The 71,873-nt window shown below is 44.7% G+C and overlaps 3 protein-coding genes, 1 long non-coding RNA gene and 2 pseudogenes across 5 annotated transcripts; 2 read left to right on the top strand and 4 right to left on the bottom strand.

Annotated features, from left to right (window-relative positions):
* Nucleotides 1–16,223: 16,223 nt before the first annotated feature.
* On the bottom strand, nucleotides 16,224–16,665 carry LOC147993023 (uncharacterized). The gene is made up of 2 exons (XR_015615439.1): nucleotides 16,571–16,665; nucleotides 16,224–16,466 (listed from the first exon to the last, which is right to left on the bottom strand). It is a non-coding gene; the product is annotated as an uncharacterized LOC147993023 (long non-coding RNA).
* A 4,595-nt stretch (nucleotides 16,666–21,260) lies between these two features.
* On the top strand, nucleotides 21,261–22,715 carry LOC147993022 (uncharacterized). Its single transcript, XM_087539198.1, has one exon. The coding sequence runs from the start codon at nucleotides 21,786–21,788 to the stop codon at nucleotides 22,713–22,715; it is 930 nt and encodes a 309-aa protein (XP_087395324.1). The 5' UTR covers nucleotides 21,261–21,785.
* A 25,193-nt stretch (nucleotides 22,716–47,908) lies between these two features.
* LOC147993021 (uncharacterized) lies at nucleotides 47,909–50,362 on the bottom strand (annotated as a pseudogene).
* Nucleotides 50,363–52,819: 2,457 nt separating this feature from the next.
* Nucleotides 52,820–62,478, bottom strand: LOC125531970 (L-type lectin-domain containing receptor kinase IX.1-like). Its single transcript, XM_087533144.1, has 2 exons — nucleotides 60,921–62,478; nucleotides 52,820–53,867 (listed from the first exon to the last, which is right to left on the bottom strand). The coding sequence occupies exons 1-2, from the start codon at nucleotides 61,970–61,972 to the stop codon at nucleotides 53,120–53,122; spliced, it is 1,800 nt and encodes a 599-aa protein (XP_087389270.1). The 5' UTR covers nucleotides 61,973–62,478; the 3' UTR covers nucleotides 52,820–53,119.
* LOC147993020 (uncharacterized) lies at nucleotides 56,042–57,303 on the bottom strand (annotated as a pseudogene). Its single transcript, XR_015610027.1, has 2 exons — nucleotides 56,960–57,303; nucleotides 56,042–56,878 (listed from the first exon to the last, which is right to left on the bottom strand). The product of XR_015610027.1 is annotated as an uncharacterized LOC147993020 (transcript).
* A 3,631-nt stretch (nucleotides 62,479–66,109) lies between the features above and the next one.
* On the top strand, nucleotides 66,110–68,260 carry LOC125533214 (F-box/LRR-repeat protein At1g06630). Its single transcript, XM_087533149.1, has 3 exons — nucleotides 66,110–67,125; nucleotides 67,219–67,350; nucleotides 67,476–68,260. Exons 1-3 carry the CDS (start codon nucleotides 66,208–66,210, stop codon nucleotides 67,830–67,832), a joined length of 1,407 nt encoding a protein of 468 aa, XP_087389275.1. The 5' UTR covers nucleotides 66,110–66,207; the 3' UTR covers nucleotides 67,833–68,260.
* The last annotated feature ends 3,613 nt before the right edge of the window (nucleotides 68,261–71,873 follow it).

Below are 71,873 nucleotides of genomic sequence, written 5' to 3'. Positions count from 1 at the left end.
ACAGAAGTTCGGCGTTTGGAAAAAAACATCAAATGAACATGTAGAAAAGACAAATTACACAGAAGCAAAAATCTTGTAAGTTCACGTTAAACACAAACTGAAGTTCTACCACTGTTTGAAGTATGCAAACGTGTTACAAAAAAATAAGTAAGGTGTGCATGCGTATTTGGGAATAATCCCATAGTTGCCACGGAACAAACTAAAACCCATATTAGAAAATTGAAAATTACAAAAAACAACAAAAAAACAAAAAATAGAGCGCGATGTTGCACCACCTTGCAAAGTGGAAATCAGTAAGTTCAATCACTGATAGCATAGAAGTCCAATTACTACCACAGAATGTGGATGATCCAAAAAACTAGCCCCGAAGACAGACTAAATATAAAAAGGATGATTTGTGTATCTATGGACCACCTCCACTTTTACGTATATGAGTACTCTAAAAAACAAAAAAACATACACAAATTTTTTATAACAACACCAATGGAACAGACCGTATTGCAGCATCAGCCAAAAAACATGCATTAAAACGAGGGAAGTTCAAGCACAAAAGGTGCAGAAGTCCAACTCTGTAACACAGATAGTAGAATCACTGAAAAAACGCATTATTGAATTTTCTTTTCAGATTTAATCACTTGGGTGACTACACCTTCTCAGGCCGTGACCTCGAACGATATCATATTGCGCCTTGACATTAGAACGATAAATCAACCAAGTTGTCTCATTGAAGAACCGAAAACCAACACGGGCGGACACGAGATCCAATCGCCCGATTTCAGCGGTGTATTCGCCTTCCTGATGGAATTAACAACGCATGAACGGTCCAATCTCACTACTGCAATCAAATCTGCCCTCTATACTCAAATAAAAATAACAAATCTATAGAAGTAGCAGAACCACTCCCGCGGACGAAGAACACAGAGCCTCAAATCAAATCCGTTGAAATTAACGACAAATTGCCCATGAAACTCGTACTTAAACCAAATTACCATCATGTTAGAGGTTCCAGAACATCCACTGAATGCATTAAACTTATAAACAGACACGAGTTCATCCGCCCCGAGAGTGAATCCGCCAAAATGCAAAATTACGAATCAAAATGAGCATTTAGATGCAGGTATGAGTATTTGGATTACTGTTACAGAGCTGGAGTAGGAACGAGCTGGAGGCTAATCAGGTATGAATGTCTCATGTTTACTGTTTTTTTGAGCATTTGTCGCTGTTGTTGTAGTTTTATTGTTTTTAGCACTGCCTTGGCGTACATAGTTGACCTTCTGCTCCATCTCAATATAGACGAATAAATTAGCCGACGTACTTTACTTTTATGGTATTACTGCCTTTGTGTACATAGTTGAACTTCTGGGTATATACATGAAGAAATTAGCTCAACTTGTTTGTATACATGTTTGATTACTGCCTTAGTGTATATGGTTGAACTTCTGCTTTTTCAATTTCCAACATTTTTGAAAGCATGTTGACTAGTGTTCATACATGGTTGTACTGCCTATGTAGACATAGTTGGACTTCTGAGATACATGTTTGATTACTGCCTTGGTATACATGGTTGAACTTCTGCTTTTGTAAATTTCCAACATTTTTGAAAGCATGTTAACTTCTGGTCATACATGGTTGTACTTCCTATGTAGACATAGTTGGACTTCTGAGGTACATGTTTGATTACTGCCTTGGTATACATGGTTGAACTTCTGCTTTTGTAAATTTCCAACATTTTTGAAAGCATGTTAACTTCTGGTCATACATGGTTGTACTGCCTATGTAGACATAGTTGGACTTCTGAGATGTGGTGCGTATGTAGGCATTAGTGGAATTTTTGGTGAAGCTTGTGTGTCTCATTGTTCTGCCTTTTTTCCTTGTCAATGTATTTTTTTCAGTATCAGCTTGTGCAGCTGCCTGAGAGGAGGAAGAGAGGAGGCGGAGCACCCGAAGAAGGTGGCTAAGGAGGAGGTGAGGCGAAACGTTTTAACAAGACGATTCGCTGCTCACTAGGAGAGGTCAAGACGTGTGCAAAAATGCTACAAGCTAGGCACAAGGCGAGGGTTACCAGGGCTGGTTTTGGTTGTGTGTTTGACTTGAAGGTTGATTCCAACATTTCTCATCCTTTGATGGGCAACATCTACACGAGGATTGACCCTTCAACCATGATTTTGGACATGGGTGAGGCGAACAAGGTTATACGTATTACAAGTGATACTATTCACCATCTCTTTGGGTTCCCTCAAGGTAATTGTACCCCCCTAGGCCCTCGAATGATGGTTTCGATGATGATGTTATGAGGTTGAAGGGTAAGCTTGGGTATGCTAGGAGTGAGGACATCAAGACAAAGGATTTGTGGAATATCCTCGATGAACTTGTGAAGGATGATACGAAGGATGATCTTGCTCTGCAGGTGTTTTACGTTATTGTTTTCATGAATGTGGTTATCCCTAGAACGTCTACACGAGTGTCCAGGGATGCAGCAATGGCCGAGAACCTTGTGTTTGAGGATATGACAGACATGGACTACTACCAGTTGGTTGTTGACGATACTTGGAGTGCTGTTGTTAGGTATCAGCAAGGTACTAGCAGAGGAAAAGTTGTCACAGGCTGTGCCATCGTGCCGCTGCTTATGTATCTGGACTGCCTTATCATTGGCAAGATGCCTAATATTGACTTGAGGACCCCTCGCATCAATTTCATGGATCAGGCCAAGCTTCTTGAGCTTGCTGCGGCTGATTTGGTCACGAAGGGTGATGATGACCCAGCCAACTGGGTGTTTGGGAGACTGCCTGTGAGTGTTTCTATGCATTATTCTTTCCTGTGTAGTTTAACTTGAACTTATGGTATTGTCTTGTATATTTTTTGTTCCCATGTTCCTTCGTTTGTTTTCTGACGCGTTGACTTTTGTTTTTGTATGCAGTGGAAGACACAGGCTGAGGTTGTGTTCTTTAGGGTTATTGAACGTCCTGTTCTAACTATGCCTCGTTCTGCCGGCCTAGGGAGTGGAACTTCCCCAAGATTTGAATTCTCTCGGGATGTTAATACCGGTGCCCCCTGTAGATCCAGGAGGTTCTTCTGCTCGTGTGAGTGCTGCAGGTGGCGTTTCTTCCGAGAATTTGTTTGAAGCTGCCAATGTTTCTTTGGTTAGGATTGACAGTCTTCTTGAAACTGTTTGTGGGGAGTTGGCTCATGTTCCTTCAACTTCTGAGCGTCTTAGTCGCATTGATGGGATTCTTCCTCCTTGACACAGATTTGATGCTAAGTCTTCGAAGGGGGTCTTATCTATTGAAGCTAAATTTCTTGAAGAGCATCGTCAGAGCACTTCCCACCTCCGGACTAGCATTGGGTTGTTCAAGGAAATGCAAGATGCTCGTTGCATGCCTTTTGAAGATGAGGTAAGTGTTGTTGTGAGACAGATTCAGAGGCAGGATTCTGTTCGTTCGGGTCGTGAAGGAGGCCATGTGGAGCGTACCAAAGAGGTTTGTTTATGTTGGCTTTTGATATTTCGTTACAATAATGTTCAATGTTAGCTTTCAGTTATTACTGATTGTAGTCATAGGCGACCGTTATTGATTTCATGTGTCGTAAACCTTTCTTTAGCACAAGTGTTCCTATGCGACCTTCTCTGTTTATAGAAATTGAACTTCAACTGCTACAGCACCTGAACTTCGATGACTCGCCCTTTTTTGTTCCCTTTTGTATCTTAGAGTAGTTTGATATCTGACCTGCTATGTTTACTGTATTTGGACTTCCATTATATGTCAGTTGTGATAGCTAACCTTCACTGATTATGCAATCTGAACTTCTGCTGATTAGGTATTTTATTTTCTACATGATTTCTTTTTGTAGGTTGTTGATGATGATGCTAGGGTTGAGGAGGATGTTTTACCTGCGCATGAAGCTCCTCCTGTGCATGAGGCTGCCCCTGTGCATGAACCTGCTCCCGCTAGTGGCGTAATACTTGATGAGGTTCATGGCAGTGAAAATAAGGTACCATTTTTTCTTGTCCATTTGTCTTGTTTGCCCCTGAGACGGACTTGCTGCCCCTGTGCATGAGGTTCAGTCAGCCCTTTGTAATGACTTTTTGTTTCTTTTTTGCAGCAGCAGAATGATGATGTTAGTGTTGCTCCAGAGAAGGTTGCAGACATGTCCGTCTCAGGCACCGGCTGCTCTGACGGGGTGGTCCTGACTGAACCTTTTTCGTCCATTGGCGCTAAGGTTTCTGATGCTGAGTGGGGCAAGACAAATGGAGACACCATTTTGGAGAAAGATCATGTTGAGTCTGCTATACAAACTGGTGGTAGTGCTGCTGCAAGCCCGGAGAAGTCTCCTGCAGCAGAGCCATCAGTTGATGTTGATGCTGTACAGGCACAACCAAATGTTTTTCTTGTTTCAGATTCTCCAGCTGCTCCAGCTGCTGCTGGTGTCCTTCCCGACGACGCTGCAACGTCTAGTGGAGACGATGATGAAGATACCGAAAGCGATAGCTATGGAGAGGAGGTTGATTATTCCAGTGCTGCCACTGGTCTAGGCAAGGATCCATGAAGAGAGGAGCATGCTTCTCTCTTCTTTCCCCATCCCCTTCCCTCTTTGTTGTTTGGTTTAGTCCATGATATCCCCTGTGAACTGCCTGTGTGGTCTAAGTTGAACTTCTGGTTTTGTTGTTTGTCATGTGGGTTGTAAAGAATGTTAAGTGAACCTGTTTTCTATGTGGGTGGAGGTTTGTAATGCATGGGTTGTGATGTCTATGATGCTGTGGTTTTATCTTTTCTGATGTAGCAGTTGAGATGTGCTTATGTTTTGAATGTTTGTGCTTGAATGTTGGTCTTAATTGAAACTGTCATGAATCTATGTGCTTTGAGTGTTGCTGTTAATTGCTATTTTCTTTTTGGTGAGCAGATAGCGACCTTGCTGTCGTCCGAAAGAAGGTTGATGACTTTTATTACAGTGTAACTAGGCTTAGGAATGATCGTTCCAAGAGGTGAGTGCAGCTGCTCAATATTTACATCATCCATGTACCCCCTGTGAACTGCCTGTGGTTTCTTACCTGAACTTCCCAACTCTATGTACATGAACTTCTTGTTTTTATTTGCTTCTCTGGTGCTGAACTTCTGGCCTCTTTTTTACTGCACTGCCTGTTGTGATATAGCTGAACTTCTGTGTCTGAACTGCCATTATTGTAGTATCTGAACTTCTGTTTTATGTCTCCTCTTGCCTTTTGAGTTATAGTGTATGAACTTCTGTTTGTTGTTGTATCTGAACTTCTAATATATTTTTTACCATCCTTTTGTATTCTACAGGACAAGCTACTGCATGTTTACCATCCCTGTGAATGTGATTGACCTCACAGGACGTGTCCTTTATACGCTTTTCGGTGAAGGGCAGCAGATGGAAGGAGACATAATGGATTATCTCATAAATTTGTGGAAGGATAAGCCAGAGACCTCTAAGATATTCACTAGTGCTGATAGGGTTGTACTTAGTCCCTACATCATGTTTTAGTTCTTTGCACCCCTATCTCCTTCTTTTTGCCTTAGTTTTGTTGTAGTAGCATTTGGGAGGTGTTTAGTTGTGTTTTTGTGAATGCACAGTACTGCCTGGAGTATGATTTCTTCGGTGCAATAGTTCCAAAGTTTGATGCAAAAAAAATCTGTTGGTCTCCTCCCAATGTTTGTTCGCAAGGAAGAAGACCTTCTTAACGCAAAGCTGGTTAGGTTTTCATAACTGTTGCTTTTTTTAATTTCATGTGCATCCTTTTGCTGAGTTTGTCAAGAAGTTTTTGTTCATGCCGGTTCTTCAGTACATATGCTTTTATAGTTTGTGTTCACTGGTCCTTTCATTCTTGGCAGGTTTTCTTGATTCTATTCAAGCCAATTGGCACAATGGCGCACTACAGTGTGTACGTGGTGAATAGATATCGTGGGAGCATTGACATCCTTGATTCACTTTCTTACGCTAATATGGAAACGTCACGAACGAGTTTCCATGGGGACTGCCAAAATATCGTGAGTGTTTCTTAGCCTGAACCTCCTTTCACATTCTCTTGTTTGACACGAAGTTTATTATGCCTTGTGTTGACAAAATATGTTGATGTCTCTGTTTTGGTAATACTGCTTGAACTGACTGTCATTTAGAAGTTGAACTTCTGCTATTTTGTTTAGATGGATCTTATGCAAGTGTCGCTTTTTTATGTACCTGAACTTAACTATTTTGGTTAACATGTTTTTGACTTCATCTAATTTTGTTATTTTCGGCAGATGAAGAGATTTGTTGGGTTGCTCGAGGAGGTGTACGGCAAGGCTGCATACAAGGTGACTATTGCAAAGAGGCCGACTTTCATCGATGTTCCGAAGCAGAAGAGTAATGATTGTGGTTTCTTTGCTGTGAAGTTCAGCTCTTCGTATGATGGCGATGAGATTGTTGAAGATTTTGGTGATGTGGAAGTATGTTCTGTCTTTGTTCTTGTCTCATCATCCTTTGATTATTCTTGTGTGTTTTTGCTGAGACGCTCCTGTTGTGGTTTTAGATATCCGTTACTAAACCATAGTTTTCACCTTTCTTTGTTTGCAGGCTGCTGCAGATGACTGGAAGGCTGAGTTCATGCACACTCTGATTTTTAGCGAGAAGAATGAAGTCGTGCGTTCAGAGCTCCCTAAAGATATCCAGTCCTTTGGCCCGTGAATTCGAAGCATTAGTTTCATTGTAGATTTGATTTCGTACATATTTTTTGGTTTGATAATGATTAGAACAATTCCATAAAGATTTGGTTGTAAGAATGTTTTTAGTTATTTCTGTGTCTATAGGTGCAGCACTATTACTAATGATATTGTGGACAAATGCATTTGGTGTGAAGAATGATTTGGCTTTGTGAATTTCAATGTACTGCGTCGTTTTTCAGTATCCATGTGTTGAATGTTTTTGCCCCAACAGATGTACCTGAACTTCTGCCTCGGTTTTGGTTGAACTGCTTGATTTTTTTGTGTTGTTTATTTTTGGGCTCCCAACATATGATCGTAGACTTGAACTTCTCCTTTGAGATGTGGCTGGGCTGCTGGTTTCAGATGCAGAGGATATTTTGTGTTGTGTAATGTATTGATAATGTTCAACCCAACCAATATGTATGCTTTTGCGTAGAATCTATATTTGTTTTTTTGTGTTTTTTCAAGTCCTGATATGTAATAATCATACGTTTCTTTATCTTCGTTGCATTCTACATGAACTTCTGCACGTATCCAAGCAGAACTTCACATTTGAACGCGTTGTCTTAGGCTTGCTAACCTTAGTTTATGTAGCAAAACTTTATTTTTTAAGCATATTCTTTTCCTACATCGATTTTACATACCAGAACTTCTTTTGTAAGCTAACATGAACTTCAAAACTGTATGATTATTTGCTGCTTGCTCTTAGATGCAATACAACATCAGCACATCACTTCCTGCCTTAACATACCAGGACTTCTGCAATAATATTACTTGAACTTCACAGTGTATGTTTTTCAATTTATTACTGCTTGCTCTTTCATGCAATACAACACCAGCACATCACTTCCTGCCATAACATACCAGGACTTCTGCAGTAATATTACTTGAACTTCACAGTGTATGTTTTTCAATTTATTACTGCTTGCTCTTTCATGCAATACGACACCAGCACATCACTTCCTGCCATAACATACCAGGACTTCTGCAGTAATATTACTTGAACTTCACAGTGTATGTTACCAGGGGATGACATAATGTTCTGCACATTGACATGACACAAGTTTGCATTGTGTTAATTGACCTATTCTAATTGTTCATGAGCCTTGCGCTCCTCCTAGGCTTTGGTGGTAGAGGTTTTTGCTTGACATGTACCTCTTCCTCTTCATCGTCCTCTTCCTCTTCATCGTCCTCTTCGTCTTCCTCTTCTTCGACGGTGTCTTCATCTTCGTCTTCCTCTTCATCTTCCACCACTTTCTTGTTGTTGGCTCTAGGTCTTGCTTTCTGTTTCTTCTCTGGCATTTTGCTTGTCTTTTCAGCATCTTTGCGCCTCGGGCATGTTCTTGCATTATGTGGTTCATACTCCTTGCATATGCTACAAAGTCTGCTACTTGCTTTCTTTGGGTGTGGTCCCTTCTTTTGTTGCATAACTTTGGGCTACTGTTTTTGAGATTTGGTTTGCTTGATCTCCTCAGCATTGTTTCTTTCCAATAGTGTTGGACAGGTTAGCTTGTTGTGTCCCGCAACCTGGTTGCACACACTGCATTTCCTGTGTCCAAGTGGCACTCCGTTCTTATCGTGCACGACGACTCTTCCTGCAGGTGGTGCCTTCATTTGAGCTCTCTTGTCACTTTTCTTTGCTGCAGTAATTTTCTTCCTACCCTTTGTTTCAGAATACAACGACAATTTCATTGTCTCTTGCTGTCGCTACTCCATTGATTGGCCATCACCCTGCTTGCATTGGTTGGCTTCAGCGGTGGCGTTGAGCATTTCAGCTGCATAATAATGAAGGTCATCTTCAATTTCAGCGTCCTCTTTAGCCATCCTTTCGTCAGCATCCGCTTGATTTGCTGAATGTATTGCATCAAGCTCTTCCACAAGCCTCTTGAGAACATAGTAGGCTCTGTCATATTGCTAGTCACATCTCATCGCTTTCTTGTTAACCATCAAATTCAGCTGCAGCAAGATGTCTTGCTTCGATAGCCTTTAGCTGCCATCCGATGCGGTTGTGTTGTAGTCCCTTGTATCAAAGGTTGGTTGTGATCTTGCAGTCTTTGTGTACTGTTTGAGGATTACTTGTTTGGAAATTTGTCATGCTTGATGTAGTCCAGTATGTTCATGATGTGAAGGCAGAACAGGCCTGCATTTTTGTGATGAATGAAGAATACATAGTTTGTGAGCCAGCAATGAGTTTCATAAATTTTGATATGATACTACTAGTCTAGCTATTTAATGATCATGTTTTTTCGCTCACCTGTGTGTGTCCAGAGCTTGCATTCACACTCATATATTTCCTTCTCTGGGTCAGCTACAACCTGGAATTCATGCTTTGACCAGGAAAATCTTTCTTCATCATCATGGCCAGGCTTGTTGTGGTAGTACACAAGGTACTTAGTGGGCTCTGCTGTACGCTTTGCATGAAATAACATGGCCTTTCTCATCCTATTCCTCATCTCAGTGTACACGGCTCTCGTGTACTTGATAGACATGTCTTCCTCGTAGCTGTAAGTTGTTTTTGTCACAGGATTGCTCTGCACATGTCAAAAAGTGAGATATTAGTCGAAGTAGAGTCATGGGTTTCATTTTTTTAAATTCAAAGTGCACATGTTGAAGGTAAAACAGAACATGATGGGGGTGTTTTGTACTTGTCATCATACCATGCTGGTCATTGTTTGCTCGTTCTCCTTCTGCATCCGAGTTTGTATGCAAGCATTGACCCGCCTAGCAAACTTGTGTAGGTTCTGGGTCCCCTTGACAAACCCTTTCTTTAGCACGTGGTTCATGCTCTCGCTTCATTGTGTGGAAGTCATTCTAGCACAGAAAGTGTTTTTGTAATATGCTGAAATCCACATCTTCCTATCAGTCTAGAGCTGCATCATCATCTGGTCGTTCTCCAGGTTGTAGTTGTGCACGAGTTTAGCCCAGGCATCTTCAAACTCCGTTGGCATTAGCAGCCAGTTTAATATAGCTGTGAACTCCTCTTTGAATGTTTTATATTTTTTGTACAGCAACGCGAGGTATTCCCTGTACTTCTTCATGATGTGCCAACGGCATAGCTTGTGGACGGTGTTTGGAAATTATTGTGGTATAGCTTTCGCCATCGATGGGCATTGGTCTGCATGAATTAAAAAAAATGAAACTTGATTCTTTTTTTGTACTGATGGTGAACTTATGTTGTACAAGTACTTGAACTACACATCTTGGCAGTATGGTATCTAAGAATGTCACAAGTATTTTTTCTTTACAGTAGCGTTGCTGAACTTATTTGGTATCAGTGCTTGAACTTCGCAGTTAGTAGTAGGACAAACTAGTAGTGTCGCAATCAAAATTTTTCTTAAAGAATTGTTGTTGAACTTCTGTGGTAGCAGGGCTTGAACTTCACGTAAATAACTATATTTTTCTGAACATGCTACATATATTTATCTTACAGATTTGTCCTTGAACTTCTATGATTCATGTATTTGAACTTCACATTCATAACTAATTTTTTCTAAACATGTGACAGATAATTTTGCTTTCTTGTACTGCTAGTTGGACTTCTGTGCTTACAGTGGTTGAATTGCATTCTTTACATTATTTTCAGACAAAACCAATGTACCCAACCAACACAGACCCATACACTGAAAAGATGATGAAACTTGAGGAGTTTTTTTTGAACTCACCTGTTAGAATGCAAGTTGGGTGCTTGTTGTTCATGCACCGTAGAAATGTATCGAACAGCCACTTGAATGACTTTGCATCTTTGTCTCTTATCAGGGCAATAGCAAATATCGTTGACTGCAAGTGATGGTTTGTTCCAACAAACACTCCCAGGGGCATGTGAAATCTGTTGGTCTTGTAAGTCGTGTCGAATGTTACGCAATCACCGAAGTCTTGATAGGCTCCTCGGCAGCTTGCATTGGACCAGGAAATGTTTTTAATTGACTTGTCCTTGTCCACTTGGATGTCATAGAAAAACTCATCATTTATTGACTTCATGTCTTTGAAGAATGAAACAAGTTTCAATACATCATCCAAATCATCTTTCCTTGCATTCATGGCTTTCCTGCAAATCACATGCAAACATGCATTTGTTTATTTTTTGCTAGCAAAGGGTTGTGAGCTAGGATGCTATTTTACATTGCAGTATGTGGGTGTTTGAATACTTACTGGTTTAGCAGGTCTCATCCGGTCATGCTTAGGAAGTAGCTTCCATCTTCATTTTCAGATAGCATGGATATGATTGTTGTGTGCTTGACATCATGGTACTGCAGGAGCTTTACGTACTCCAAAATAGTGGGGGTCATAATTCTTGTGTGAGTGCAAAAATACCAGCATGTCATCAGTTTGCATGAGCTCGTGATTATGATTGTACTCAATGTCCACTGCCACGCATGTGCCATCCTCCTGCACCTTCACCCTCATTCTTGCATTGCAGCCTGTCCTCTGCGATGTTTTGTTTCGCTTCCTGTTGGCCTCTGAAATAGAAGATGTGTGTATCCCTTGGAAGGCGCAAACAAAATACTTGTGGTTGTCATTTCCACCCGTCTTCCTGATTCCAAAACCAGCGTGTCTGGCGTATCTGTTATAAAATTCCCTTGCTTTCTCTACATCTTTGAATCGCATTTTTAGTCTTGGTATTAGATAATCCGGTAGATTTGGAGTCTGCAGAAAAAGAAAAAAAATAATCCAAACAGCACCTTAAAATGTAGTTTATGAACTTGTTATTCTGGAGGGAGCAGAAAATGTGCAGATAATACAAGATGCGTATATAAATATTTTTCGTTTCACTTACGTCCGTGTATGATCGCAACTCCGGTGGTGTCGGCTGCTGTCCCTCTGGGATGGGGCATGGCAGAGTAATCATAGCAGGATACAGGAGTGGATCACGAGGAGGAAGGAGGGCTGAAGATGGCCTCTCTCTTGTTTGCGTCCTTTTTGCTTGAGGTGGTTGTGAAGGTATTGTGATCCTGGTCTTGGTTTGCTCTTTTGTTTTGTGAAGCAATCCATCTACCTTATGCCCCGTAGAATTCTGACTTGTAGCAGCAGCAGCAGGATCAAACGGTGGTAGTGTGCAGATCACTCTCCTCCGTGTGTGTGTTGCTGTTGGATTTGTCCTGGGATCCGGTTTAGTTGCTTCGCTTTGGCATTGATGAGGCACACCAGGATAACCTCCAGAGTTACACACAGGACTTGAGCTAACCCCCTCCTCCATCGGCGTGCTTGGGAGTCTGCTGGTGGATACAAAGAATCTGCGGGGGATTTTTGGCGTCACCCAATTAGGTGGAGGCGCAAACCTGTGCGGATAGGGCTGTGACCCAGCATCTTGGAAGTATCTGTGTGTTTCGGGTGTCATCTATTTTTGGTCTGGAGTAGGTTGGTAATGTTGTTGGTGCGTTTGAGGTGTGACCCATTGAGGGGGTGGTGCAACGCGTACAGGCTTTGGATTGTGTACTTGCTGCTGGGAACTTCTAAGCTTCTTCATGCGTCTCTCGTCTTGCTGACATAAAAGAAAAAAATGTCTATTAGCACACAAGTTATATCTGCATATACCTTTGTAACTGAACTTAGCATTATTCACAGCCTGAACTTCTCATATAAAAGTGGTGAGAGCCATCACACTATGCACTGATCTGAGCATCTGCCGATGCCTTTGTACCAGAACTGAGCACCCTTCACAGAATGAACTTCACACCATGTTTTTTAATTCTACAATATTTGATTACTTATATGTACCTGAACTTAGCACTCTCCACAACCTGAACCTCTTGTTTTGCAAAGGGGAAATACTGTCTACAGTTAAAAAACCTGAACCTTCATGAGTTTTTGAATGGTTGGACTGCTAGTGCATACCAACCTGACCTTCATGTCATATCACATGCATGTTCTATTTTCCTTTTATTTATTTATTTTGCACAGAACCAGACACATACCAACCTGAACTCTAGCACACTTACTAGTTGAAATTCACATGGCTTTTCCACATGTGAATGTGAATGCAGGAAAATTTTATAGTGGTTGTAGCCTGGACTGAGGCTCACATACTACCTGAACTTCACATGCCTGTAAGCAGGCAGGCAAATTTTACAATGCTGTTTTGTAGCCTGGACTGAGGCTCATACACTACCAGAACTTCACATGGTTGTAAGGAGGCAGATTTTAAAATAGCTTTTGTAGCCTGGACTGATGCTCACACACCACCTGAACTTCACATAGATATAAGCAAATAACAAACCGAAGGAAGGAAGAAGTTCAACCATACCCTGGCTATAAGTTCGGCCAACCTTTTTCCAGCAGCTGATAGGCCACCTTGAGAACAATTCGTTGTGGAGGTATGAGAGGAATTCCATGGCAATCCATGTCTTGCAGAGGGGGCGAAGTTCATCTGTACGAAGCAAGAAGGTCAGAGAAGGCAAGATTGAAGAAGAAGGCAAAATTGGGAGGAAGTTCATGTACTGTTGCCGCTGAATTTGAGGGCGCGACAGATGCCGCCTCCGCGGAGGAGTTTCTCCGTTGGTCGCGCCGCTCGCCGTAGCTTGCGTCGGGCCCGTCATCTGGTCTGCCAAGGCTTCGGGCGGTGGCGATGGGACGAGGATGCGGCTTCCTGAAGTCCATGGCGGCTTCGCCGCGTCCAGGCGACACGGGCTCCCTCGCGCTGGCATCCGCCGTCGCCCGCTCGCCCGCGCCTGTTGCCGACCAGGAGCTGGAGACGGAGGGTAGGCGGCGGACCCAGCCGGCCAGGAGCTGGGGAAGGAGGGGAGGCGGCGGATCCGGCCGGCCAGGAGCTGTAGACGGGGAGGAGGCGGCGGATCCGGCGAAGATCGGCGACCAGGAGGGGAGGAGCGGCGAGGAGGGGGCTGGGGCGGCTCGGGATCGAGGGGATCAGGTGGATCCTATCGAGGCGTCTCGGATCGGGTGGGATCCTGTCGGGGCGACTCGGGTCGGGCCGGGTAGTTCAGGGAAGTTCGGGAGGGCCCTGTCGGGCCCTATATAGGGGGCTGCTGTGATCCAAGTAACTATTCTAATCCTGGGATTAGAAATGTGTGTGTGTGTGTGTGTGTGGGTGTATCAAATTATATGGCAAAGAGATTTCCAGTTATTGATTGAATGATACGATTAGGGAGTTAAACAATAAACAAAACATATTGCTTGAATGATAAGAATCACAGTGAATTATTCCCAACGGTGATAGCTTTAAATTTTGTGACCATAGCCATATAATTAGAAAAACAGAAATTGGAAAATTTTGAGAGATCGGCAATTACCAAGTGTTGAGTTGAGAGTTGAGAAGTACCTCAAATTTCCAACAATCTTTGAGCAGACGAGGGTAGAGGCGGCCGACTAGCGATGCATAAACAATGGCGGCTGGCCGCGCGAAGGAGAAGGGGAAGGGGCGAGCACGGGCGACGCTGCCAGGATTGAGGCGCAGAAGCCGAGCGGATGAGCAACTCGACAGGCACACGTACAAGTATGGTACAGCCGTATTGGGGATTGATTAACCAAGATCGATAGCTTTTTTTAAACATGCGCACGTACATGGACCAGGGATCGATTAATCGATCGATCAGGAGTGGACATTTACGTAGATGGGTTGCACCGCCTCGCTTTGTGTGTCGATGGGCTAGCCGGTGTCCAGGTCCAAAAGTTACCGGTGTCCAGCCCAAAAATCTGGACAATGTACAAGGTGAACACGTATTTTACCCGGTGCCAGTGACACCAGTTGACATAATGTGGCTCCGCCCCTGCCCCCGCGGCGGTGCTCGCTCGGGGCGGAGAAGGGAACAGATCGGTCGTAAAAACAGAGGTGCTACTCCTTACGACTGGAAAACAGAGTTGTTTCCACACATCTCGAATTTTTAAAGAAGTACTCCCTCCGTTCCACGATACATACCTTCCATTTGTCAAAATATAGATATATCTAAACATGTTTTAGTATATATCCATTTTTGGACAAATGAAAGTCAAGTATTTCGGAACGAAGGGAGTACTAGCAATGTGCCCGCCAGCGTTGCAACGGATCCAAAATAGAATAATAGATGTTCACAAACTACTATACATTTCAGATTTCTGCCCCGACATAAAAACCGATTACTTAATCCTCAAATTTGTAATACCAGACAAAACATCCCCAAACAGTCTGCTAAGAGCATTTACACCGCGGTTACCTATTCCAACGACCTATATGCCCGCGGGCGCGTCCGGTGTGTATGCTGTCACTGAGTAGAGAGACTTATTTCAGTCGCTCCATAACCACGATTGCCTAATTTCCGCATCCAAATTCATACTAGCCACGCAAAGTACGTAGATCCATAGCATAGAGCATAAAACATAACCAATCTGACATCCGGCATAGATTCAGCTCATCTTCATCAAAAGGGTTGACATAGTACAAACTTAACCCAAATAAAACATAAAACATGTAATTTAATATAGGGGGAGGGCCGAAGTTCACCATTTCCTCGCCGGCCGCTTCCCCTTCGCGGTCTAGCCTGTGGTCCTCCATGCATGTGTCGACGGCGTGCGGGCATCGTCGTCGTTATCTGTTCTCATGCCGCTGTCGTTGTTGGAGCGGGAACTCACGTAGCCTGTCATGTGTCGGGTGGCGCGATTTTGCTCCCCCGTGAGACATGCAGCTCTATCCGCCACCTCCACCTTCTTCCTAGGGAGATTCTCCAACACCTCCAATGCCCGGCAAAACGCTGCTGCATTTCACGACCTTGACGGTGGGCCGCCTTCATCATCGATGCCCGCCTCCGACCCGCCTGTCCTCGTCTACAGGTGGCGATGGCCCGCATAAATACAGGCTGCGGTGTGTCGGCGAAGCTGCCGCTAGCGACGTACTCCGCGCGAGCACAGGCAGAGACAAGACGCAGTGCGATGGTATCGTGCCCAACCGGACTAGGCGGATGTGTCCACCCCGGGCGACCAGACTAGGTTCTTCGGAAGGATGCGTTTGTGAGCGGGTTGAGAAATGACCCAAAACATTTTCCATGACCTAGTGACCAATTCATGGCACCATGTCGTTTTGTTTTCGACAAGTTTTGCATTTTTTGAAATTATTTCAGTGAAAAAGGCCAATTAATGGTCACATGTGTCTTTTTTTACATAGTACAGACGCACGCGTTCATATATGTGTGCATACACTCACCCTATGAACGCACACATCCGTACTCTACCCCTATGAGCAACTCTGAAAGACCGGGCCGACATTTTCATCTTGAGATTTTACGAAGTCATCGTAGGCGTCTCATAGTCAAGGAGAATGTCTCTTCCCACTTAACACGTATCATCGTAAATCCTGAAATAATTTCAGAATAAATGTGAACACCAGGATTTGAATCCTGGTGGGATGAGATACCACTATCCTCCTAACTATTCAACCACTTGTTGGTTCGCAATGATCAAATGTGTCACAACATGCAAACAGGGTAAAAATCGTTCAAACAAGACATGGATGCCGGCCATGGGCATTGCCTCCTTGGTGGCAAGAGTTTGGGATTCATTTGATGTGGATTAAATTTATGTTGCATAAACAACACCGTGGATTAATTTGATGTTGTATAAATATATACTTGCTCATATATAAATTTTATTCCGGTCACTTGATGCTATATGCATCCATAACCATACTGTAATTCTAGTCACATCTGACACATACACATTTGCAAGCGAGGAACATGCCTACGCAAAAAGCTTCCTTAACTTTCTTTGGAAAATAAGAACTTTCACAATCCCCCAAGCATGACAAATCCTTGCATAGCATGTCTCCTATACGATGGTTGTGGCAGATCTCTATGAAAAGGAAAAAATGGAAACCATCAGTAAGAAAGATGGTAGATTTCTCAAGCACCGATAGTAGGAGAGATCAGAGGGGGAGCCGGAGTGAAAGAGTGTACCAGTTTGAGTGTAAATTCCTACGAGCAAAAGCACAATAAAAACACAACTCATAGTTTTCCCATCCATTTGTTTGTTTTTCTGTGTTCTTGTTCATGTGTTCGGTGGTATACATGGTGCAACTTTTATAGCCATCTGGGAATGTTTATTACCAGCATGCGTTGTCTAAGAACATTTATTGGAAGTTTTGTTCAAGATTAATAATATCTTACAACATTAATGTCCATCGCCCATGTCGTCTTTCTGATATAGTTTTGAATCAATGTGTTATGAATATCTATATCTGTGCCATATAAATGGGTGTATTGATAAGATATCATAATTATTCTAGCTCATATATATTTTGAGTTAGATACATTATCCAATCTCTTTGGACTCATGTGTGTTACTATATGTTGTTGGGGATATATACCTTGGGGCACCATAGGAAAATTCCATTATTAAATAAATACCTTCAGAGATTTTCAATTTTTCTCTAATTAGTGAAACCATAGAATGTTTTTAAATAAAATAGATTTATAATAAGGAGCTATAACCCCCCCCCTCCCTCAGTTTATTTACTGTGAGCCAACCACCTCTGCCTATACGTAACTGACAAAAAACTTTCCATAGTTGTAATATTTACTCCTAGACATATTATGGAGCAAGTATGTTGGTTGTTGGTATGTTCTATAACATATCTCCATCTTTTGTAAAACCAGACAGATGGATGGGATTGTGATACATGTATTTTCCATCACAATTTCAAAAGATAAATACTCTACTTCCATTCTTATATGATCACCACAACTTTATTTTAACTTCGACTTCTTATATTGCAGAGAATTACCGAAAGGACTGCTGGAGAATCTGTCTGAAGGGGGGGATAAAAGATTGACAAATAAAATTCTATTTAGACGCATAGAAGAATTCAATAAACATATGCAAGCATGGTTTGGACCAAAAGGAGCTAGCTTTCTGGTAGGCCCAAGCACCCAACATAGGTGCCTCGGCCCTTTAGCTGCCTGGACAAGATGACTGGGGCCCACATGCCACTGCGGGTACCCTCTCTGTGGTATTTTGGTTTCGCTCGCTGAAACCGTAGCTTCCAGATGGTGTGTTTCTACCATGATTTCCCCCTTTGTTTAGTGAATTCAAAGAAATCGCCATAATCATCACTGCTAAATAAGTAGGAATGTCGTCAGCTAAGTCATATTCACCATCTCCAACATCACCTCCCCCATCCATTTCCATAACATCTTAGTGAAAATTGTGTAGATCGGCTGCCGTTATTACCACACCCATGCTATCTAGAGATGCCACTAGTGAAATTATGAATCCCTACCCTTTCTTTATTCATAAGAATACAACCTCGTTTTTCTTGATATTCTATTATTTAATACTCAAAATTTTAATTCTTGTTGCATATGAGATCAACTCCAAACACTAGATATGCTAATCCTTGTAACTAGCAAATCTAGTGAGATTGGTGAAGGAAATATGCCCTAGAGGCAATAATAAAGTTATTATTTATTTCCTTATTTCATGATAAATGTTTATTATTCATGCTAGAATTGTATTAACCGGAAACATGATACATGTGTGAATACATAGACAAACAGAGTGTCACTAGTATGCCTCTACTTGACTAGCTCGTTGATCAAAGATGGTTATGTTTCCTAGCCATAGACATGAGTTGTCATTTGATTAACGGGACCACATCATTAGGAGAATTATATGATTGACTTGACCCATTCCGTTAGCTTGGCACTTGATCATTTAGTTTGTTGCTATTGCTTTCTTCATGACTTATACATGTTCCTATGACTATGAGATTATGCAACTCCCGTTTATCGAAGGAACACTTTGTGTGCTACCAAACGTCACAACATAACTGGGTGATTATAAAGGTGCTCTACAGGTGTCTCCGAAGGTACTTGTTGGGTTGGCGTATTTCGAGATTAGGATTTGTCACTCCGATTGTCAGTGAGGTATCTCTGGGCCCTCTCGGTAATGCACATCACTTAAGCCTTGCAAGCATTGCAACTAATGAGTTAGTTGCGGGATGATGTATTACAGAACGAGTAAAGAGACTTGCCGGTAACGAGATTGAACTAGGTATTGAGATACCGACGATCAAATCTCGGGCAAGTAACATACCGATGACAAAGGGAACAACGTATGTTGTTATGCGGTCTGACCGATAAAGATCTTCGTATAATATGTGGGAGCCAATATGAGCATCCAGGTTCCGCTATTGGTTATTGACCGGAGACATGTCTCGGTCATGTCTACATAGTTCTCGAACCCATAGGGTCCGCACGCTTAACGTTACGATGATAGTTATATTATGAGTTTATATGTTTTGATGTACCGAAGGTTGTTCGGAGTCCCGGATGAGATCGGGGACATGACGAGGAGTCTCGAAATGGTTGAGACGTAAAGATCGATATATTGGACGACTATATTCGGACATCGGAAAGGTTCCGAGTGATTCAGGTATTTTTCGGAGTACCGGGGAGTTAGGGGAATACGGGAAAGAAGTATTGGGCCTTAATGGGCCTTAGTGGGAAGGAGAGGCAGCAGCCAGGAGGTGGTTTGCGCCCCTCCCAAGCCCAGTCCGAATTGGACAAGGGGTTTGGGGCGCGCCCCCTCTCCCTTCCTTCTCCTCTTCCCCCCTTTCCCCCCTTCTCCTAGTTGGACTAGGAAAGGAGGAAACCTACTCCAACTAGGAGTAGGAATCCTACTCCCTTGGCGCGGCCCTCCTAGGGCCGGCCTCCTCCTCCCTTGCTCCTTTATATACGGGGGCACCCCATAGACACAACAATTGATCATTGATCTCTTAGCCGTGTGCGGTGCCCCCCTCCACCATAGTCCACCCCAATAATACTGTAGCGGTGCTTAGGCAAAGCTTTGCATCGGTAGAACATCATCATCGTCACCACGCCGTCGTGCTGACGAAACTCTCCCTCAACACTCGGCTGAATCGGAGTTCGAGAGACGTCATCGGGTTGAACGTGTGCTGAACTCGGAGGTGCCGTGCGTTCGGTACTTGATCGGTCGGATCGTGCATACGACTATATCAACCGCGTTGTGCTAACGCTTCCGCTTTCGGTCTACGAGGGTACGTGGACAACACTCTTGTAAGTGCATCTAGTGCCCCTTAGTGATTTTGGTGTATTGAAGACTTATAGGTTAAGGGACTAATGTGTTTACGAGTGTACGCATGTCTATAAGTCTATGAGGAGTTTGATAATTACAGAGAAAGTCGACCCCTAAAAATGAAGTTCTTCGACTGAAGACTTTGGTATTCTGAAGACTTTGAACGTGAAGAAATTGGTGTAACCTTGAAGACTTGGTATTCATTCGAGGAACATGAAGCGTGAAGACTTTTGTTTTCATAGTTTCATTTTCTCTTTCTTGAGTCATAGGAAACACCGTACTATAAAAGGGGGTCGAGGAAATACTAAGGAAAAATTTCCATGTGATGCTCAACTCAAAATCCTACACCTACCAATCCCTTCGAGTGAAGCCATTGGAAATATCATACAGTTCAGTCATATTCTTCAGTGACAGAGACGAAGTTCTTCTGGTCTATGAGGAATTTGTTCTGACTGAGGAGTGAGGAACTCGCCAGTGCGGATTGCCTACACAGTGAGGAACATGATAGCCCTGAGGATTTTGAACCTCAAATTTCCGACCATTGCTGTGCTACGCGCCAGCTGTCCCAAAATATCTTATCCACCTAACGGTCATATCATTGAAGGGCATTTATGTCTTATCATGTCGGGCTGCTCCCTAGGCTATAAATAGCCGCCCCCTACAACCACTAGCTGGTTGGCTGCTCCGCGAGAAACTGACACTTGTCATTTGAGAGCATCCCATCCTCCGAGGACTTTGAGCGAAAATCATCAAGTGAGGAAAATCCAAAACCCAAACCCAAATGCCTACAAACCCAAAGTGATTGAGCATCACTGAAGAGATTGATCCTACGTGGATCCAACGCTTGTTACCTTTGAAGACTGTGCTTCTTCCAGACGGTTAGGCGTCATGGTCTAGAGCATCCAAGAGGAATTGTGGATCACCGAGTGACCGAGTTTGTGAAGGTTCGGAAGTCACCTAAGACTTACCACGAGTGATTGGACGAGGTCTGTGTGACCTTAGTTCAAGGAGAATACGGTGAGGACTGTGTGTCCAGGACTATGTGTCCTCAGGTTTAAATACCTAGCCACTCCAACCAGATGTACAACTGAGACAGCTGTTGGAACTGGTCTACCAAATCATTGTCTTCACCAAGCCAACTGGTTCTATTTCCTCAACTCTTTCATTTCCTCAGTATTGTGTTGTGTGCTTGTCATATCTGTGTTTGAAGACTTTGACTTAAGACTTTCTCAATTTCCTCAGTTCAATTTCTTCAGTCTGTTTTTCTTCATCCTGTGCTATCCTGTGATTATGCTTTCTGTACTCTGTGCTTGTCTTCATTTCATCATGATGACTATGCTTGTCTTCTGTTATGTTTACTTCTGAGTAGTTATTCCGCTGCAACTAGTTCTTCGCTAAGGAATTTCCTCACTAGCAAATTCCTCAGTGAAGAATTCATAAAAATCGCCTATTCACCCCCCTTTAGTCGATATAACGCACTTTCAATTGGTATCAGAGCAAGGTACTCCCTTGTTCTGTGTGATTTTGGTTTAACCGCGTGGAGTTTTAGTTATGTCGACCGCAGGTATGATCAAGGTCTCTGCTGGGTTTCCTACCTTCGACGGGACGGACTACCCCTATTGGAAGAATAAGATGCGAATGCATCTTGAGGCAATTGATAACGATCTCTGGTATGTTGTGGAAAATGGTGTTCCCTCTGCCTCACCCTCTCTGAACGCTACCAATGTGAAGAGATTCAAGCAACTCGATTCTCAAGCGAAGAATGTCATATGTGGCCATCTGAGCAAAGGACAGTATGGAAGAGTGAGTGCTTTGGAAATTGCTAAGCTTATCTGGGATAGGCTGTCCACAGTCAATGAAGGAGTTTCAACTCAGCGTGACTCTTGAGTTGATGTTCTTCACAATCTCTTCAACCGCTTCAAAAGACTCGACAATGAAAATGTTCAGCAAACCTTCGATCGCCTCACTGACATCTCAAATGAGCTTCAAGCACTTGGTGCCACTGACATAATCGACCATGAGGTGGTGAAGAAATTGCTGAGATCGCTTGATTCCTCATTTGATACTCTGGCATTGATGATACAAGAGCGTGCTGACTACAAGTCACTTGACCCTGCTGATATCCTCGAAAGGCTAAATACACATGAGTTCCAGCTTGCTAAAAAGAGAGATCTCTATGGTTCGAGCTATGGTAGATCACGTGCACTGAAGGCCAAGGTAGTATCTGAGTCCGAAGATGAAGACTCTGGTAACAGCCTTGGTGACCCTGAAGAACTGAGTCATGATCTAGCACTGCTCGTGAAGAAATTCCAGAAGTTCTCAAGACGTGGTCGCTTTGGAAAACCCTCAAGGAGCAATGATTCCTCATCCAGTGACTACAAGAAGAGGCTTTGTCACAAGTGCAAGAAACCTGGACACTACATTCAAGATTGTCCTCAGTGGGAAAAGGAATCAAAGAAGAAGAAATACAAGGATTACAGTTGTGATGATGCGAAGAAAAAGAAGAAATCCTCAAAATCTTCATCATCAAAATCCTCAAAGTCTTCATCTCACAAGAAGAGCAGCTCCAAGAAGGCTCGGGCATTCATTGGCAAGGAAATGGACTCTGAAGCTGAATCTGAGGAACAAGAGGAAGAGGAGGCATCTGAGGACTCCGAGTCTAGTGTGGCGAGCCTAGCCCTCGCTACTGCATTCGTCAGCAAGTCTATCTTCAACACTGAAGAAAATGACCTCACCAACAAGGCTGATGAAGGCAATGATGACTACGCTCCCACCTATTGCTTCATGGCAAAGGGTGCCAAGGTACTTAAATATACCTCCTCTGAGTCTAGTGAAGATGAATCTAATGAAAATCTTAAGCCTAGCTACTCTAAATTTTCTAAGATTGCTATAAAACAACAAAGGGCTTTTGAAAAGGTTCAAAACATGCTAGACAAAAGTGATGATATGTTGGGTGAAGAAATGGATCACACTAAAACCTTGACTGAAAATCTTCAGAGACTTTAGACCAGGTTTGACAACCTTCAAGGTCATCATAACACTCTCTTATCTGATCATGAGAAGCTTTCTTATGAATTTCTTCAAAGAAAGCAAGATCTTGAGAAGCTAAGAGTGAGTTATGAAGATCTTCAGAAGGAGAGCGATTCATTACTTGCTCAACAAATCAGCGCTGCTCAGGAAGAATTTGTTCCTCAAGGTTTGAAATGCATTGAACGTGAATCTGCTAATTATTCACCTAAATGTTCAAATGCTTCTAATGTTACAAATTCTTCACCTGCCTCTGCTATCACTAATTCCTCATCTGAGGACATTGCTAGTATCACTGACGATGCAGGGCTGAAGGAATTGTACATGACAGGCATGTACAAAAGCCTCAAAGGGCATCAGACCCTTTGTGATGTGCTTAAAAAGCAGATCCTCAACAGGAACCCTAGGAAAGAGGGTATTGCCTTTGAGAGGAAACTCAATGCTGATGGTACATATTGGAAGCCTGAGCAGTACCCCAAAACCTCATGGGTTGCTGCAAAGGGACCTCCAGTTGATCCATCTAATTTATCTGGCTTTACATGTGAATCTTCTCATTCTTCTGATGAGTCATTTGACTCCAACTATAAACTGTTCAAAAATCAGAATGGTGAAGTATTTGCTAGATATGTTGGCACTAACTGCAGGAACGGTTCCCCTATGAAGAAAATATGGGTTCCCAAAAGGTACCTTGAAAGTCTTCAGGTGAATGTCCTCATGACACCTCCTGTGAAGAATAGGAACCCCAGATCAAATTCTTCATATGGACCAAATTCTTCATATGGATCCAAGTCCTCATACGGACCAAATTCCTCACGTGGGTCAAATTCCTCAAAAGGATCAAAGTCCTCATATGAACATCATCATGCTAACAACTCTGTTTCGCAGGGAAGAGCCAAGGGCTATGAATATGAGCATTATTCTTCTAATCATTATGTTCATAAGTCCTCGAAGAATTTCTCTGCTTATTCATATGCTTACCCTAACCCCTCTTATGTGAAACGAAATGGATTGGGGTCTATGCCACCTTTCTCGTATGGAGCTCAAAGAGTGATGAACTCTTTTCCACCCCTTCATACATGGGTGGTGAAGAAAAAGAACTAATCTCTTATGCAGGGTCAGGTGTCCAGACGTGCTTTAACGTCTGAAGAATTTGCTGGGGACCTGACAAATTTACCTGAAAGGATGCAGGCTAATCATGAAGAAATGAACTTTCATTTCACACGTCCTCCTACTGTTTTATTCGTCTTACTGCTTGATGAAATTGATCTGATGAATTGTGATATCATATTCTTCACTGATGAAGTATATGAAGTTCGTAAGCTGCACTAATTCATCTACAGGATGATCAACCCAAAGCCACAGAGTGGGTCCTCGGTAGTGGAGGTACAAATCACATGACTGGTGACAAGAATCTATTGATGGATGCTCCCTTATCACCATCGCATCTGAAGCATATCATCTTCGCTGACAAAGGCAAAAGTCAGGTATTGGGTCTAGGTAAGGTTGCGATCACAAAGGATCGACACATGGACAAAGTCATGCTTGTTGAGTCCTTAGGATACAACCTTATGTCTGTCTCAATGCTTTGTGATCTTGATATGGTTGTTGTCTTTGGCAAGTATCGTTGTGTTGTGGTTATGGAAGCTGACAATTCCAAAGTCTTCGAAGGCTTTAGGAGAGGAGACTTGTATGTTGTTGATTTCTCTACAGGACCACAACCAGCCGTGTGCCTACTTGCAAAAGCTTCAGAAGGCTGGCTATGGCATCGATGACTTGGTCACATAGGCATGAGGAATTTGCACACGCTTGCGAAGAAGAAGCATGTCATTGGCATTGAGAATATCAAATTCCTCAAGGATCACTTATGCGGTGCGTGTGAAGCTGGAAAGATGACCAAGGCCAAGCATCCTGCGAAGACTATCATGACCACTACTCGTCCATTTGAATTGCTTCACATGGATCTCTTCGGTCCTAATCATTATTCTTCTGTTTCAAATGAAGCATCTCAATATGGCTTTGTTATTGTTGATGATTATTCTCGTTACACATGGGTACACCTTGTTACTTAAAAACATGAAGTGCAGGAAGTCTTCAAACAATTTTCCTCGAGGGCTTCAACCAACTTTGGTGTGAATATCAAGCACATCAGAAGTGACAATGGCACTGATTTCAAGAACTCGGGACTCGATGACTATCTTGATGAACTTGGTATTACTCGTGAGTTATCTGCTCCGTATACTCCTCAACAAAATGGCGTCGTGGAGCGCAAGAACAGGATTCTTGCTGAGATGGCTCGCACTATGCTCGATGAGTACAAAACGCCTCGTCGTTTCTAGGTTGATGCATTGATACTGCGTGCCACATCATCAACAAAATATATCTTCACAAATTCTTCAAGAAGACTGCCTATGAACTCCTCACTGACAAGAAACCCAATGTGAGTTATTTCAAAGTCTTCGGTGCTAAATGCTGGATTAGAGATCCTCATCACAACTCTAAATTTGCACCGAAAGCACATGAAGGTTTTATGCTTGGTTACGGAAAGGACTCGCACACCTACAGAGTCTTCAACAACGTCCTTCACAAGATTGTTGAAACTGTAGATGTGCGGTTCGATGAAACTAATGGCTCGCAAAGAGAGAACCTACCTTCTGTGATAGATGAACCAGCACCTGAGGATTCTATAAAGCTCAAGGCTACTGAGGATGTCATTCGTACTGAAGAATCTGCTAAAGAATTCATTCCAGAACATGAAGAACATCGAGTTGATGCACCTGAGGAAACTGCTGAAGAAAATGGTGCTGAAGAAAATGCTGAGCAAATTCCTCAACGACAACCAGCTCATCCTCGCATTGCAAAAGAAGTGCAAGTGGAGAATATCATCGATGACATTAGAGCACCAGGTCCTCTCACATGCTCAAAAGCTTCAGATCTATCTAACTTTTATGGGCACTATGCTTTTGTCTCTATCACAGAGCCCGCTAAGGTAGATGAAGCATTTCTGGAGCCTGAGTGGATTCAGGCCATGCAAGAAGAATTACATCAATTCAAGCTCAACAACGTCTGGGAACTGGTCAAACGTCCAGATCCTCACAAGCATAATATCATTGGCACAAAGTGGATCTACCGCAACAAGCAAGATGAAAATGGCCTTGTGGTGAGGAATAAGGCACGGCTATTAGCTCAAGGCTACACACAGGTTGAAGGAATTGATTTCGATGAAACTTTTGCACCTGTTGCTAGACCTGAGGCTATTCGCATATTACTTGCTTATGCTAACCATCATGATATCATCTTATATCAAATGGATGTGAAAAGTGCATTCCTCAATGGTAAGCTTCAGGAAGAAGTATATGTTGCTCAACCCCCAGGTTTTGAAGATCCAAAGAATCCCAACAAACTCTTCAGATCAATAAGGCCCTAGATGGCCTCAAGCAGGCCCCTCGGGTGTGGTATGATACTTTGAAGGAATTCCTCATGAAGAATGGCTTCACACCCGGTTCACTCGATCCTACTCTCTTTACTAAATCTTATGATGGTGAACTGTTTGTGTGCCAAATATATGTTGATGATATTATCTTTGGCTGTACTGACCAACGTTATAGTGATGAATTTGCCTATATGATGAGTGAAGAATATCAAATGTCTATGATGGGAGAGTTGAAATTCTTCTTAGGTCTTCAAATTCATCAACAGCGCAATGGCATTTTCATATCTCAGGAGAAATACCTCAAGGATGTACTGAGGAAATTCGGCATGCAAGATTGCAAAGGCGTCAAAATTCCTATGCCCACAAATGGCCATCTGTGCACTGATGAAAATGGTATTGACTTCGATCACAAGGTATACCGCTCCATGATTGGTTCTTTATTGTACTTATGTGCATCTAGGCCAGATATAATGCTTAGTGTTTGTATGTGTGCCCGATTTCAAGCTACACCGAAGGAATCACACCATAAGGCTATGAAGCATATTCTTCAATATCTAGCTCACACACCAACACTTGGATTATGGTACTCCAAGGGCTCGGCTTTTGATCTCATTGGATATTCTGACTCTGACTATGCTGGTGATCGTGTGGACCGCAAGTCAACATCTGGTACATGTCATTTCCTCGGACGATCTTTGGTCTGTTGGTCCTCGAAGAAACAGAACTGTGTATCATTGTCTACTTTTGAAGCTGAGTACATTGATGCTGGTTCTTGCTGTGCTCAACTGCTTTGGATGAAGCAAACTCTCAAGGACTATGGCGTCAACGTGAAGAATGTGCCTCTCCTCTGTGATGATGAGAGTGCCATCAAGATTGCTCACAACCCAGTTCGGCACTCGAAGACAAAACACATTCAGATTCGTCATCATTTTCTTCGCGATCATGTGTTGAAGGGCGACATTTCTATTGAGCATGTGAAGACTGAAGAACATCTACCCGATATCTTCACAAAGCCCTTGGATGAGAAGAGATTTAGCAAGTTGCGGTGTGAGCTAAATATCTTAGAGTCTTCGAATGTACTTTGAAAAGGCACTCATCCTAACACTTATGCAAAATTGATGACTTAGATGTGCAACACATGAAGAAACGTTTTTCTTCAATCAATGAAGAATAACACTTTAAGTGTGAAGAAATTAACGAAGAATTTGATTTTCAGAACCCTACGACAATTGTACGCGGTGTGTGACATCATCATTCTTATATGGTGGGACACGCCACCACAAAAGTTGAAAATCTTCAATTTGAGTTTTTTCCTCAGTTTTCGAAATTCCTCAGTTGTTCAAATTCTTCAACTTTTCAAAATCTTCACTGTTTCCGTCGTTTTTCTTATATATATATATATATATATATGAGTTTATGTCCTCTACAGCATTCACTTATGTCTATTTCTTCAAGATGGTTTTTCTGCTAAGTGAATGTGATCGGACCCTTCCCCCTCTATGCTATACTCAACCCAATCTATTCACAAATTCTTCATGTGCGTTCTATTTGAAACTCGTTCAAAATCTTCATTGTGTCCTTGTCAGCTGAAGAAATTGCGAACGGAACTTCAAAACTAATTTTATCCAAATTTTTGGTTTTGCCGCTCAAACCGTTCCGCATCCCACGATGCATTTTTCTATTCACCCACGATCTAACACGATCTCCACCTCTCAGTACGTGGGTGACACATGTCGTGCGAAGGAGAAGGGTCAGGGGCACATTCGTCCCAAATCTTCGGGCGAACAGTTTTTCACCGTGGCTGTAAATACCCCGTCCCCTTCCTCACTTCCTTTACTCCGCTCGAACTCTCTCTCCCGCTCAAACTTCTCGAACCCTAGCGCCGCCGCTACTCCATCGTCGCCGGTGAGGAAGAGCTTCACTGCCTCGACCTTGTCGCCGTCGTACTCGCGCCGGCCACGGAAATCTTCACTCCGCCGCCGCCGTAGCCGTCTTCCTCCGCCGAGTTAGGGCGTGGAAGATCTGCACTGACGAGCTTCACCTCTCCATCTCACAGTTCGTCGTGTTCTTCATTCAGGGTAATTAAAAGTTACTTTTACTGCCCTCTTTGATTCAAATGTTTTCTACAATATCTTCAAAGGTATTTTTCTTCAAATCCTCACACACTAAAACACCTCACAAGTCATCTGTTCTTGATTCGTTTCTCTAAGCATCATTTTTCTTCAAGATTCCTCAATTGTGTGGATCTTTGATCTATACAACTCTGGAACCTAAGACAAAGAACTCTTAGTGAAATTCTTCAAGACTCGTCTGGTCAAATTCCTCAAACTTGTTCTTTTTGAAAAACCTTCTGAGAACGCTTATGACCTCTCCAAATTCCTCGCAATTATACTCTGTTCACAGGTACTCATGTCCGCTGCTGAATCACTAGGTTCTCATCAACTTAACTCATTTGCAGCGTTCCTCGAAGAAAAGTTGCATACTTCTTCAGAGAATTCAATTGTTCAAATTCCTCATCTGAAGAATATGGCAGATGGTAAGAAGCCTCAGAAAGGAGGAAAGAAGCCTGAGGTCATGACTGCTTTTGAAATCCCTGATGACATTTACAAAGATTACTGCACACCTGATGAAGCCAAGTTTGGAAAGGAAAACAAAAATCAACGCAAAGTGCGCATACAGAGGATTGAAAGGAGATGGGCAAGAGAGTGGAGGGAGTCCAGGTATGTAACTCCCAAGTACATGAAGAAATTTGCACTCAACCCTCCATCCCCAAGAGCCCCTTTGGCACCTGGCCAAGAGGCATACCCCACCAGCATCAAACACGGTGAGGACTTTCTTGAAGAATGGGCCAGACGCCACGCCAAGTTGGCTAGACAAGCCAAAGAAGCAGTGAGGAAATTCAATGAAGACTCTGCTGCTGCTGCTACCACTGAGGCCTCTGTCAAGCCTAGGAAATCAATGGCAAAGAAGCCTGCGCGCAAGCCAAGTGCTTCACCAACAGTGCCCTCATGGCCAAGTTCCTCAGCCATGCCCTCACGGCCAGAATCTTCAAAATCTTCAAGACCAATTCCTCATGCTGCTCCTGATCCATCAAAATCCTCAGCTCCTCCTCCACAGTCCTCAGCTGCCCCGGCAAAGTCCTCAGCACATGTGCATCTGGCCACATGCCAAAGGACGGCAGGCATCTCCATTGCCTCAGGTGTCTCGGCAAGTTCCTCAGCTGCACCAAATTCTTCATCTGGCCCCACTCTGCTGAAGACAAAGGCAACTGCTGGACGAGGTCCTCGCCCAAGTCCTAAGAGAAGCAAGTCGCCTCCAAGTGCCTACTGAAGAAGATGAAGCTGATGATGATGAACTTCCAGAAATCATCATAGATAGGCAAGTTAGGGCCGCTAGAGCCAAAGGCACACCTGTGCCACTGCTTTTGGATCCAAGGGTGATCCTCGATTACATTGATCTCTGGCACAAGGACCCAAATACTCCTATTCCAGATTTCAAGTTGACTCCTGGCCAAAGTCACATGCTGACTCATTTCATCCAAGAGGAGAAATGGAAATATGAGCAGGCCAGGCAGATCAAGAAGGCCCAGTACAAGAAGGAGAAGTATTTGAAGACCAACATTGTCAAAATGACAACTGATGAACTTATCAAAATCCAGTCTGAAATCAAAACCCTCAGCGACTACTTCAATGCATACTATGCTGATTGGCAAGGAGCCAAAGTCAGGTTTGTGAAACTGACTTAGAAGTTCACCAATGTTGCAGCCCCATCGCAACAAGGAGTTCCTCAAGCTGAAGCTTTTGCTCAGCCAACTGAAGAACATGCCAACACCGTTGATGACTTTCAGGCTGCTGAAGAAAATGCTAGTTCCAGGGCTGATGACTCCATTCCAGCCGCTGAAGAAATTGGCAGCGCATCCACTAGTGGTGCGCCTAAAGAAAATAAAGAAGTCAGGGCAACTGCATCAGTTGCGCCTGAGGAAAGTCAACCAGATTCCTCATCTCCTCCCGCGCCTACACCAACACCTATCCTTCCATCTGCATCAGATGTGAAGAAGACCAAGGCTGCAGAGCGAGCTGCAGTGAAGAAAAGGAAAGCATCAGCTGCTTCAGAATCTTCAGCTCCAAAGAAGATGAAGTCTATGACCAGCTCGTTTGAAAATCCGATTGATGTTGTTCCGATTTCTACCTTGCCATCAAAGGACCTTGTTCCTTTTGGTGAAGAATATGAGATCCCCAGTGGATCTAATGAAGAAACTCAATCTACTGCTTCGTTAGAGCGGATTGATGAAGAAATTGAAGTGGATGCGATCCCTTCTACACCCATTGTATCCTCACCAATGCCTCAGTTCACAGCTAAAGAGGCTGGTGTTGAAGAATTGGAAGATGAAGACGTGGATATTGGAAGTACAACGCCAGTAATAAATGATGACTTTTGGGAAAGTCAGCACCCCAATTCTCCACTCTTCACCCCGCTACAACAAGTTCCTCAGTCCCCTGCACCAACAGTTCAAATGGGCTCCGAAGAAACTCAACCCACCTCGTCTGTCCGTGAAGAAATTCCACACACTAGTGCTGAAGAAACTGCTGCTGCTGATCATGTGACCACAAAGACTGCAACTGAAGAGGAACCAGAAATTCCTCAGCCTGAAGAACCTGAGATTGCGATTCCTGAGGTAGAAATGCAACTCACTGACACTCCTCTACCAAAACCAAAGGATCCATTCTCGTGCAAGAAAAAGTTCAAGGCTGAAGACTTCTTTGGCGAGCATGTGTTCTTCACTGATTACAACCTTATGATTCTGCTTGCATAAGGAAGAGACATTTCTGGACTGCTAGTCAAGCCAATTTCTATTCTTTAGTGCTATTCAACAAAGACAAAGTCTCCGATCATGCACATATTCCTCACGTGGACATGGAATCTCTGCCGTGCTTAGAGCCAGTCCTCAGTGTTCTTCTCGATGCTGAGCTGCTAAACTTCTGCACTGACATCTGTCATTGGAATAAAGAACTCATTCTTCAGTTCTATGCAACGCTTCCCATCACAGGAGATTCTGAAGATGTGAATTCATGGGTGCTGGACTGGATGACGGAAAATACTCATTACAAGGCACCAGCTTCTGAATTGCTTCGTGCCCTACCACTCAGTCCTCCCCTTGAAGGTGCACGTTGTGTCTACAGTGAGCCTGAGCTTACAAATCATTACATGCAAGTACTGATGAAGCCTTTGAAGCCAGGGCAGGCCCCCCGAACCAAATTCCTCGTCAAGGAATTACTCTATGTGCCTCGGACTGTCTATCGCATCTTGACGAAGACATTGAGTCCAATCAAGGGCCACGACTCAAATGATGAAGAAGTCGTTGGCATCATGAAGAATCTGCTTTTCAACATCATTCATGGCGTTCCTGTCAACTTCCATGATTTCTTCATGAGGACTCTGGCCAATGTCGCTATGTCACCTTTTGAGCTGAAACCTTATGCACCTTGGATCATGAGATTCATCAGAACAAGGTCTTCACACAATTACAAAGCTGACACTCTGAACCACTGCAGCTACTTGCCTCCAATTGAAGTCCTCAAACGTACATATTCCTTAGCTGATGACAAAGGCAAGGCCGCTGCTGTGATAGATGAAGGCATTCATCCATTGGATGGTCAATTTCGCAAGGCTGCATCCTACTCCACCAATGACGACTCTGCCACACATGACTCTGCCGCCAACACTACCAAGCAAAATCCTCAAGCCACAGCACCCAGGGTGATGACTGAGCGCGAGCTACTCCTCAGTCTTCATCAGAAGGTTGATCACAATCATAAATGGGTCAAGCGTCAGTTTGGTTCAATTCTTCACAACATGACCTCAACCCACAATGCAGTGAAGAAAAACCAGTACTACCTCCATGAAACCTTCAACCATACCTGGGCTGCTCTGTCTCATGTCTACAGCACAGAAGATCTAAAGAAAATGGGTCTCAAAGAAGAGTTTGACTGGTCTGCACCTCCTCCGAAGAAATACAAGAAGGTCAAGGTTCCTTCTTTGGTGGACAGCTCCTATTCTTCATCGCGCGACACTGATGAACATGAAGACTTGGATGACACAGTGGCAGGCCCTACTACAACAACTGACCCCGACAACGCTGGCGCTCCTTCATCAACCTGATTTTCTTCAGGGGCGTTAGTACTCAGTTTCGATCCTTTTGGTCATTCGATGACAAAGGGGGAGAATTTTGAGTTAGTCTTCAAGTGGGTCTACTATATGGGTGTTTTTTTGCTAAGTTACAACTCTCGTTCTTCTTAAACTTTATTGGATCGAGTTGTAAACTTAAACCCGATGGTGGTATGATACTTCTGCTACGTTATTCTGCATGCTTATTCCTCGCTAATATTATTACACACATGCTGAATTACATCAGTCACCGTATTTCATCATGCATTTCAAATTCTTCATATTATATGTCAAATGCGTGTATGAATTACAAGATATAAGGGGAGATCTCCATGATTCAACTCTTCAAGTGTGCATTGCTTCAAAAGCAAATTCCTCACAATGCACATCTTCAGGGGGAGTTCTTCTATATCTTGCAATCAAATTCCTCAATATCAGTATTTACACTTCATATGTTTATCCCCGTTGAAAACTTAACCTATATTGTCATCAATCACCAAAAAGGGGAAGATTGTAAGTGCATCTAGTGCCCCTTAGTGATTTTGGTGTATTGAAGACTTATAGGTTAAGGGACTAATGTGTTTATGAGTGTACACAAGTCTATAAGTCTATGAGGAGTTTGATATTTACAGAGAAAGTCGACCCCTAAAAATGAAGTTCTTCGACTGAAGACTTTGGTATTCTGAAGACTTTCTGAAGACTTTGAAAGTGGAGAAATTGGTGTAACCTTGAAGACTTGGTATTCATTCGAGGAACATGAAGCATGAAGACTTTTGTTTTCGTAGTTTCATTTTCTCTTTCTTGAGTCATAGGAAACACTGTACTGTTAAAGGGGGTCAAGGAAATACTAAGGAAAAATTTCCATGTGATGCTCAACTCAAAATCCTACACCTACCAATCCCTTCGAGTGAAGCCATTGGAAATCGCATACAGTTCAGTCATATTCTTCAGTGACAGAGACGAAGTTCTTCTGGTCTCTGAGGAATTTGTTCTGACTGAGGAGTTAGGAATTCGCCAGTGTGGATTGCCTACACAGTGAGGAACATGATAGCCCTGAGGATTTTGAACCTCAAATTTCCGAACGTTGTTGTGCTACGCGCCAGCTGTCCCAAAATATCTTATCCACCTAACGGTCATATCATTGAAGGGCATTTATTTCTTATCATGTCGGGCTGCTCCCTAGGCTATAAATAGCCGCCCCCTACAACCACTAGCTGGTTGGCTGCTCCGCGAGAAACTGACACTTGTCATTTGAGAGCATCCCATCCTCCGAGGGCTTTGAGCGAAAATCATCAAGTGAGGAAAATCCAAAACCCAAACCCAAACACCTACAAACCCAAAGTGATTGAGCATCACTGAAGAGATTGATCCTGCATGGATCCGACGCTTGTTACCTTTGAAGACTATGCTTCTTCCAGACGGTTAGGCGTCATGGTCTAGAGCATCCAAGAGGAATTGTGGATCGCCGAGTAACCGAGTTTGTGAAGGTTCGGAAGTCACCTGAAGACTTACCACGAGTGATTGGACGAGGTCTGTGTGACCTTAGTTCAAGCAGAATATGGTGAGGATTGTGTGTCTGGGACTGTGTGTCCTCAGGTTTAAATACCTAGCCGCTCCAACCAGATGTACAACTGAGACAGTTGTTGGAACTGGTCTACCAAATCATTGTCTTCACCAAGCCAACTGGTTCTATTTCCTCAACTCTTTCATTTCCTCAGTATTGTGTTGTGTGCTTGTCATATCTGTGTTTGAAGACTTTGACTGAAGACTTTCTCAATTTCCTCAGTTCAATTTCTTCAGTCTGTTTTTCTTCATCCTGTGCTATCCTATGATTACGCTTTCTGTACTCTGTGCTTGTCTTCATTTCATCATGATGACTATGCTTGTCTTCTGTTATGTTTACTTCTGAGTACTTATTCCGCTGCAAGTAGTTCTTCGCTAAGGAATTTCCTCACTAGCAAATTCCTCACTGAAGAATTCATAAAAATCGTCTATTCACCCCCCGCCCTCTAGTCGATATAACGCACTTTCAACTCTCCCCTCTCGTTGCTATGCATCACCATGATCATGCGTGTGCGTAGGAAATTTTTTGAAATTACTACGTTCCCCAACAGTGGCATCTGAGCTAGGTTTTATGCGTAGATGTCATATGCACGAGTAGAACACAAGTGAGTTGTGGGCGATATAAGTCATACTGCTTACCAGCATGTCATACTTTGGTTCGGCGGCATTGTTGGATGAAGCGGCCTGGACCGACATTACGCGTACTCTTACGCGAGACTGGTTCTACCGACGTGCTTTGCACACAGGTGGCTGGCGGGTGTCAGTTTCTGCAACTTTAGTTGAACCGAGTGTGGCTACGCCCGGTCCTGGCGAAGGTTAAAACAGCACCAACTTGACAAACTATCATTGTGGTTTTGATGCGTAGGTAAGAACGGTTCTTGCTAAGCCCAGTAGCAGCCACGTAAAATTTGCAACAACAAAGTAGAGGACGTCTAACTTGTTTTTGCAGGGCATGTTGTGATGTGATATGGTCAAGACATGATGCTAAATTTTATTGTATGAGATGATCATGTTTTGTAACCGAGTTATCGGCAACTCGCAGGAGCCATATGGTTGTCGCTTTATTGTATGCAATGCAATCACCCTGTAATGCTTTACTTTATCACTAAGAGTTAGCGATAGTCGTAGAAGCATAAGATTGGCGAGACGACAACGATACTACGATGGAGATCAAGGTGTCGCGCCGGTGACGATGGTGATCATGACGGTGCTTCGGAGATGGAGATCACAAGCACAAGATGATGATGGCCATATCATATCACTTATATTTATTGCATGTGATGTTTATCTTTTATGCATCTTATCTTGCTTTGATTGACGGTAGCATTATAAGATGATCCCTCACTAAATTATCAAAGTATAAGTGTTCTCCCTGAGTATGCACCGTTGCGAAAGTTCTTCATGCTGAGACACCACGTGATGATCGGGTGTGATAGGCTCTACGTTCAAATATAACGGGTGCAAAACAGTTGCACACGTGGAATACTCAGGTTAAACTTGACGAGCCTAGCATATAACAGATATGGCCTCAGAACACGGAGACTGAAAGGTCAAGCGTGAATCATATAGTAGATATGATCAACATAGTGATGTTCACCATTGAAACTACTCCATCTCACGTGATGATCGGACATGGTTTAGTTGATTTGGATCACATGATCACTTAGAGGATTAGAGGGATGTCTGTCTAAGTGGGAGTTCTTAAGTAATATGATTAATTGAACTTTAATTTATCATGAACTTAGTCCTGGTAGTATTAGCATATCTATGTTGTAGATCAATAGCTCGCGTTTAGCTCCCCTGTTTTATTTTTGATATGTTCCTAGAGAAAACTAAGTTGAAAGATGTTAGTAGCAAAGATGCGGATTGGATCCGTGATCTGAGGTTTATCCTCATTGCTGCACAGAAGAACTATGTCCTTGATGCATCGCTAAGTGACAGACCTATTGCAGGAGCAAGTGCAGACGTTATGAACATTTGGCTAGCTCAATATGATGACTACTTGATCATTTAGTGAACCATGCTTAACGGCTTAGAATCGGTACTTCAAAGACGTTTTGAACGTCATGGACCATATCAGATGTTCCAGGAGTTGAAATTAATATTTCAAGCAAATACCCGAGTTGAGAGATATGAAGTCTCCAACAAGTTCTATAGCTAAAAGATGGAGGAGAATAGCTCAAGCAGTGAGCATGTGCTCAGATTGTCTGGATACTACAATCGCTTGAATCAAGTGGGAGTTAATCTTCCAAATAAGATAGTGATTGGCAGAGTTCTCTAGTCACCATCACCAAGTTAGTAGAACTTCGTGATGAACTATAGTATGCAAGGGATGACGAAAGTAATTCTCGAGCTCTTCGCGATGCTGAAATCAGCGAAGGTAGAAATCAAGAAAAGAGCATCAAGTGTTGATGGTTAACAAGATCACTAGTTTCAAGAAAAGGGCAAAGGGAAAGAAGGGGAACTTCAAGAAGAATGGCAAGCAAGTTGCTGCTCTCAAGTGACGAATCCCAAGTTTGGACCTAAGCCTGATACTGAGTGCTTCTACTGCAAAAAGGACTGGTCACTGGAAGCGGAACTACCCCAAATAATTGGCGGATGAAAAGGATGGCAAAGTGAACAAAAGTATATTTGATATACATGTTATTGACGTGTACTTTACTAGTGTTTATAGCAACCCCTCGGTAATTGATACTGGTTCAGTTGCTAAAGAGTAGTAACTCGAAACGGGAGTTGCATAATGAACAGAAACTAGTTAAGGATGAAGTGACGATGTGTATTGGAAGTGGTTCCAAGATTGATATGATCATCATCGCACACTCCCTATACTTTCGGGATTAGTGTTGAACCTAAATAAGTGTTATTTGGTGTTTGTGTTGAGCATGAATATGATTTGATCATGTTTATTGCAATACGGTTATTCATTTAAGTTAGAGAATAATCATTGTTCTGTTTACATGAATAAAACCTTATATGGTTACACACCCAATGAAAATGGTTCGTTGGATCTCGATCGTAGTGATACACATATTCATAATATTGAAGCCAAAAGATGCAAAGTTAATAATGATAGTGAAACTCATTTGTGGCACTGCCGTTTAGGTCATATTGGTGTAAAGCGCATGAAGAAACTCCATGCTGATGGGATTTTGGAATCACTCGATTATGAATCACTTGATGCATGTGAACCGTGCCTCATGGGAAAGATGACTAAAACACCGTTCTCCGGAACAATGGAGCGAGCAACTGACTTATTGGAAATAATACATACTGATGTATGCGATCCGATGAGTGTTGAGGCTCGCGGCAGGTATCGTTATTTTCTGACCTTCACAGATGATTTGAGCAGATATGGGTATATCTACTTGATGAAACATAAGTCTGAAACATTTGAAAAGTTCAAAGAATTTCAGAGTGAAGTGGAAAAACATCGTGACAAGAAAATAAGGTTTCTACGATCTGATCACGGAGAAAAATATTTGAGTTACGAGTTTGTTCTTCAATTAAAACAATGTGGAATAGTTTCACAAACTCATGCCACCTGGAACACCACAGCGTAATGGTGTGTCCAAACGTCATAACCGAACTTTATTGGATATAGTGCAATCTATGATGTCTCTTACCGATTTACCACTATCGTTTTGGGGTTATGCATTAGAGACAGCTGCATTCACATTAAAAAAGGGCACCATCTAAATCCATTGAGATGACACCGTATGAACTATGGTTTAGCAAGAAACCTAAGCTGTCGTTTCTTAAAGTTTGGAGTTGTGATGCTTATGTGAAAAAGTTTCATCTTGATAAGCTCAAAACCAAGTCGAAGAAGTGCGTCTTCATAGGATACCCAAAGGAGATAGTTGAGTACACCTTCTATCACAGATCCAAAGGCAAGACATTCGTTGCTAAGAATGGATCCTTTCTAGAGAAGGAGTTTCTCTTGAAAGAAGTGAGTGGGAGGAAAGTAGAACTTGATGAGGTAACTGTACCTGCTCCCTTATTGGAAAGTAGTTCATCACAGAAACCGGTTCCTGTGACGACTACACCAATTAGTGAGGAAGTTAATGATGATGATCATGGAACTTCAGATCAAGTTGTTACTGAACCTCGTAGGTCAACCAGAGTAAGATCCGCACCAGAGTGGTATGGTGATCCTGTTCTGGAGGTTATGTTGCTAGACCATGACGAACCTACGAACTATGAAGAAGCGATGGTGAGCCCAGATTCCGCAAAATGGCTTGAAGCCATGAAATCTAAGATGGGATCCATGTATGAGAACAAAGTGTGGACTTTGGTTGACTTGCCCGATGATCGTCAAGCAATTGAGAATAAATGGATCTTCAAGAAGAAGACTGACGCTGACGGTAATGTTACTGTCTATAAAGCTCGACTTGTTGCGAAAGGTTTTCGACAAGTTCAAGGGATTGACTACGATGAGACCTTCTCAACCGTAGCGATGCTTAAGTCTGTCCGAATCATCTTAGCAATTGCCGCATTTTATGATTATGAAATTTGGAAAATGGATGTCAAAACTGCATTCCTGAATGGATTTCTGGAAGAAGAGTTGTATATGATGCAACCAGAAGGTTTTGTCGATCCAAAGGGAGCTAACAAAGTGTGCAAGCTCCAGCAATCCATTTTATGGACTGGTGCAAGCCTCTCGGAGTTGGAATAAACGCTTTGATAGTGTGATCAAAGCATTTGGTTTTATACAGACTTGCGGTGAAGCCTGTATTTACAAGAAAGTGAGTGGGAGCACTACAACATTTCTGATAAGTATATGTGAATGACATATGGTTGATCAGGAATAATGTAGAATTATTCTGCAAAGCATAAAGGAGTGTTTGAAGGGAGTTTTTCAAAGAAAGACCTTGGTGAAGCTGCTTACACATTGAGCATCAAGATCTATAGAGATAGATCAAGACGCTTGAGAAGTTTTTTCAATGAGTACATACCTTGACAAGATTTTGAAGTAGTTCAAAATGGAACAGTCAAAGAAAGAGTTCTTGCCTGTGTTACAAGGTGTGAAATTGAGTAAGACTCAAAGCCCGACCACGGCAGAAGATAGAAAGAGAATGAAAGTCATTCCCTATGCCTTGGCCATAGGTTCTATAAAGTATGCCATGCTGTGTACCAGATCTATTCTATACCCTACACTGATTTTGGCAAGGGAGTACAATAGTGATCTAGGAGTAGATCACTGGACAGCGGTCAAAATTATCCTTAGTGGAATAAGGATATGTTTCTCGATTATGGAGGTGACAAAAAGGTTCGTCGTAAAAGGTTACTTTGATGCAAATTTTGACACTGATCTAGATGACTCTAAATCTCAATCTGGATACATATTGAAAGTGCGAGCAATTAGCTAGAGTAGCTCCGTGCAGAGCATTGTTGACATATAAATTTGCAAAATACATACAGATCTAAATTTGGCAGACCCGTTGACTAAATTTCTCTCACAAGCAAAACACGATCAAGATGTGAACTATTGGTGTTAAATCACATGGTGATGTGAACTAGATTATTGACTCTAGTGCAAGTGGGAGACTGAAGGAAATATGCCCTAGAGGCAATAATAAAGTTATTATTTATTTCCTTATTTCATGATAAATGTTTATTATTCATGCTAGAATTGTATTAACCGGAAACATGATACATGTGTGAATACATAGACAAACAGAGTGTCACTAGTATGCCTCTACTTGACTAGCTCGTTGATCAAAGATGGTTATGTTTCCTAGCCATAGACATCAGTTGTCATTTGATTAACGGGATCACATCATTAGGAGAATGATGTGATTGACTTGACCCATTCCGTTTAGTTTGTTGCTATTGCTTTCTTCATGACTTATACATGTTCCTATGACTATTAGATTATGCAACTCCCGTTTACCGGAGGAACACTTTGTGTGCTACCAAACGTCACAACGTAACTGGGTGATTATAAAGGTGCTCTACAGGTGTCTCCGAAGGTACTTGTTGGGTTGGCGTATTTCGAGATTAGGATTTGTCACTCCAATTGTCGGAGAGGTATCTCTGGGCCCTCTCGGTAATGCACATCACTTAAGCCTTGCAAGCATTGCAACTAATGAGTTAGTTGCGGGATGATGTATTACAGAACGAGTAAAGAGACTTGCCGGTAACAAGATTGAACTAAGTATTGAGATACCGACGATCGAATCTTGGGCAAGTAACATACCAATGACAAAGGGAACAACGTATGTTGTTATGCGGTCTGACCGATAAAGATCTTCGTAGAATATGTGCGAGCCAATATGAGCATCTAGGTTCCGCTATTGGTTATTGACCGGAGACATGTCTCGATCATGTCTACATAGTTCTCGAACCCGTAGGGTCCGCACGCTTAACGTTACGATGACAGTTATATTATGAGTTTATATGTTTTGATGTACCGAAGGTTGTTTGGAGTCCCGGATGAGATCGGGGACATGACGAAGAGTCTCGAAATGGTCGAGACGTAAAGATCGATATATTGGACGACTATATTCAGACATCGGAAAGGTTCCGAGTGATTCGGGTATTTTTCGGAGTACCGGGGAGTTACAGGAATACGGGAAAGAAGTATTGGGCCTTAATGGGCCTTATTGGGAAGGAGAGGCAGCAGCCAGGAGGTGGCGCGCGCCCCTCCCAAGCCCAGTCCGAATTGGACAAGGGGTTTGGGGCGCGGCCCCCCTCTCCCTTCCTTCTCCTCTTCCCCCCCTTTCCCCTCTTCTCCTAGTTGGACTAGGAAAGGAGGAAACCTACTCCAACTAGGAGTAGGAATCCTACTCCCTTGGCGCGCCCCTCCTAGGGCCGGCCTCCTCCTCCCTTGCTCCTTTATATACAGGGGCAAGGGCACCCCATAGACACAACAATTGATCATTGATCTCTTAGCCGTGTGCGCACTACTAGGGAAAAGCCTGGCAGCAGCGAGGGTTTTGGGCCTCTCAGTAGCGCAGGCACCGGCGCTACTAATAAGGCGCTACAGCTAACGTATAGCAGTAGCGCCTGTTGTCCCACGCTATTGCTATACATGAATAGTTGTAGCGCTCTTTGGGAAAGGGCGCTACTGATATTATCTGCAGCGCTGTTTGCTGGGATGCGCTACTGATAATGCGGCGCTACTGCTAAATTTCCCCCCTCGCTACTACTAGTTTATTTATTAGTTTTTTTCCTGCATATTTGTTTTGTATTTGAATAGGCTTTATACAATAATCTTTAGCATATCATACACATACAAATGTAATCATAGCATATACATACAATTAGTCTCATCAAATCATGTCATCATCATAATCATCATCCAACACAAAGTGGTCTCTCGTCATCATCTCGAAAATAGCGATACAAGTCTCGAATGATATGCAAATACATCGTCATCCATCTAAACAATGATATACGCGAGAAGAGCTATCACTTTGAGAACATGAGTTCGTATCCCTCTCTCGCATTAGCGTGAACCTCTAAACTAACTACTACCTGTCGCTCGGAAACTGGAAACCGGTACACCTGGGCCTGAAACTCCGGCCACTTGTCGTATATATACTCCTGGCGTAGCACTTCTTCGCCATCTATGATCTATGCACCTGCATCATCACATGAGTCGATGATATGCAACATATATAGTTGAGCAACAGAAAGAGACAGACTTGGCAAAAATAGAAACAACATATCATACCAAGGTTCATCGTACCCCAAAATGCCCTAACTAGAGTGATTTTCGCTAGTCGAGGAGGAGGACGGTTTAATTACATCACAAATAAAGTTTCACCATGCATAACTCAAAGTTTTATCATACAAAAAGTATGGACTAAACGGACACATTGTCATATATCGACAATCACTCCAACATGTCGTTCCATCCATCCAAGTCAGGGAGATAGTCCCCGAGCCTAGTGAAAGGCTTCAGGTCAAGACGCTGAGAGGCTATCCATGTTCGGACGTCTTCCCGCGACATTTGTCCTTCTTCATAGAACATCCATGTTTTTTCGACGACCTCCTTCATGATGATTTGGGCAAGTTCGCGCTAGATGTTATAGAACTCAGCTCAAAGTCGATGATCCTCGATATCTCCTATGTCCTTTGCCCATTGCAGAATATGGGCATCGCCGGAAGAAGGTGCCATGCGAAGGTTCTGGCGATCCCGTCTGTACTCCAGCATGTGGTGTAGGACATAGAATCCATCATTAAGAGAATCGTTCGGTTGCTGGATGCAGCAGAAGTCGGTCTTATGGCCGAAGGCGACCCTGCCGCCCCTCATCTTCTTGTCCCTGACCTCTCCACCCATTGATTGGTAGTAATACATAGCACTGTCGAGAACATCCTTGATGTGGGTGTAATCCTTTTTGTGAATGTTCTTCGACGAGTCCAAGTAAAGAGCGTGGGAGAATCGGGGGTAGAGGATGATGAGGATGGCGCGCCCGCCACTGCGCAAAATAAGTTCTCAAATTAATTAGCCTCCACCGTGCAAATGAATGATTGAAATCAAAGGAAGGATAGCAGCGTGGATGACTTACACGGGATGATAAGGCACGAGAAACGCCCCCTTGTCCTTATTGGCGAGCATGAAACTGTCGATGTAATCCCTCGCGCATTCAAGGTGATTTGCGCAGACTCCCAAGAAGCCCTCGTGCATGTAGTACGGGTCAGCGACACAGATATGAGATATCTGCTCAACCCCGATGATGTAGTTCATGTGCAAGGTATAAAGGCGGACAAACGTAAAATCCAGCTTCTTCACATGAAACATGTTGAATATGTAATCGAATCGGAGGAAGAACTTATCCGCGGGGAAGCTGTCGACGTACGACATTTGCCGCCGAACGTTAACCACGTAGAGTGGGTATCCTGGATCTTTCGAGGCGATGAGGTCTTTCTATACCCGCAGCACATCGTCATGAAGTCTCTTTAGATCGCCGAATCTGGCCCGTAGCACTGTTGCAGGTAGGATTAGTTGACCGGGGATATGCCATTTATCCGCATCGGGGATATCTATACGGTCCTGAAGCCGAGGCTGCTAGATCATAGAAACAGCTTTTTTGCCTTTCCTCGCTCTCTTCCTAAACTTCTTTACTACCGGAAGGTCGTCCATAATATGTTGAGACGGCAATTCAGGCACCGACTCATGATGCTCAAACCCTGAGGAGGCGCCAGTATAGACATACTGTTCAGCAGCGCCATCGTCGTCCTCATCCTCATCCATGGCGACGTCATCAGCGACTAATGGAGCCTCCTCCTTACCCCGTCCGCTATCACCCAACCCGACACCCGACGCTAATTGGTTAGGTGGGGTGTTGATGTTCATACCTTGCTGAGGCTGCGTGCTCGTGGGTGTGCTCCCGGCCGCCTCCAGACGAAGCAGACTCTTTGGCCACAACAGGACCCACCCAGCATTGCAACAATCACCAAGCCGCCGCGGTGTCTCGTCGTCATCCCCTAGTAGTACTGGAGGAGGCAAATTCTCGTGGCCTGGTTTGACACTGGCCACGAAAACCTTGAAGACGTTCGGGGGGATCGGCCGGCTGTGGAACAATGGTTCCTTCGGCTCCATTATCGTCGCCTTCCCCACGTCCACCTTCTGGTCGCCGATGGTGTACAATATGGTGCACGGGGTTTCGTCGGCCTGCAGAAAAGTCTGCGACGTGAGACATCCGAAAGGCAACGAAAACGGGAGATTATACATTTATATTGAAGGGGGCCGGTGTGACAGGTACCGTGAGGGCGTCGAGCTCAGCCAAAGACAAAGCACCACCTAGCACGTCCGATGCGGGAGCCGGTGCGGGAGCAGGTGCGGGAGCAGGTGCTGGTGCAACGCTAGTCGAGCTGCTCCCCGCCAAGAAGTCAGCAAGGGGAAAGTCCGCTACATTTTTTTCTGGATTTTGCCTGGTCCAATTGAAAACGCCCGGAACCAAGGTAGTAGAAATATCTACAGCCACCTATTTTGCGGCAGCTACCGCTGTTGCGACTGTCTGAGTTGATTTCTTCTCAACCGCAATCTCAACCCTCTTGTCGATGTTTTCTTCATTTAACCTCCGTCTTTCCTTTCTCTCCTCCATGGTCTCATGGTAGTACTTCTTCCACGTGGCGCCGTCTCCGACACCGTGCACGCGTCCATATGACGGTCCAGTATCCACCGGTTGTCGTTTCAATATGTTCAATGCCCGGTTGAATGGAGTGTCCCACTTGGGCCTCGCCAATGCCTCAGACGGCGAGTCGCTTTCGGCCGCAATCCTGTGCTGCTCTCTCTGCAAAAGGCACAACGATTGTTTACAAATATGACTAACGTGTGCAGTCGAATTGATCAGAAACTAAAATTACCAGCATTTTTATGAACTCCGTAATGACCGGTGTTGTCTCGTAAACCTTTTTCACTGGGTCCCAATGGTGCTGGGCCCTGAGGACGTCACGCTCCTGTGGGACGGTGAACTCCGCCAAGGGGTCTGTGATGCCCAGACTCGCGGCTTCCACGTCCTCCTTGGCCCATTTGGACCTCTTTCCGCCGTAACCACGGCTTACGAGGTGGTGGCTCCCAAAGTTCCTCTCTTGAAGCCCCTTCATGTACTTAGACTTTTTTTGGCATCTTCGGCCTCGCAAGCCTCCTTGAATATTTGAAACTGATCTTCTGTGATTGTCAGATTATCCTTTACAATCTCGGAGTAGGGTTCCTTCTTGTCGATGATCCTTGCTTTCACTCGATTTTTCCAGGCGGCCAACGCGTCGCTAAACTTGGTCATGGCGTGCTTGTTTATCTTCTTCATTGCCGGGTCCTCATCTGGATCTTTATAATCATTCTCATTCCGGTCCGGGAACAAGAATATCTGGTGAAACTTCTTTAGGAGGGAGCTCCTCATATTTTCTATCTTCTGTAGTTTCTCATCGTTGATGGTGGCGGTTGTCCGTACGATGCAGTCTATTTGATTGTCGTAGCATCGACGCGCTTCCTCGGGCACCGTTGGCTCAAAATTGCCGTCGTCCACCTTCGTGACCACCACTCTAGTAGTCTTGAGTTTGTTAGGAACCCGTTGCCTCTTTGCTTTCGGTTCTACACCGGCTCCGCTCCCCGAGGCAGCGTCGGTCTCAGTCTCAGCGCCGGTCTCGATGTCGGTCTGAGTCTGAGCGCCGGTCTCAGTCTCACCACCGGTCTGCGTGTCGGTCTCAGTCCCCAATGCCACCGATGGGGCCAGCAATAACATCGGTTGATCGTCGGTAAGGCTAAAAAATTCGTCTTCCGCCCGGTAGGCATCGTCGCAATCACCAGAACCCTGTCCTTCATCGTTGCTAGCCATGTTTCCTATGATTAAATCTAGTCAATTAATTCTAGACCTAATAAAATGAATAATGACACAAAAAAGGCCTATTGTTTTGCAGGAATGTTGACTCCTTCCTGGCGCGCAAATCACGGGCACTCGATATGTCCTAGTTTGTAGCACAAGTCATGCCGAAATTCACGGAAAATTTCGGCATGACCTTTGCTAAAAAGTGGACAAATCGAGAGCCTGAAATTTGCCGGAAAAGAAATGAATCAACATTCCGGCAAAACATAGGCCACTAAGCATCATTCCCTGGAAACAGTGTCCAAATATACACGAGCAACCACATGTCCAAATTTCGCAAGCTAATTCAAAAACAAAGTGTAGAAGAAAATTCATTTAACTACTAATAGAACAAAATTCAGTTAACTTTAGTGCTCTATAATGATGAAAGGAAAAAAATTCAGTTAACTACTAATTTCATTCATTTAGGTTATTCATTTAACATCACCTAATTAACCTACTGTACCACTACTACTAGCAGCACTACTAACCTAATTAACCTAGCAAAACTCTAGTTCCCTAACTGAAAAACATCTAATTAACATCTAATTTTTTCTCTAAAATACAGAGAGAGATTAGTGGGGGAGGGGTGGGGGACTTACAGAGAGGGGAGAGACGGTGGCGGGGAGGTGCTCGGTGACGGAGGCAGGGGCGGAGAGGGCGGGCTCGGGCACGGGCAACGGCGGTCCTGGGCGGGCTCGGGCGGCGGTGAGGTGGAGGGCGCCGACGGTGAGGTCGAGGGCGGCCTCGGGCGGCGGCGGTGAGGCTGAGGGCAGCCTCGGGCGGCGGCGGTGAGGAGACGGCGGCGAAGTGGGGCGACAGCAAATTTGGGAGACGGCGGCGAGGGCGAGGGATTTGGGGAAGAAGTGGTGGCCAGGGGGCGGGGGGGAAACCGCTGTTTAAGTGAAACGTAACGGTAGCGCGTTTCCGGAAACGCGCTATAGCTAAGTTAGCTATAGCGCGTTTCCTGAAACCCGCTACTGCTATTCCTTTCTCCCTTTTTCCCTTTTTTTCTTTTATTTTTCTTTACATTTTATTTTTTCCCTTTCTCCTTTTTCTATTTCTTTCATTTTCATTTACTTTTCTACTTGTTTTTCACTTTATTTTATTTCCGTTAGCAGCAGCGCCTTACACGTAAGCGCACTACAGCTAAGGAGAGTAGCAGTAGCGCTAGGCCAGTATACGCGCTACTGCTAGGTTGGGCTAGCCATGTGCGCCCAGTTCAAACATAGCAGCAGCGCTTTTCGCTACTACGCGCTACTGCTAAAGTCATAGCAGTAGCGCGGTTTATTTACGCGTGCTGCTATTAAGTAGCAGTAACGCTTGATTTTGTACAGCGCTACTGGTAAGATTCTGTGTATAGGCTTTTCCCTAGTAGTGGCGGTGCCCCCCTCCACCATAGTCCACCTCGATAATACTGTAGCGGTGCTTAGGCGAAGCCCTGCGTCGGTAGAACATCATCATCGTCACCATGCCGTTGTGCTGACGAAACTCTCCCTCAACACTCGGCTGAATCGGAGTTCGAGAGACGTCATCGGGCTGAACGTGTGCTGAACTCGGAGGTGTTGTGCGTTCGGTACTTGATCGGTCGGATCGTGAAGAGGTACGACTACATCAACCGTGTTGTGCTAACGCTTCCGCTTTTGGTCTATGAGGGTACGTGGACAACACTCTCCCCTCTCGTTGCTATGTATCACCATGATCTTGCGTGTGCATAGGAATTTTTTTGAAATTACTACGTTCCCCAACAATTGGAAACTTCACCAGAAGTGTTTGGGACCAATTAAAAGTTTCTTAGTTCAGTGCCAGGTTAAGAATTGGCTTGTAGGAGAACTTCCCAAATTGACATCTTGGCTCTCATTGAGTGAAACTAGTTTGTTGCTAAAAAAACAGTGTTACTCAGGGGCTTGATATGTCTCAAACTCCATGACTTAGTCTAGAAAAAGTTTAACCTACCATTACCTTCAATGAACGCACATGTAAGAGCTGATGAAAGTGCATCTAATCCTTGGGCAGTTTTGGTAATCTATAACAACATATATCTCATTGAACTAATGCCTATTGAAGGAATGTTCTAGGAAAGTTCAATATAGGTACAACAAGGGATGTACCCCTTAAAATGCGAAGGACAAGTGTTGGATCAAGCCTCAAGACTTAATTTTACAATTGTGTGATCAAAACATTTAGTCCATAGGTATGTTAATTACTCCTATAAAGGATGCTAGTGTACCCATCTCCCGGGGCTCTTCGCGACCGAGAGAGATTCCTGGCCGTCCATCACATTGTGGCTTGCGTCGGGAGCCTCTCGGGAGTGCCGCAAGCCGTCCGATACGCCCAGATGGCTCGGACCCATACGACCTGGCTGGAGGGTCCACGATAGGTGGAGTGATCGATGGAAGTACTTTGAATCAATCTGCTATGGTTGTCCATGTTTTGTACCTTATTTGTTGTTATTGATCTTGTTGCATTACATCAAATTTAATAAAAATAATAATTAAAAAGGGATAACCCCGGCCTCTTCATCATGTCTACACACAACCATTTACTAAACATAAAAATTCCAAATCACCAAGTACCAAAGCGTTTACATCAACACACGACCACACCGGTCGAAAATGCAAGATTACATCGCTCATCCACATAATCTGCTACTGGCACGCCAACCAAACTAGCTGAACGACCCCCCTTTAACCATTTCCATGCGGCTACACCCAACGGCCATAAGCCCTCATGTGTCCACATGAAGCCGTGATGCCCATGTATGTATTGACGCCGTAGTTTCGAAGATAAGCTGTAAAAAATATGGAATAGATTATCTGTTAAAAATGCACTCATTCTAGCAATTCCACATTGCCCAATGCTAGGCACAAACTCCCACATGGATTTGGCCCTTCGAGGAATGATGAATACCACCCAACCAATTACCAAACAAATTTGGTATAGTTGTCGAGAAACGTACGAGAAAACAAAAAAAATATTGCACTTGCGATCAATCAAGATCAATATGAAGATGCATTACAGGTTGGGATCATGATCGTTACCATCACCAAGAAGTTGCAGCGGAAGAAGAACGTGTCGGTGTCGATCGTACTTGGAGTCCCTCGAACAGTAGATGAACGATCCCTCGTACCGCCCACGAACATTCCATCGAACTGAAGACCGAAAGCATGTCCTCTCTACTTGGTTCCAAGCGTGCAACCTTCACGATCCGGCAGCGCTTCACCGTCCAGAGCTAATCATCGCGGAAGAATTAGAGAGAGGAGATTAGAACCACACTAGAATCCTAATTATGAGGACAAGAGGATTAATTTAGCTCTAATTAGTCAACTAGGACCAACTAGAACTAAAACTAGAAGAACTAGAAAATAAACAAGAGAAAGGAGAAGATAAAGAAAAATAAATAAGTATTTGCTGAGTACAAAAAAAAGGTACTTGATAAACGGTTATGCCTGGAATTTAAAAAAGATACTAGGCAAAAATTGTTTGCCGAGTGCACAAGAGAATGTACTTCACAAGGACTTGTTGGTCGAGTGCAAAGAAAGTAATGCACTCAGCGAACAACCCGGGACTAGGTAAAGTTCCACATTCCAGTAGTTCCTCTAGTTCTTAAACAATCGATTCCAACAACATGCAAATATGTCATCTCAACATGCAATTATGCATGACAAATTTCCACCTCAGCATACCATAATGCATAGGGAAATTCATTCAATTTTGTTATGCTAATATTCAATAAATAATTTACAACTATTGAATAATACAATACAATATATCATATTTTTTGTTTTATTTAAAAAAAGAGGAATACGCCCGGCCATTATGATGCACACAACCATTTACTAAAAGGTTACAAGTGTTAAGATCATGTACTGAAAGAAATTATTACAATGAAAACTGCCACAACCAACAAAATCGATGCTTCAAAAATGTCATTTCCAACAGCATTTTGGTGTGTTGATTTTTTTTTTGCCACGACTTCTACAAATGTCATTTCACAATGAAAATTTGCAAGCATTGAAAACATTTGTCAGTGTTTGTCACTAAAAAAATCAGATTTTTTGAAAAATTTCAATATTTTTCAATTTTACTGTTCACCCGAGCTCATTTGAGCTCAAGACTAGAAGAGTGAATCAGGCTCTCCCCCCCCCCCACACCCCCCCCTCCCGCCCCCGCGCGCACGTCACCCCTCCTCTGGCGACTCGGGGGGACCCCTCGTCGCGCCGCCACGCTCCCACATCCCACCCCCATCCCGTCTCGCCGCCACTTGAGAGGGTGCCGGCGAAGGCCGGGCGTACTCCAGGGAAGGTGGCGGCGGGGCGCATCTGCTGCTCCTCGCAGCCGTCTCGTTGGCAGAGGATGGCGACGGGCCGTGCTGGATCTGGCCGCTCGGAGGCAGGCGGCGGCGGCTTCCCCTCTAGCGCGGAGGGGGCAGCTCGGGGCGCCGGCCATGGCGCGAGGTGGAGCTGGGGCTGCGCGGGTGGACTGCATCTACGTGGCGACGGTGCATGCCCGATCTGGGCCAGTGCGTGCGGGGGACATCGCAGCTCGTTGGACGGTGCCCGTGCCTGGGCGCGACACCTTCCGGCTACTCCCGCATCGCCTCTCCTCGCATGGTGGTCGTGAGTGCTCCTGGCTCTATGTTGGTGCCTGTTTGGGCAACCAGATCTGGACCGTGTGGGTCTCCGGCCGGCGAGGGTGGTGGTTGGGGGACTGCGATCGTTCTGGCTAGTGGTGGCGGTGGTGTGGTGTTTTTGCGCTGTGGCGGGGCTGACCTGCGGATGTGCTGATGTGATGCTTGGATCGGCCCATGGTCATCCAACTTGGGGCAGAGAAGGATGGTGGTGCTTGTGGAGGTGGTGGGGGTGGTGGCGGTACTGCTGCAGCCGGTCTTGATCTCACTGCTTTCTGTTGGCGTGGCGGGTGCTTCGGTTTAGGTCTCCGACGGGTGTGCGGTGGCGCGCGTGGGGCGTGTCTTGGCACACCTGATGTATGGCTGCAGCCCGGACCATGGTGGTTCCTGGCCTCGGGCAGTGCTCCGCTACGTCCGGTGGCCTGTGCTCGGGCGGTCGTTGATGGATCTCGCGCCTAGTGCTGACGTTTGGTTGTCGGTGGTCTCCGCAGGGTGCGGTTGGCTCCGACGGCTTGTCGTGCTTCTTCATCTTTTGAAGGGTTCGACAGTGATGATGGTCGACTGTCGTCTTATTGTAGGGATGTGCTCAAACTCCGGGTGAGAACCCTGCATCGACTATGTTGATGCCAGCGGCAATGACGTCTATGGACGTTGTTTTCCTTGCAGGAGGTGCCGTTGTGGAGCTCTAGCACCTACAATACTTTGCTTTGTGGTCTCCGGGTGAAAACCTAAGATCGGGCTTGCCTGATCGGATGGCGGTGTTGTGTCCTCGACAACACTGCCTCCTTGGAGGCGCCATCTTGGAGACCCAAACAACTGCTTCAGTTGCTGCGTGTGGTTGAGGATGGTTCGCGTGGTGGTGGTGGTGTGGCCTGCTCAGGACCGAGGGTGGTGTGTTCTTCTTCAGGTGTTTCTCTTCGGTTGTCCTACGTGTGGTCTCCGGCCTGCTACTATGCAGGCTCTTGGTCTCGTCTTGATTCACCTTTGCTGAATGACGATGCAATGATGCCTCCTCGACTTGCTAATCCTCTTGAACTTCCGTGGCGGAGCTCTCAGTCAAGGTTCGTGTTAAGCTTTGGCACTCGTTGATTGTGTATGCTCCTATGTTGTGTCGTGCGGTTTGATACGCACGCCGGTGCGGTGCGTTAGGCTATTAGTAGAGTCTTGGTATTGTGATCCCTCGACGTACCCCTCATCTACCTGGTCCTGTTAGTCTGCCAGCTATGTCTTGCCTTATGCTGCGCGTCCTGTTCCTCTCCTTTTCTTGTAACACTTGTTACTTGCCTGGTTTTCTGCTCGGTTTTCCTCATAAAAGGGGTCAATTTGTTAAGATTTTCGATCCGGTTTTCCTTATAAACTGGATCACTCTCCTAGCATTATGGCCACTTTGAGCAATATATTCAGGTGGAGGGACTCCTCCCCCGGTGATTCTCAAAAAAAAGACTAGAAGAGCACTTTCGTACACACATACATACTATTCGACCACTATCCAAACCGGTTATGTGTAGCCCGTGCTATTGTCTTCCAACTGTTGCACCAATAGACCATAAACCACCTCACTTCCTCATGGTGTAGTAAGTACCACATGTGGATCCATCATAAAGCTCTATAGATAACCTGCAAAAAAGTGAATCTTTGTTGTGTTAAACACAGAATCATTTCTACAGTTCTAAATAGCACAAAGCAATGCACATACTCTAACACGGATTCACATCGTAGTCTTAGGATCCACCCCAACTAACCAGTTACTAAACAAATTTGACATGCTAGTAGGTGGAGGTATATTAAATGACACATGAATTGTAAAGCATGCCAAAAATGATGAATTGTCTCCTCTTGATCATAGAAATAACATTGTTTACTACCCTGCCATCTGCGCTTAGCTAAATTGTCTTTAGTAAGAATCACACCTCTATGCCGAAATCATATGAAAATCTTAATCTTTAAAGGAACTTTGGTTTTCCAAATATGAATTGAACCGAAAACCGGCCCAACATTAATCAAGTCTATGTACATTGATTTAACTTTAACTGAAAACACTCTAGAAGCAGTCAACCTCCATTGGAACATATCATGCTCATTAGATAAGGTGACCTTCATCAGACTTTTAACTACGTGAAGCCAAGCAATCCATCTGTCCCCAACCTGAGCCCACCTGTACTGGACATTTAAGGGGACCGGCCCAATATCGTACTAACATAAGCCTCCTTGTGTTGCACAGTACTATAAAGCGTTGGGTATTGAAGGGCTAGAGGTTTATTCGCCAGCCAAATATCCTCTGAAAATCACGTAGTGCGCCCATTTTCAATAATGAATGTACCCCTATTGAAGGAGGCAACCTTAGTCCCCATCAAACCCTTCCAAAAGGGTGAGTCATTTGATTGAGCCATTAATTGTGACAAGGTCTTAGAATGTAAATACTTTTTTTGGGGTGGGGGGGGGGGGAGGGGCCGGACTTCCAATGTTACACAATAGCTTTATCCACACTCCACCCTCCTTAGTGCATAAACAGTAAAGCCATTTACTAAGCAAACATGTATTTTTTATTTCAAGATTCTCAATACCCAGAGCAACTAATCCTTAGGTCGACACAATATATCCCACCTTGCTAGGTGATATTTTGTCTTATTCTCACCACTCTACCAAAATTAATGAGATGCATAGAAATCAAATCTTTTCTGCATCCCTATGTTTACTTCGAAGAAGGGTAGCATGAACATAGACGAACTCGTAAGCACCGAGTTCACGAATACTAGCCTACCACCATACGACATAAATTCCCCTTATCAACAACTAACTTTTTTTCACATCTGTCCCCAATGCACTTTCACTCTTTGTTTGTTAGATAACGGTGACGAATCGGTATCCCTGGATAACTAAATGGGAGAGAACCAACCTCACAGTCAAACAACTGTCTATAATTAATCTCTTCCCCTTCGGTTCTTCCAAAGAAAAAACAGTTCACATCTCAATATTAATTCAAATATTCATATGCCATACAACTGCATTTCAATAAATTATATTACAACCGATTCTAACAGCAACCAGCGCACAGGGTACAATCTACTACTCCGTCTCATAATGTAAGACGTTAGTGTATTATCAAAAATGTCTTATATTATGAGACAGAAACGTCTTACCTATGGGACGGAGGAGTAGTATATAAAATCTATTAGTGCAGTTACAAGCAACGTGACTGCATTGATCCCTGTATAACTGGACAGTACAAATATTCTGGAGCGGAACTCTTCTTTTCCGCCCACCACGATCTGAATTCTGAAGTCCACTACTCTATATTGGGGATCAACTCCTCACTTACAGCAGCTGGCATGCTAGTATTTGAAGATTGCGTCGCTGTTGTACAGCTGGTCGACGAGTACTGCTGCGTGGTAACCCCGGACCCAACCGTGGTCGTGCTGTCGCCGTACTCCATGGCGGAATCTCCGAAAGGCTGCAGGTACACGGCCACCGGCATCTTGGGCGGCAGCACCGGCATCCTGAACTTCTTTGACTGCAGCGCCTCGGCGGCCTGCCTCATCGCCGGCCTCATCTTCGGGTTCGGGTGCGCGGGCCACAGCCCAACGGCCACCACCCTCTCCATCTCCCACCGGTCGAACACGCCGCCGAGGCGCTCGTCAACGGCGTCGAGGGCGGCGCCCCTGCCGTAGAGGTCCCACACCCACTCCAGCAGCCGGAACACCTGGCCGTCCCTCGCACCGGCGCTGGGTGGTCGCCGCCCGCAAACGATCTCCAGCAGCGTGACGCCGAAGCTGTACATGTAGGACTCGGTGGACGCCTTGCCGGTGATGACGCACTCTGGGTCGAGGTAGCCCGGGGTACCAGCCATGGCGGTCATTGTCTGCAAGCTCATGCCGTGGTCGATGAGCCGTGACAGGCCGAAGTCAACTAGCTTGGTGTTGAAGGACTCGTCCGGCATGATGTTGCTCGGCTTAATGTCACCATGGACGACGCATTGATCCCATTCTTGGTGGAGGTAGAGTACGGCAGACGCCAGTCCAAGAATGATCTGGTATCTGATAACAAAATTAAGGGCACAATCAAGCAAAAGATTTCATCCGAGCACTCCCACTATGAATGCCGCTAGAATGTCCAATCCAAGAATTAACTCTACAAAAGAAGGATGTGCCTCTATTTTATCATCATCTAGCACTGCTTGACTTGCTTTCATAGCTTTTAGTCGTTTACGAGTGTGGACCGTATATGAAAAATCAGATTTGTATTCTTGAGTCTATGTTTAGGTGTCAAAACTTCACCCAAACATGTAGGTTATTGGTTTTTTAATTTTTATTAGAAGTGCAAATGAAGTCTAAAAAACATCAAACTTGACATTATGTCATTATATGATCCCTAAAGCCGGAGGTAAAAATTTGAGAAACTTTTGTAAAAGTTGTGACGTAAACTGCCTAGAAATGGAACCATCTCCAAGGAAAAATCATAGTTTCAAGAGGGAATAGGTCAAGTTTGAAGGCTAGGTGATTGATGCTTCATCTGTTCCTTGAAAAAAATTCTACACAATATATACCATGACATCTTCCATGTCAAAATTAGAATTTTTTTCGAGGTCCGTTTGCTATATTTAATTCATCAAGTGCATTTTTGTAAGTATTAGTGAATATAATTAAAATTTGAATTACAAGTGCATGAAAAGTTGGTAAAATAGGGTTGAAAGATCCTATTTCTATTCTTGAGTCTATGTTTAAGCCATCCCCAAAAAAGTAAAGAAATTTCAAACATTAGGGTGCCAAGACTTGACCACAAAGATGGAGGTTATTGATTTTTTAATTCTGAAAATATGAACAAATTCTAAAAAACATGAAATTTGGGATGGTGTCATTATATGACCCCTAGAAAATGTGGTAAACTTTTGAGAAGGGTTCATAAAAGTTGCAACTCCTAGAAAGAATTGTGGTTTCAAAAGGGAATAGATCAGGTTTAAAGGTGAAGCGATCCCTGCTTCATCCGTTGCCCATGCATTATTTTTTCTACATTCAAAATACACCATTACATGACACATGTGAAAATTTAGCATTTTTAGAACCCATTTGCTATATTTAAGTCATTAAGTGCATTTTCTAGAGATTTAGTTAATATAATTCAATTTTTAACTGCAAGTCCGTGAAACAGTTCAAGAAAATGTTTTAACAATTCCTATTTGTGTTTAGTGAGTCTATGTTTAGGCCTTACACAAAAACGGAAGAGAAGAAAGAAAAAAAGGAAAGAAAGAAAAGAAAAGAGGAGAAAGAAAAAACAAACCATGTGCATTTTCAGAGACACTCGGTAAAGACACCCTTCCATGGATGATACCTCCCCATCGTTTCATTCCCATAGGAATCCCCACAGATCCAATGGTTGTCTATTCCTCTCTCCCTCTCCCTCCTCTCTTCTCTCTCTCCCTTCTATATCAATTCCTCTCTATCTCTCTCTCTCTCTCTCCCTTCTCCCAATCCCCGCTCTATTCTTGAGACGACGTCGCCGAAGACCATGCGGGCATGATGTCGCTACCACTGCCAAACATCTAGGCCCACCTCCTAGAATTTCACCCGCGGTCGTGTCACTCGCTTGACCTTGCTACTCACTCTCATCTTAGAGCCAGCCCTCCTCAGGGGCCAGCAATGCCCAGAGACAGCGAATAGACGTGCACGCACGGCCATAACCTCTCTCCTCATGGGGCAGCGACGCGCGGTAGCAGCGGCCATCTTCGGCGTGTCCAGGGGCACTAAGGGGCTGTTTGGTTGGAGACTCAAATTGCCACGCCTAAGGTGAGGTACTAGCCATACCTGTGGCTTGCCATAATGTGTGGCAAAATCAAACTGTTTGGTTGGTAGCCATGCCTTAGGTTAGGTGTGGCAGATTTTGTGTGGCGTGTGTTTGGATGGCTTCCACAAATGTTTGGCAAAAAGTTATGGTTTGCGTTTGGTTTTCTGCCACGGTTTCCTGCCACAGGTGGTTAGAATCACCTTACTGCTAAACTCCACGGTGATGAGATTACTTGTCATTTGTCTCGCAAAGCAATCATACTACAACATGCTCCAGTAAATGTAAGAAGATTTTGTCGCAATAATAATAACCATAAAAAGTAACATGGAGCATTTTCTATTAATCCCATCTGTACAAAATAATTCAAAATGCAAACTCATAATCAAGATAGAAAATAAGATAGATACGTGCAAGTTTCGTCCATCATTATAAAGTCAAGTGATAGTCATTCATAGCAATAACACAAGTTCTGGCCAAGTTACATTAAAGTGTTTCACCACACATCAAAAGATCTACTTCCCAAAAGCAGTAGCCGTAGCACAAGTTCATCTCCTAAATACCAAAAGTTGCCATCTTCTAAACTTCACAGGTTGCCAACTTCTAGACATGACAGGTTAGCAACTAGATAACTTCACATGTTGCTATAAACATGATCTTTGTCAGCAAAGAACTTGCAAACCCAAGTTTCAAAAGTTTTTTCACTTGCACTGCATAATCAACCACGCAAACCTTCATTGTCCTTGCAAGATAAGTGCACACCAACAGTAATTCTTTGATCTGTGGTAATTGGGAGTTCCTCCAACCTCTTCCATAAACTAGTATAAGGATCAACAACTTGGGGCATTGGAGGAGGAGCGGCAGCAAGGGATTGCTGGAGTGACCTCAATGTAGAGTTGATTTCTTCAGCGGACTCCACGAAACGACTCTTGGTTCTTGGTGGCTTCTTAGTAGGTGACTTGCTACCTCTTGGGCGCTTCTTACCAACTCGGCTAGTGCTAGATGTTGAATTATCACCACCTACAGGTACTGGAGGTCTTTTAGGACAATGTGTTGTTGGCAAAGTGTCAGAATCCTCCTCAAGAGGGCCCTCATACTGTGGATAGCAGTTGAGATCATACAACCCTTCATCATTGTCCGAGTCATCGGAATCAATTGTGCATGTATGCTGGTCCATGGCCAAAGAACCATCAGCACTAGTGCCTGTGAATAGCTCCTGCATCTCATAGTAGAACTTGATGGGCTTAGAAAGCAAGCGCCTTGCTCTATCCTGCATTACAAGCACACACACATTAAAATCCTAATTAAATTAGCCATATTAAGTTTTAAAAAGAAACTAAATTATACGTACATTGAGGCAAGACTTTTCAGACTCGGAGATAGTTACCACACATCTAATATCATCGAAAACATTGCCACTCTTGCTAATTGCGGCGGCAATGTACTTCCAATTTTCTTTGTAGTGCCTGAAGTGACGATCAACTTGAGCAAGTGTCACCCCCATAGCAAATTTTCTATTTAAAGCATCAACACACTTCAAAAGATGATGCTTCCTGAACCTAAATCCCGCATATTGTTCCTTCATGTATTCAATGCATCAATCCAACATAAACTTGGTCTGATCATCAGCCCAGGAAATAGTCCTCTCACGAGAGCACCCATCACCATCAGACTTCCCCTTTCCCTTGGCCATCGCTGTTTCTCATACAGTGAGCCATTTTAATTAAAAGATAATAGGTGAGGCAAATAAGCATGAAACAACCAACAATTTACTAAAGATAAAATAAGTGATATAAGTTTACAGAGGTACAACCAACATAGTTTCACATGAATCACATACATAATGACCAAATGTAACAAAATAGCACTCATGTTTGATACATAGAAATAAGGCAGAACTCTAGTTTCAAACATACTGAATGGAACCTAAAATAAAACCCATCAACATCAGCCTTACATACTAACTTCTTAATCATCTTGATCTTGAGCTGCTAAATTATCCTCCCACATTTTTTGAGCTAGTACATCCCTTTTGTGTGCCCATGCCTGGCTCTCCTGGTAAACGTCACGACGGTGTCGTCTATTCCGTGGAAGGGCCGAGTACCAAGTAGCATCATCATAAACATACTCATCAGGACCATCATCTAGGATCCAGTTATGGAGCGCACAACAAGCAAACACAATTTTTACTTGTGTTTTTAGAGGGAAGAATGGCTGACTTGCAAATATTTTAAATCGATTCTTCAAGGTACCAAATGCTCTTTCGACGGTTGTTCTAAGTGAGGAATGGCGATGGTTGAATAACTCCCTTGGGTTCTCAGGCTCTCTACTTCCCCTGTATTCCTTTAGGTGATATCGGACACCACGATATGGGGGTAGTATACCGGGTCTTGCAGCATATCCCGCATCCGCTAGGAAATATTTACCTACATCATGATGATGCTAACACATTAGCTAAGAACTAAAGAAAGTTTCAGTTTGAAGCCATGGGTTAGAATCCCACCTTCTGGTATTTTAAGGCCATTGGGACGTGATAGGGCATCTTGGAGCACATAAGAATCATGAGCCGATCCCTCCCATCCAGCAAGAACATATGTAAATCTTAGGTCAAAATCAACGGCTGCTAGCACATTTTGTGTGGGAAAGGACTTTCTACCCCTAAACCTATCTTGCATGTGGATTGGCACACATGCCGGTATATGAGTACCATCCAGAGCTCCTATGCATCCCTACGAAAAGAGAGAACCAGTTTCAAACAGACTGAATGGAACCTATAAATACATTGCAGATACTTGTGAATAATTTTGGATGTACCTCAAAGTAAGGGTGAAATTTGGAGCTACTTGTTATCTTCGAATGTGTTTCGATGGTTCTGATGCATATGACATCACGAGCAAGGAGACACAGGGCATCTAAAACAGCATTGAAGTACCTACTAACAGTCTCGCCCGATCGATAAAACTCGAAACCAATCGATCTATTTTTCCAGTTATGACCCACAACATGGATGAACATGGCAACTTGCTCCTCCACAGTTACATGGAATGTGTCTACCAGTAGACCACGACGTCTTAGGTTGGCACACAATTTGTGAAAAACAAATTTCCGCATGCGCAGCTCACTTATGCAATTAGCCTCGGTTCCATAATACATACGGTTCAGGCGTGACATCCTTTCAACATCTCATTCGAACATGGGATCATAAGTTATAGATTTTCTCTTCCTTTTTCGGACATTAATCTTGTACCAGTACATCCCTAAACACACAATAATGGCAGCAAGCAATCTTCTCCTCCACATGTAGTAGTGATAATAATGCATGTAATACTGTAAGCATAATGTTCTTTGGTCCATCTATGAAACAATAATAGCATTAAAAAATCAGATGACATCAGTGAGTAGAACTATATATAAATTTTTTATCCAACGCAAATTATACAGAGGACAGTATATTACTCAGACAATAAATTGTACAATACATATCTAAGAAAAGAACACAGAGAGATGTCAAATCTTACATCAACACCACATACTTACAAGAAATTACTAACTTATAATCTCACTCGTACAAGCATGCAACAATTGCAAAGGGGGATTACGGTGTTACCTTTCCTCTTAACAAATAGTTGACCTTTCACTATGAGATGGAAGTTCCTAGTCTGGATGCAACAAGGGCAGGAACAAGCAACGGGAAATCCCACAAATCACGGAAGAAAGCTGGTATTTTTCTCTTGAGAAAATCAAGGACGCCCAGATCTGCATGTATGAGATGAATCTGACGTGATGAGATGGAGGAGATGGAGGAGGTGGAGGAGATAGATGCTGCGGTGATGAGGATTCGTACCAGGGAGGAGCAGATCGAGTGCGGCGGCAAGGTCGTCCTCAGCTGGATCTGGAAGGGGAGAGAGAAGGGCTCTCAGCCATGGGGTCAAGACTGAAGGGGTGGGGGATTTTTGGACTGAGGACGAACAGGAAAGCGGTGACTTTTATCAGTTCGCGGGGATTTTTGTGGCTCAGTTGGCGCGCCGCGGCGAGTATGGCGGGCGAAACGAGCACCACACTTTTTGACGAAATTTCAGCGACGGACGACCCTTGACGTTGTGGCGAGCCTAACTTTTGTTCAGAACCAAACGCATGCCTAAGGGGCTGTGGCACGCCTCACCTTAGGCGTGGCACGCTTAGGCTAGGATCCAAACAGCCCCTAAATCGCGACGGCCTTGTCCTAATGGAGATGGAGCTTAGCTGGGCTTAAACCGCTTCCATTGAGCTCGATGGCGACCCCGCGACCGCCGCACTCTATCTGTGTCGCACAACCGAAGATGGACGAGGGGATCCTTACCTGCCGCCAGGCATCCTGGCGACCCCGTGTAGGATGGTTGGGCTAGGCTTAGGTCGCCCGTGTATTCTTTAATTACGCTAAAGTGATTTGCCAAGTGTAACACTCAGCAAACCCCTCAACTTTTGCCGAGTGCAACACTTGGCAATCTACCGCTGTGGCCATGACAATGGCACCATTCGACTCTATTCCGTCTAGACTATTTCATTGTCGAGTGCCTTTCTTTTACACTCGGCAAAAGAGTTTGGGAGTGCCCGAGCAGAAGTTGAGCCAAGTTCCCTTTGCCGAGTCTAACACACTCAGCAAACCTTTTGCCGGGTGCATTTGTCCCATTGCCGGGCAATCGGTAAAGTGCCAAATTCTGGTAGTGAAAAAAGCAAGACAGGCTATTATTGGGAAAGCCTAAGAAATATCAAAACCGCATAATAAAATAAAAGTAATACTCCGTTGCTAAGAAAAGCTTAATCAAGAAATAGCATCGACCAAGAATTTAGATATCAATGGACTCGATCAAAGCTAGAAAAAGACAGCTCGAATGATACGACGATTTTTCTAGTCCATAATAAGAGCATCTCCAACAGGTGCCTAAAAAGAGCTCCGCGCACTAAAAGTTTAGTTTTTTGGGCGCCGGGCAGCTCCAGCAGAAGCTGTAGCGCTAAAAGTTTTTGGGCGCGCGCTGAAAAACGCTATCGCGCGCAGCATATTTTGGGCGCCGGATTGCGTGCGCTTCACAATTTACACTGTCTACTTTTTGGGCGCGCGTTTTTGGGCGCCTGCCAAAGCAAAGTTGGTACCGGCACGTTAAAAATGCTACAGCGACGCGCTATAATATTTATTGGGCGCGAAACTTTTGTGCGGCCGTTGGAGATGCTCTAAGTGTTAGCCAAAAGTTAGGCTCATTTTGTCCGGGTAGAAAAGTAAGTAAAGAATGCGACTCGAATGACATGGATGTGCACTTGGCTCAAAGCATGCGTACCTAACTTGCCAAGTCAGGACGTCGTTTTTGGTATTGCTGTAGAGGTACCCATCGAGGCTGCCGTTGTGGACGAGCTCGTAGACCAGCAGCAGCCGCCTGCGGCCATGGCACCAGCCGATTAGCTGCACAAGATTCCGGTGACGCAGTCTGCTGATGATGGTGACCTCCGACCTGTACTCCTTCCTCCCCTCCAACGACGCCCCTCGCAGGAACACCTTGACGGCGACATCGCGGCCGCCGAGCTCTTTCATGTGGCCCCGGTACACCGACCCGGACCCGCCCTGCCCCAACCTCCCTTCCTCCGCGAAGTTCCTCGTCGCCGCCGCTAGGCTGGCGTACGGGATCGGCCGGGGTCCCGTGCTGGAACCGAACTCATCGCCGTCGGCATCGAGGGAGTCCGGAGTCATGTCGCCGGCGAGCATGTCTTTGTCGTCCGGTTGCCTGTTTCTCCTGCTCGCACGACGTAGCAGCGCCGCCACGGTGACCGCGAGCAGGAGCACTAGTACGGCTGCGGCGGCAACCCCGGCTATGAGTGGTAGGGTGGCCTTCTTGGTTGACGAGGTAGATGGGAGGGCCGTGTAGTTCCTTGTCTGGAGCGTGGAGTGGAAGGACCACGAGAGTAGAGTGTGATAGCTGCCGAAGGCATCACCGGTGGCCGCCGAGAAGCCTAGCGCGACCTGCTCCGGCAGCAAGCTTCGCAAGTCGACGGTAGCGCCGAGGGCATACTCGGCGCCACTGACGCGGAGGACGACGTCCAGCCTCGCCGTGGCGTAGTCGTAGTTCACCGTCGAAGACATCACGCCGGCGTCCACAAGGCTGCCTTCTGGCAAGATCCTGAAGTTGCCGCGTGAGTCGACGTTGTTGACGTCTACGCCGATGTGCCGGCTGCTGGGGTCCCACGCGTCACGGTGGGTGTCGAACTCCACGGCGACGAAGCTGGCGCTGCCGGAGGCGTTGGCCGAGATCGCCGTCGTCGTCCCGTTCTTCGGGGCATGTTTCTCGTCGAAGAGCCCAAGGCAGCCGTCGTAGGACTCCTGCGGCAGTTCGGGCATGTAGGGCCGACGAAGAACGTCATGCCGTGCCCGGGGGTGCTGCTCCGGCCAGGCAGAGACTGGATGGTGAAGTTGAAGCTCGTGGTGAAGCTGGCCGTCTCGCCCGTGACGCCGTCCCAGAGCTGCGCCGCCTGCTTGTACAGAACGCGGCCCCTTGCTCGACCGCCTGCCTCGTCGCCGACGAGCTCAATCCTGCCGTCGGTGACCATCGCGTCATCCTCCTCTCGGAAATCACCGGAGCTGAAGGAGTTGTAGTTGAACGAGATGGCGGTCGCATGATGGACATGTACACCGAGGAGCAAGAAGCACAAGACGAGGAGATCGCTACTTGAGCACAAGCATAGCTTCAGCTCAGCCATTGCTGTTGCTCCGAGTTCTGATCGAGGACTCCACTGGCAATAGTGGCGCACGCACGTGCTAACATGCCCCCTTTCTAGTTGTAGATGTAGATAGACATAAAAGTCTGAACCACTGTAAGTGACATCTTAGGCCCAGCCGCCCAGGACAACAATAGTAATGTGCGTACAGCACGAACGTTCAAGGAGAGTGACAAGTGGACTAGCATGCGTACCATATCCTTCGTTGCGTCCACTAGTCCGGCCGATCGGCATCATCTTATCAAGTTTCTCGGAAGAGAACGACGTCCAGGCCAGGCCGACAAATATTTTGGACTGTTACACCGTTATTAACATTTTTCTTGGGAACTGTGCCATTATGTTTACTACCAAGAGTTCAGTCAGAACAAATACAGGTGGAATACATGCAAGAGACATGGACGGGGGCCCAACTACTTGAATTTCCGAGTTTCCCTTGTTCCAGGAAAACTCGGTGAAAGCGAATCTCGGCAACATATTTGCCGAGGATTTATTTTTAAAACTATGATGATTTTTATAGTAAATTCGGAAACTATACACCTTAATGCAGAAAAATCAGAAGTATCACCCTGTTGGCTTCATGTTGGCCGAAGAGAGACTTTTCGGCCAACTGTTGCCCCAAAAAGTACTTTTCGGCCAACAGTTGACCAAAGAGTCCCTCTTCGGCCAACACCTGCTCTACTGTTTTAGAAAATTCATATCAATTAGGATTTTTAGTATTTTAATTTGATTCTTTTTGCATTAGATTAGAAATTTTATGAAGTTTATGTAGATATCAAGTTTGACTAGATTTGAAAGTTTGAATTTGAATTTTTATGAATTTGCTTAAATCATTAGATTGCCTATAATTTGAGTTAGGAGTATTTTTTTCAGATGGTTCTTTTTGTTAGTGGTTCTTTATGACTTTGTTTATCAGTAGTAATTAATTGGAGAATTTTATAATTATTTAAAATTAGGTTTTTATGAAAACAGTCATGTTTTAGTGTTTTATAGGTTTTATGCCATTTCTTTTAATTTTAATTGCTTTAAATTGTTTTCTTTATTTTTTGACATATTCTTTTAGTTTCTGTTAAGTTATTAGTAGATATTTTATTTGTAGTATTTTTTGTATTTTATTTCTTTTATCCTTCATTTTCTTTCCCATCGATCTTTCCCTCCATTTTCTCCCGCTATTTTCTTTGCCGCCATTTTCTCCCGCCATTCTTTGCCGCCATTCTCTCCTGCCATTTTCTTTCCCGTCATTTTATTTGCCATCATTCTCTCCCTCCATTTTCTCACGCCATTTTATTTCCTGCCATTCTCTCTCGCCATTTTCTTTCCCGCTATTTTCTTTCCCGCCATTCTCTCCCGCCATCTTCTTTCTCGCCATCTTCTTTCTCGCCATGTTCACTTCTCAACTTATAAAATGAGCATCATGTTGTCCACGACCGTAGATAACACCGTATGACACGGTCTGTGTCTCCTGCGTCGGTGCTGCTGGTAGGGTGTGAAACACTGTCTAAGAGAAGTCATAAGTGTTTGCAGCTTCGTCATCATCATCGGAGAGTGTTTCACACCTATGACTTCTCTCACACAGTGTTTCACACTCCACATGAAGGCATCATAGTTATCCTCCGTCGATGCAGCACTCCTTAGTGTGGCGGGAGAGAATGACGGGAAAGAAAATGGCGGGAGAAAATTGCGGCAAAGAAAATGGAGGGAAAAAGATTGCGGAAAAGTATTTTTTTTCATGTATAAAACGGCAATGGTTGTACAGGATTTATAAGGAACTTTTAAATATAAACTCCTATGAAGCTCAAAACAAGTTTTCTAGTAGGATAAAAGAAATAAAATATAAAAAAATACTATAAATAAAATAGCTACTGATAACTAAACAGAAACAAAAAGAATATGTCAAAAAAACTAAAACAGTAGAGCCGGTGTTGACCGAAGAGGGACTCTTTGGCCAACTGTTGGTCGAAAAGTCATTTTTGGCCAGCGGTTGGCCGAAAAGTCCCTCTTCGGTCAATGGTAGGCCGAAAAGTCCCTCTTCGGCCAACAGGGGACCGGCAGGGTGATACTTTTGATTTTTCTAGATTAGGATGTATAGTTTCCGAATTTGCTATAAAGATCATCATAGTTTCAAAAAAAAAAATCTTTGCGCGGCCCCTACCCTTCCGTAAATGTCACTTCGCCAAGAGCCGTCTTGAGGGGACTCTGGCAAACCCTTTGCCAAGCCCTAGGTGGCGCACTTGACGGGCCATATAGAGACAGCGGCAGCCTGCACGTGGCAGGCCACTTTGCCGAGAGCCTCATAGATACTCAGTGAATTCGGAAGCCCCGGGGCACGACACATGGTGCCCAAAGTATGCCGAGATGTCATCTTCGCTGAGTATCTACGGCGGGCATACTCAGCAAAGATGGATGCAAGAGTAGATGACACGTGGAGATCGATGTTTGCCGAGATTGTCGGCATTGTACTCGGCAAAACGTGTGTCTTATGGGTGACTAACGTCTGGCACGACAACTTCACTGACATTCTTTCTGCAGCACACGGCAAAGGCCGGCACAGTCTGCGGAGTACACACTCTGTATCTAGGCAAAAATTTCAAGTTCTTGACATTTGCCGAGTTCCGTCCTCGGCAAAGATCTGTCCAGTAAAATCTCAGGTTGTGATGTTTGTCGAGATCCGCCCTATCCAACTCAGCAAAGAGTCTACGGATGTGCCCCCCGGGAAGGCGGGAACTTTCGCTAGTATCACACGGATTTGCATGAGCTTCTTCTGGGTAGGAATGGCTTGGGCCAATGGCCGGAGCTGCGCTGTCGCTTGGGAGGTAGTTTGCATGCACAAGTGGTCTGGCGGTCTTAGGCTACCGAACTTGAGATGGTGGAACATCGCGCTGCAGGTGAGGCAGCTTTGGTTGAAGCGTGTTGATGGGGCGAGGCCTTGGAAGGAATTTGACATAAAAGTGCCACCGGAATCCCTTGCAATTTACAGATCTGCAGTGTTAGTTCACGTGGGGAACATCGGATCTGCCTTCTTCTGGGAGTATCAAACCGACAGTGCGTGGTCTCAGGATGTTGGGTCTGGCATGAACGCCAACGAGCTAGTGCAGTACCTTGCCCTTTGGAAATGTGTTTCGGTCATTACCTTGCTGCTGGAGGTGGAAGATGAAGCTAGCTAGATGGGCCCGGGAGCCACCTGGAAAATTCTATGGAGTGGAGAAAGATCTAGTAGGATGGTCGTATTGGATTGTCGTGTCTAGTATGACGAGATTTGCCTCACAAGGAGCGGTGTCACACCCTACCCTTATGAGCATCTCGTCATCGACTGAAATGTCTTCTCCCATTGGATGTGCATCGCCGGAAATCCTGAAATAAATCCAAGATTAAATGCGAGCACCAGTATTTGAAACCTGATGGGCTGGGGATACCACAGTCACTCTAACCATTCAATCACCGGGGATACCACAGTCCTTCTAACTATCCAACCACAAATTGATTCACGAAAATAACAACACTCTGCGGGGTAAAGGTGCATTACCAGGACCAAGACCCTGATGGTTTCTGGATATGGTTTGGTACATCATTTTTTCTCAAAATTCTGCAGCATCTTTTTCCCCTCAATTTCCTTCTTCAGAGTTCAGCATAAATTCTTCAGATCTCGTGCTGCCTGCACGAGATTTACAATTAAATAAAGGAAAATAAAGAAGTCCACGGGCCATCCAAAAACTGGGCCTGGGCTGCTCGCCCGTTCTCTCTCTAGACGTCCCCAAATCCCTCCCCTTCGCTACCACTCTCACAGTGTCACTGCTGCACAAGTCAAGTCAAACTTCAAATCCCCTTCCCTCCCACTGCCGCGAGCCTCGCCAACCGCCGGCCATGGAGGACGCGGCGGCGGCGGCGGCGGTCACCCCCGAAATGCAAGTTAGGAAGAGGCCCAGACCTGTCCGAGCCGACGGCCGGCAGGATCCGCCGCCGTCGGGGGGCCTCGACCTCATCAGCCGCCTCCCCGACGCGGTGCTCGGCACCGTCGTGTCTCTCCTCCCCACCAAGGACGGCGCGCGCACGCAGGCCCTCTCCCACCGCTGGCGGCCCCTCTGGCGCTCCGCCGACGCGCCGCTCAACCTCGCGGCGGCCCCCGACCTCGCGGGCGACGACGGTTCGCGCGCCGCGCTCGTCTCCAGGATCCTCTCCGGCCACCCCGGCCCGGCCCGCCGCCTCTCGCTCCGGCTCGCCCTCGCCCTCTCCCCCCGCAGCCAGGGCGAGGCCGACGGCTGGTTCCGCTCGGCGTCGCTCGCCGGCCTCCAGGACCTCGAGGTCACCAACCTGGAGTGGGGGAGCCACTACCCGCTGCCGCCGCACCCGCTGTTGCGCTTCGCGCCCACGCTATGCTTGCTCAGGCTCGGCGGCTGCCGGTTCCCATTCCCCGGCCAGGCCTCGCCGCCGCCGAGGTTTCCGCGCCTCAAGCAGATCATGCTGTTCGATGTACGCATCTCGGAGGACACTCTGCAAAGCGTCATCTCCAGCTGCGCTGTTCTCCAAAGCGTCTCGCTGCACAACATGAGCTTCAGTCGCCTGTGCATCAGCTCGCCGACTCTCAGGAGCATCAGCGTCGAAGGTGTCTTCACCTTCCGGGAGCTGGTCATTGTCGACGCCCCTTGCCTCGAGAGGTTGCTGCCGATTTACCCAAACGGTGGTCCGGCGACCATACGGGTAATCCGGGCTCCTAGGCTGGAGGTACTTGGTTTCTTGTCTCAAGGCATATCCAGGCTCCACCTTGGAACCACAGTCTTTCAGGTACTAGCAAGGATAGTAGCACATTCAGATTTCTTTATATGCAGCCTACTGTATTATTCTGATATCACACACACTTGGTTTCCTTTTCTCCAGAGAATGATTGCTGTCACCATGACAACCAAAATGCGCACGCTGAAGATTTTGGTTCTTGAATGTGCTCCGAATCTGGATTTTGTTGTTGACTTCCTCAAGTGCTTCCCCTGCTTGGAGAAGCTCTATGTCATTGTGAGTGTTGCTATCTGTTGCTACAAATGTCAAAACATCAGCAGTTCAGACTTATGATACAGTAGTACGTACTGTAGGTGCTAATTTGTTATCAATTGCTTAATATCATTTTTTTCTATGCCCAGTTCAGTGAAGGAAAGGATATGAATATTGCGCCGAAGTATGATCAGCTTGATCCAATTGAATGCCTTGAACTCCATCTAAAAGAAGTGGTGTTGAAGAATTACTGTGGTGGTCATAGGCTATATATGGACTTTGCCAAGTTCTTTCTTTTGAATGCGAAAGTGCTAAGGAAAATGGAAATCGGAGCCCGTTACAGCTACAAGTCCAACTGCAACATCGACGACTGGATGTGTTATCTACGTAGGCAGCTACAAGTGGAGAATAGAGCTTCCAAAGATGCAAGCGTTGAAGTAAAAGTTAATAAATTCACTCGCCACGTACGTACTCACGATTTGTCAGTGGACGATCCTTTTGACTGATCCTTGTGTGGATCCTCCAAGTGTGTTTGATTGTGCCCTTGCTTGTATGTCTAGTGTTGTCACGTCCTTGTGATGTTCTCTAAAATGGTCTGCTAACTTCATAAATGGAACGCTTTGTTATCCACTCTGGGTCAAATCAGGATCCAGGATCCAGGAGGTGGTGCCTCAGCCAAGGATTAAAATCGGAACTTGCAAAGGTACAAGACGCTTGAATTTTACTACTAGTATTTCTGTGTTATGGTTAGTTTGTACTTGTTGTTTATCCTGTCGTTTATGAACAGATTCTGAGAGAATTTGTTCGCTTGCGCTGCTGCTAGCTAACACTCTGCCTGGCTACAACAAGTGCTCTTGTAGTTGAATGTCGTTACAGAGGACATGTTCATACTGTAGCATGTTCAGTCCCAGTGCAGAGCCGCATTGACTGTTCATACGTAGTACTCTCTCCGGTCCTTTTTACTCTGCATATAAGAGTTGTCTGAAGTTAAACTTCACAAAGTTTGACCATATTTATAAGAAAAAATATCAGCATCTACCATGCTAAAGTTATACAATATGAAACTTTAAGTCATGACGCATCTACTGATATTGATTTCACATTGTGAATGTTGATATTTTTTTCTATAAAGTTGGTCAAAGCTTATGAGGTTTGACTTCAGACAAATCTTATATGCGAACTAAAAAGGACGGGAGGGAGTACCATTTTCCCAGTGCTGCAATCAGAATGGTACGATGTGGCGTGTTGAGCAACTAACGCACCGCCAAGGGAGCAATCTGCCGTATCAACTGAAAGAAGACTGACCATTTAAAAATGTAGTCAATGGGGTGGTTTGACTACCTCGATAGCAAGTTTGTTAGTACGGCAATTCCAAAACGCCCAAGCTAACACCACAAACATCCGCCATACAATACTACGGTATATGGTTCAAAAGCTTGAACCGTATGGTGAATACTTGGCCACCTAAATCTTGTTCAGAGTACAAGAATATGCATGCAGTCAACCAACATTTGTGTCTGATTTTGACGGGCCGTCTTACCGGAAGATCGATATAAGCAATAAGCTCAAGCACGTTAGTTAGGCTTTGAGCATCGCGTATTCCAGAAAACAAAAAGGGCTTTGAGCATCGCCTCCGATCAATCACCTTGACCGAATAACCCAGAGACGTTAACTAAAAGGAATATGTAAGATAATCTTTTATTTAAAAAAAAGTGTTTATCCTCGCCCGCCTGCTTTGCATCCATTTTCAAAAGATCTGGTGCTCTGACCTGTGTTCGTGTCATTTGATATGGCCTTCGAATGCTGCCTTTTGAATTAAGCATCAATTCAGTCTCATCACTACTACGAGAGTACTAGATTACCCCTTTGAAATTGACAAGTTGTCCGTGAGCCAAAAGGAGTGAATTTCTTTTGTTCATTTTTTTTAGTTCCACTTTTATGCATGGTTATTCTTCTCTTCCTATCGCCGCATAATGCTAAAATCATCCCCTACCAATATGCGAAGAGATTTTGAACCACAAATCCGAGCAAGATTCGTAAGGAAGTCAGATTTAAGCTCGGGCGTGCTGCCCCATAAATAATCAAAAGAAGCCATCACTTCTTGATTGAAAATGAAACCTTTTTTAAGAAAGTACCCGTATTCTTTTTTTTTTGCATCGAAAAGTACCCGTATTCATAAACCAGACGTACACCATACAAACACGAGTACAAATGATGTACGCCATACATCAACCACAGATACAACCCAACAGATGTCCAACCAAATCGGACAGAACACCCTGAAAATAACAGAAATCATGCACAAGTCCCTGATCTCTTGTTCATTTTCCCTCCTCCAGCCAGGACGAACCCACACCTCTCGGAGCAAGGCGAAGCCGGCGGACCAAAGACCATGGGCATCAGGAGCACCATCGCCATAGCTTGGCATTGTGAGGCGCATAAAGATGATGTCATGACGGATGGGAACCAGGCACTAGTAGAAAAGGGGGGCAAAGGTTCAGGCCAGGTCAGCCCATTAGTCCCGGTTCAGTCCAGAACCGGGACCCATGGGGGCATTGGTCCCGGTTCGTGAGCCCAGGGGGCCGGCCGGGCCACGTGGGCCATTGGTCCCGGTTCGTCTGGACATTTTGGTCCCGGTTGGTGGGACGAACCGGGACCAATGGGTGCTATCACGGAGTCTCAACATTGCCACCTATGACGCAATGGAAGAACTTCAAAGTCAAGGCGGCTGTCGGCTCTGTTCGACCTCCTGAACCCGGCGCAACTTTTCACTGTCGTCCGATTCCAGAAGGATATGCTAGGGTGACGGTGGACGAAATAACGGAGGGATTTGAGGACCTCCAGCTTGACCACCCTACCGATGAAGAGGAGACTATGCTGGGTTCTGCTCAGAAGACTCCATGCTTATAGCGGAAGGAGCTCATCAACCTTCCGAACTAGACGCCTCCGCCTCCTCCTCCTTCTCCGGTGAGTCAGGGCACTCCGCCTCCTCCACCGCCAACTCCTCCGGCGAGTGACGATCAGGGCACTCGGCCTCCTTCTCTGGCGCGTGGTGACACTCCGCCTCCTTCTCCGCCTGCGCCGGCGCGCCCGAGCAGCCAGCCTCCTCCTTCTCCGCCTCGTCAGCAAGGGCGGAAGAGACCCGCCGCCGCTCCGGCTGCTCCGGCGCGTCATAGTCCTTCTCCTCTGCCTCGTAAGCAAGGAAAGAAGACAGCCGCAGCCGCTCCGTCTGCTCTGCTGGCGTCTAGCAGTACACCCAGAGGCGGGAGGCAATACAGATTCGGTCCTTCTCTGAAGACTCTAGAGAAGTTACCATACGAGATGACCCCGGAGGAGAACGCGAAGATCGCGCGAGATGAAGTGACGAACTTCTTTCAAGGGGTGAAAGCAAAGAAACATCCACCTCCGGAGGTAGATACGGTGAAAGCGAAGCGCACTCTCGCTGCCCTGACAAAACCACCAAAGTCTCCGCCAAAAGGCAACTATGAGAGCATTATTAGAAATACATTTGTCGAAGCGGAGCGGTCGGAAAGTACTATCAGTGATCAAAGGATAAAAGAACGACGAGCTGGGAAAAAAAATTGCCCAACTCGGCGAACAAGCAAACCAATCGTGCCCCCCGCTCAAGGTGTCTAGTGACGTCGTCACTAATGATCCGAGGATGGTGCCCGGTTATAGCAATCTTGGAGATTACCTGCCCGACGAGGTACATTATGATATCTTGGAGGGGGTACACAGATATGAGTACGGGAAGCCTCTCGTCAAAGATGAAAGATCTCTAACAACGATGATGCGAAGATTGCATGATTGGTACATGAAAATCTGCAGAGAGTCTGGGGGGAGGAATACTTTGACGCTGAGAGTTAGAAAGGAGCATGACCTCATTGGAATTGAACTGTTGAATGTTCCATTTGAGGAGTTCTTCCAGTTTTTCAATCAAAGGGCCCTCGATAAAACAACGGTCACTTGCTACTGTCTGTAAGTACTACTACTTCTGTCATTAAGTCTCTCTATATAGGTCAGCTCTTTCATTGCATTTATTTATAATTATCCTCACTATATTATGCAGATTGAAGATCGCCGAATTGAAAAAAAAGACAAGTCGGTGATATTGGGTTCATTAACACAAATCTTATAGATGCAACTAAGGTTGAATATCATGCCGAAGATACCGAGGCCAACTTGCTACGATTGTTGATAATAAATAAAAACAAAGATATAATACTCTTTCCTTACAACTTCAAGTGAGTGTTACTGTCTTGTGCATATTCGCTTTCCCTTATATATTAGTCCAGGTTATAGTAATGTAATTGATGAGTTATGCATGCGTGCGCAGTTTCCACTATATTCTCCTAGAGATTAAGCTTGAGCAGGGACTAGTAACCGTCTTAGACTCGAGACGAAAAGATCCCCAGGAGTATGCGGACATGACTCAAATGCTCGAGAAGTAAGTTAAATCGATCATTATCCACCATATCAGCAACTTTATTCATTTCATGATATCAAGTAATTGTTTTCTTTGTCTGGCGGGGTTTGGAGAAAATTCA

This window comes from Triticum urartu, chromosome 1A, assembly GCF_056163025.1.
Source record: "Triticum urartu cultivar PI428250 chromosome 1A, HENAU_Tu73, whole genome shotgun sequence".
NCBI classification, from domain to species: domain Eukaryota; kingdom Viridiplantae; phylum Streptophyta; class Magnoliopsida; order Poales; family Poaceae; genus Triticum; species Triticum urartu.
The sequence above is the reverse complement of the archived record's forward strand: the minus strand, read 5'-3'. Positions and strand labels throughout refer to the sequence as shown.

Coding starts and splice junctions, on each gene's coding strand:
- LOC147993022 (XM_087539198.1), top strand. CDS start 21,786: ATGATACAAGAGCGTGCTGACTACAAGTCACTTGACCCTGCTGATATC.
- LOC125533214 (XM_087533149.1), top strand. CDS start 66,208: ATGGAGGACGCGGCGGCGGCGGCGGCGGTCACCCCCGAAATGCAAGTT. Junction 67,126..67,218: donor TTGGAACCACAGTCTTTCAG/GTACTAGCAAGG, acceptor CCTTTTCTCCAG/AGAATGATTGCTGTCACCAT. Junction 67,351..67,475: donor TGGAGAAGCTCTATGTCATT/GTGAGTGTTGCT, acceptor TTCTATGCCCAG/TTCAGTGAAGGAAAGGATAT.
- LOC125531970 (XM_087533144.1), bottom strand. CDS start 61,972: ATGCCCGAACTGCCGCAGGAGTCCTACGACGGCTGCCTTGGGCTCTTC. Junction 53,868..60,920: donor GTCCTGACTTGGCAAGTTAG/GTACGCATGCTT, acceptor TTTTGTTATCAG/ATACCAGATCATTCTTGGAC.